Source organism: Siniperca chuatsi, linkage group LG6, assembly GCF_020085105.1.
Source record: "Siniperca chuatsi isolate FFG_IHB_CAS linkage group LG6, ASM2008510v1, whole genome shotgun sequence".
NCBI lineage: Eukaryota > Metazoa > Chordata > Actinopteri > Centrarchiformes > Sinipercidae > Siniperca > Siniperca chuatsi.
In genome coordinates, this window is record NC_058047.1 from 866,548 (window position 1) to 937,908 (window position 71,361).

Genomic DNA, 71,361 nt, shown 5'->3' on the forward strand with positions numbered 1-71,361 from the left:
CACAGACGCGCCACAGGCCCGCCACAGGCCCGCCACAGGCACGCCACAGACACGCCACAGGCCCGCCACAGGCCCGCCACAGACACGCCACAGACACGCCACAGGCCCGCCACAGGCCCGCCACAGACACGCCACAGGCCCGCCACAGACACGCCACAGACACGCCACAGGCCCGCCACAGGCCCGCCACAGACACGCCACAGGCCCGCCACAGACACGCCACAGACACGCCACAGGCCCGCCACAGGCCCGCCACAGACACGCCACAGGCCCGCCACAGGCCCGCCACAGGCCCGCCACAGACACGCCACAGGCCCGCCACAGGCCCGCCACAGGCCCGCCACAGACACGCCACAGACACGCCACAGACACGCCACAGGCCCGCCACAGGCCCGCCACAGGCACGCCACAGACGCGCCACAGGCCCGCCACAGGCCCGCCACAGGCACGCCACAGACACGCCACAGGCCCGCCACAGGCCCGCCACAGACACGCCACAGACACGCCACAGGCCCGCCACAGGCCCGCCACAGACACGCCACAGACACGCCACAGGCCCGCCACAGGCCCGCCACAGGCCCGCTCTGTGGTGGCGGCCAGGTGAGGTGGCCACCACCACCCCCAGTAAAGTAGCCTTCTTCTTGCACAAGCTGTTGTGTGAGTCGACATCTTAACCCTTCCGATCCTAAATGATGATATCCCAAAACTATAACATATCTCCAGATTTATACTTTAAACAGTTGCGTGTTTGGATTGACAGGTGTATCGGCCAATCACACTGTTGCTGCTCATTTCCCACCTCATTTTAGCATCCGCCCCCCCTTTTGCCCAAATATGGGTTTTCTGTCGCTCTCTCTCTCTCTCTCACACACACACACACACACACACACACACACACACTGATCATAATGCTTCTGCAGAACAACATTCGTCCGACGTTCAGATGCGAACGCAGCTGAAATGAACAACAGACGAGATGGATGATGGATGGAGATCTGAAGAGGAGATGAAAATGTCAAGGAGACGTGTGAAGAGTGTGTGGGAGGATAACACACACACACACACACACACACACACACACACACACACACACACACACACACACACACACACACACACTCACATAATGAAATGTTGTTCAGAGCAGCAGAGAAGCTGTTGAGGACTGTTATTACTCAGCTCCACAGGAGAGGGGAGGAGGGGGAGGAGGGGGAGGAGGGGGGTGGAGGAAGATAAAGAGGAAGGGAAGAAACGACCTAAGGAGGAGGAAGAGGAGGATGAAGAGGAAGAGTAGGTAGTTCATGAGTCGTGCAGCACGTTTGACAGCGAAACAGCTTCGGTTCAGTCGAAGCCCGAGGAACCGTCACACAAACACGGACCTGAAAAACCTGAAACTGACCTGCAATCAGATCTCTGCGACCACGCACCGGCCACGCTCACGCACGTTTGGACGTCTGTCCACAGCGGGACACCTGAACAACAGGAAAACTCTTTCAGCTCGTTCGTCTTCTTTTCGGATGGCAGACGATACAACTGAATCACAGCCAGCACCTGGTGAGGAGAGAGACAGACAGGTGAGGAGTGAGACAGACAGGTGAGGAGAGAGACAGACAGGTGAGGAGTGGACAGACAGGTGAGGAGTGAGACAGACAGGTGAGGAGAGAGACAGACAGGTGAGGAGTGAGACAGACAGGTGAGGAGAGAGACAGACAGGTGAGGAGTGGACAGACAGGTGAGGAGAGAGACAGACAGGTGGGGAGAGAGACAGACAGGTGGGACAGACAGGTGAGGAGTGAGACAGACAGGTGAGGAGAGAGACAGACAGGTGAGGAGTGGACAGACAGGTGAGGAGTGAGACAGACAGGTGAGGAGAGAGACAGACAGGTGAGGAGTGGACAGACAGGTGAGGAGAGAGACAGACAGGTGGGGAGAGAGACAGACAGGTGGGACAGACAGGTGAGGAGTGAGACAGACAGGTGAGGAGAGAGACAGACAGGTGAGGAGTGGACAGACAGGTGAGGAGTGAGACAGACAGGTGAGGAGAGAGACAGACAGGTGAGGAGAGAGACAGACAGGTGGGACAGACAGGTGAGGAGAGAGACAGACAGGTGGGGAGAGAGACAGACAGGTGAGGAGTGAGACAGACAGGTGGGGAGAGAGACAGACAGGTGGGACAGACAGGTGAGGAGTGAGACAGACAGGTGAGGAGAGAGACAGACAGGTGGGGAGAGAGACAGACAGGTGAGGAGAGAGACAGACAGGTGGGACAGACAGGTGAGGAGTGAGACAGACAGGTGAGGAGAGAGACAGACAGGTGGGACAGACAGGTGAGGAGTGAGACAGACAGGTGAGGAGAGAGACAGACAGGTGAGGAGTGAGACAGACAGGTGGGACAGACAGGTGAGGAGAGAGACAGACAGGTGAGGAGAGAGACAGACAGGTGAGGAGTGGACAGACAGGTGAGGAGAGAGACAGACAGGTGGGCAGAGAGACAGACAGGTGGGACAGACAGGTGAGGAGTGAGACAGACAGGTGAGGAGAGAGACAGACAGGTGGGGAGAGAGACAGACAGGTGAGGAGTGAGACAGACAGGTGGGACAGACAGGTGAGGAGTGAGACAGACAGGTGAGGAGTGAGACAGACAGGTGAGGAGAGAGACAGACAGGTGAGGAGTGAGACAGACAGGTGAGGAGAGAGACAGACAGGTGAGGAGAGAGACAGACAGGTGGGACAGACAGGTGAGGAGTGAGACAGACAGGTGAGGAGAGAGACAGACAGGTGGGACAGACAGGTGAGGAGAGAGACAGACAGGTGGGACAGACAGGTGAGGAGAGAGACAGACAGGTGAGGAGAGAGACAGACAGGTGAGGAGTGAGACAGACAGGTGGGACAGACAGGTGAGGAGTAAGACAGACAGGTGGGACAGACAGGTGAGGAGAGAGACAGACAGATGGGACAGACAGGTGAGGAGTGAGACAGACAGGTGAGGAGTGAGACAGACAGGTGGGACAGACAGGTGAGGAGAGAGACAGACAGGTGAGGAGTGAGACAGACAGGTGGGACAGACAGGTGAGGAGTGAGACAGACAGGTGAGTGTGCGTGTGTGCGTGTGTGCGTGCGTGCTTGTGCGTGCGTGTGTGCGTGTTTCTGTGTGTGTCTGTGTGCGTGTGTTTCTGTGCGTGTGTGTGTGTGTGTGTGTGTGTGTGTGTGTGTGTGTGTGTTTTCTGTGTGTTTCTGTGTGCGTGTGTTTCTGTGCGTGTGTGTGTGTGTGTGTGTGTGTGTGTGTTTCTGTGTGTTTCTGTGTGCGTGTGTTTCTGTGCGTGTGTGTGTGTGTGTGTGTGTGTGTGTGTGTGTTTCTGTGTGTTTTCTGTGTGCGTGTGTTTCTGTGCGTGTGTGTGTGTGTGTGTGTGTGTGTTTTCTGTGCGTGTGTGTGTGTGTGTGTGTGTGTGCGTGCGTGTGTGTGTGTGTGTGTGTGTTTCTGTGCGTGTGTGTGTGTGTGTGTGTGTGTGTGTGTGTGTGTGTGTTTCTGTGTGTTTCTGTGTGCGTGTGTTTCTGTGCGTGTGTGTGTGTGTGTGTGTGAGTGCGTGTGTTTCTGTGCGTGTGTGTGTGTGCGTGCGTGTGTGTGTGTGTGTGTGTGTGTGTGTGTGTGTGTGCAGCAGAGGGAGGAAACACTTTCTAGGAATAAACAGAGAGCTTTACAGAGATCTGTTGCGCCATCAGCTGTAACTGATTCAGCGTTCAAGTCACAGTCTGGACGTCTAATTTCAGATTTATTATCGGCCTCGCGACTGGCCGACCGCGGTCATGTGGTCCCTCGGGCTCTCGGGATGTCTTCCTGGTATTTCTGTTTTTAGAAAGGTACGCGGGGCTGTTTCGGGGCTCGTTAGTTAGGGTTGGTCGGGTCGGGTCTCTGCTCTCTTACCTCTGCTTCGTTTTGACAGAGCTGCACTTTCTTTGACGATAATGAAAACGTTTCAAAAGCATAAATGATTAAAGAAACAAACGTTTGATTGACACAAACACAGTGAAGTAAAGAAGTAGTTTTCAGGTTTTAAGGAGTCCCACGTGGTCATTACTTCATCTCTGTGTCACGACTGTTAACGTCTGTTCTGCTCTACTGTCTGAATTCTGTTTTATTCCTCTGGCTCCACAGCAGTGAAACACAAACAAGTTCAAACTATTTTTACTATTTTTACTTTAATCTGTTCACGTCTCTCTTGTTTATATATATATATATATATATATATATATATATATATATATATATATATATATATATATATATATATATATATATATATATATATATATATATATATATATATATATATATATATATATATAGACCACTGTCATTATAACACAATAGAAAAACAGCAGGATTTATTACAGATCTTTGGGCATTAACATTTTGGTGGCGCTGATTTTAATGTATTAATGTATACTTTATATCTATTACTTTACATACTGCTGGGTAGCTTGTGCTTTCCCCCCCAGGATCAATAAAGTCTTATTGACATAATAATGCATCATCACTTATTTGTTGATTATATTTTATATTATTAATCTGAATCAAATAAATGTAGAGAAGTAAAAAGTACAATATTTGCCTCTGAGATGTGGCGCAGTACCTCAGCGTTGTACTTCGGTACAGTACTTTAGTAACTTTCCACCGCCGCAGGCAGAACTTTGTGTTCGGAAACATTTCTTCCGTCCACCGAGAGTTTGAGACCGACCTCGAGACAGAAACTTCAATCGCTCTGGAATGTGTTAGTTAAACATCGCAGTTTTCTATTAAGACAAACATTAACAGGCTTTATAAGACGGAACTAATGGCTTTAAGAAATCATTGTTTAACTGTTCCACGAAATCAGAATAAGACACATGTCGCTGTACTGCATCTGGGAAGGGGGGGGGGGGGGGTCGTCCTGCAGGAGGGGGGCTCTGTCAGCAGACGATGACATGTGAGTGTTTCACTGCAGAAGCAGCTGCAGAGGAGGAGGAACTCATTTTGCATCTAACATCATCTGAATCAGGAATCACATCAAGAACGAGGACATCAGAGGGACGGCTCGTGTTAGACGTTTCGGAGATAAAGTCAGAGAGGACAGATCGAGGTGGTTTGGACGTGTTCAGAGGAGAGACTGTGAATATATTGGCAGAAGGATGCTGAGGCTGGAGCTGCCAGGCAGGAGGTCTAGAGGAAGACCAGAGAGGAGATTTATGGATGTAGCGAGAGAGGACATGAAGCTAACTGGTGCGAGTGAAGAGGACGCAGAGGACAGGGTTAGATGGAGGCACATGATCCGCTGTGGCGACCCCTGAAAGGGAACAGAAGAAGATTGTTTTTGTTGACTGTTTATGCAGAAATAATGTAAAAACTCATGAGCCGTAAAGGGCGAGCGGCTAACAGAAGCGTCAGAGAGAAAGCTCAGGTTGTGTTCGCTGCTGCTGATTAAGCGAGAGAAATCGGCTGCTTTGGCAGCGGACAGTTTCATACACGCTCGTGCCTTCAGAGGTAGAAAACCAGTCCAGTTTTGATTAGACCTCTTTGAACCGGTGCAACTGAGTCCAGGAGGCTAGAGAGTTACAGTTGTCAGCAGGTCCTGTCGCTGCAGTGCTCAGCACATGCAGCTAAAGTTGACGGATCAGTGTGGCGAGCGGTGAACGCATCAGCGCCGACATTGCAAGGACAGGTCGCTTCTGACTTGATTAGAAAGTGGTGAGACATCACGGATGTGACGGGAGAGGCAGAAACCTCTACCACGTCCAGGCTGCTACCACTGCAGTGAGGAGGTTCGTGCTTCACTTAGGGACGCATGTACTGGTTTAACTATCTTATAAAAAAAATAAATAAAAATAAAGTCTCTTTAAATGCATTCAGAAAGTTTAAGGTAGATATGAGCGATGGCTCATTACAGCTGCGAGCAGACAGTCAGGACATGTCTCCTGCAGCGGATTCAGCCTGGAAGGTTTCAGTGTTACAGGATCAGACAGGAAGAGGAAGTCAAACCTGCGGTGATGAGCACACTGATGACATCTGAGCAGGAAAACCCGACCTCTGACCTCCCCCACTCTGTAAACACAGTACAGGAACGTGGACCACAGAGAGAGGAGGCTCCTCATACGTCACTCTCTCTCTCTCCACTCTGAGTCTACCTCGCCGCCCGACCGGCGACCACAGCAGAAACTGAAACTCGAGTTGAATTTGTGTGAAAAAGTGTTTGCCCCCTTCCTCATTTCTTATTTTTTTGCATGTTTGTCACTTAAATGTTTCAGATCATCAAACAAATTTAAATATTAGTCAAAGATAACACAAGTAAACACAAAATGCAGTTTTTAAATGAAGGTTGTTATTATTAAGGGAAAACAAAATCCAAACCTACATGGCCCTGTGTGAAAAAGTGATCGCCCCCTAAACCTAATAACTGGTTGCTCCACCCTTAGCAGCAACAACTGCAATCAAGCGTTTGCGATAACTTGCATTGAGTCTTTTACAGCGCTGTGGAGGAGTTTTGGCCCACTCATCTTTGCAGAATTGTTGTAATTCAGCCACATTGGAGGGTTTTCGAGCATGAACTGCCTTTTTAAGGTCACGCCACAGCATCTCAATAGGATTCAGGTCAGGACTTTGACTAGGCCGCTCCAAAGTCTTCATTTTGTTCTTCTGCAGCCATTCAGAGGTGGACTTGCTGTTTTGGATCATTGTCCTGCTGCAGAACTTTAATTTGTTTGATGATCTGAAACATTTAAGTGTGACAAACATGCAAAAAAAAAAAAAAATGAGGAAGGGGGCGAACACTTTTTCACACCACTGTACATACTGACATTAGTAATATAATATTCAGGATGAGGGAGGTTCTGTGCTCTTCACTTGGGCAGCAGGAATTTCATATATGCTAACGTTTTTTTTAGTATTAATGTTGTAAATGTCTAAATATAAGCTATCATGGCAGTGTGGCAACGTGTTTTTACCCCCCCTGCTGCGAGTCCATCCTCCATTGTTTGTAGATGACAAACCTGTTTTTAGTAAAAGCAAAAACAGCGTATTAAGACGACACACGTGCGCGTTGTAAAATCATTTGCGTTGCACCTGTATGACACAAGTGAAGTTGTTCACACGTTAATAATTAAATAAAAGAAAGCTGCGGGTGAACAGAGAGCAGAATAAACATCAGAGCTGATCTTCGTCTTGTTTTCGCTCTTTGTGTCACAGCTGCACGAAGGTTCTTCCTCTGTGGTGGTTAGTGATACAGAAACTATCACCCACCCCCCCACACTGTGCCCACAGACCTCCCACTGCCCGTCGGCAGCTCCGTCCTGCTGCTGTGAGATGACACACACTCTTGTTTCCTCTCTGTCACAGCAACTTCCTGCCTGCACGCTGCACGGCTTACAGAGGCACATTTAACCACATATTCCACATATTAAATCCCATTACAGTCAGCTGTGTTTTCCTGAGCTGCTGCAGCAGTTTGTCCTCCTGATCAGTGACATTTTACATGACCTGAATACTGAAGCAGGCCTCAGTAATCACATCCTGCTGCTACGTACAGTATACTGTACAGTATACTGTACGTACAACAGTCTGTGTGTGTGTGTGTGTAGGTGTGTGAACTCATCACTCACAGACCAGGCAGGGAGATGCTTGTTGACATGGTAACAGTGTGGGATGCCAGATAACGGCATGAATGAAGGACACAGATATTTAATTTAATCCAGGTTAGAAGCAGTAGTAGCAGCAGCAGCAGTAGTAGCAGTAGTAGTAGGTGTAGTAGGTGTAGTAGTAGCTGTAGCAGCAGTAGCAGTAGTAGCAGCAGTAGCAGTAGCAGCAGTAGCAGCAGTAGTAGCAGCAGTAGTAGTAGGTGTAGTAGTAGCAGCAGTAGTAGTAGCAGCGGTGCAGCGTAGGTGTAGCAGCAGCAGCAGCAGCAGCAGTGGCAGCGGCAGCAGTAGTGGGTGTGGTGGTGGCGGTGGCAGCGGTGGCAGCAGCAGCAGCGGTAACGGTGGCAGTGGTGGCAGCGCTGGCGGTGGTGCGGTGGCAGCGGTGCTGCAGCAGCAGCAAAGTAACAGTGGCAGTGGTGCGCGGCGGTGGCGCTGGTGGCGGTGGCAGCGGCGGCGGCGGTGGCGGTGGCGGTGGTGGCGCCGGTGGCAGCGGTGGCAGCAGCAGCAGCGGCGGTAACGGTGGCAGCTGGTGGCGGCGGTGGCGGTGGTAGCGGCTGGCAGCAGCGGCGGCGGCGGCGGTGGCGGTGGCGGCTGTGGCAGCGGTGGCGGTGGCAGCGGTGGCAGCAGCAGCAGCAGTAGCAGTAGCAGTAGTAGCAGCAGTAGCAGTAGCAGCAGTAGCAGCAGCAGCAGCAGTAACAGTAGCAGTAGTAGCAGCAGTAGCAGTAGTAGCAGTAGCAGCAGCAGCAGCAGTAGTAGCAGCAGTAGTAGTAGGTGTAGTAGTAGCAGCAGTAGTAGTTGCAGTAGCAGCAGTAGTAGTAGCACCATTTGTAGCCTTTTGTAGTTTCAGGTAGGTTTGCTCTATTGTCCTCATTACTGCTGAGAGAAAAGAGGAGCTAATAAAAATGTTGAAAAATAGGAGTCAGCAGTAGTAGTAGCAGTAGTAGCAGCAGTAGTAGCAGCAGTAGCAGTAGTAGCAGTAGCAGCAGCAGTAGCAGCAGCAGTAGCAGCAACAGTAGTATCAGCAGTAACAGTAGCTCTAAAGGTCACTAATTAACACGTTAATGGTGTTACCCACCATTCGGCACATTAATGGCGCCGTATGGAGGGTAAACCCTTCATACAACATCTTTCCTCTGGCACCACCTTCAAGACAAACTTTACATTTTATACCTCGCTATAGGGGTCAAAATAATACATTGGCTATGTGCTGTGTAATTTACATTACACACTCATTGGCTGCAGACTCATTCACATAAGACTTCAGTAAAGTCTGATCTGCAGCTGCAAAGTATTGATCTGTATTAACACATGCTGAGAGAAAATAAACTCTTCAGCAGGTTGGAGGCAGCCAGAGAAACCAAACAGTGAAGTGACTCTTTCATATTTATTCATATCAGAGTTTCACTGATCTGCTCATTTTGAGACTGAAGCTGTTGATTCTGTCGTTTCTAGCAGCAGTGGATTCCTGGCAGAGCCGGACTAAGCTGAACCTGAACCTGAAACCACTAAAACACTGAACTGATGAGTCACATTACAAGAGTTTGGTTCATTTATGAAGCGAGCGTGAGCCAAATTAAAAACAAGAAACAAACTCATCACTGTGGTTAAACTTTCCTTAAACATTATTGATGTTGTCAGTTTTATTATTCCGAGCCCTCCCTCTTGTTCCCAGCCTCCCTGCTGACTGACAGCTGATGTCTCTCTGTCTCTGGGCGTCTGTTGTGCTCAGAGGTCGCGGTGCTGGAAGTTAAAGTTGACCTATAACCTCTGATCAGTGAGGTGAGATGTTCTCACAGTCTGAGGTGTCACATCTTCACACCTGCTGCGTTTCAATCACTGAAAGTCTGAGTCAACTGAGGCCTGGGTGGTCGAGTCTGACATATCTGACCTGTCAGCTGCAGGGAATCGAACTCTCAACTCTCACAGTCACCAGCAGTTTAGTCCTGCAAAAATCACCCATTTCTGTGTTTCAGTCAGGTTGCAGGAAATTGTTTTCAAAGGACTTGTGTCTGTAATACTTAGTGTTACAGACTATATCGAGGGGGAGAAAATAAAAATAACATTAATGATAATGTTTATTTATAAATCTTAAGAAGGTTACGAGGTGCAGCACAAGTGAAGGAAAGAACAATAAAAAACAAGTAAAAGTGTAATTAAATATGATTCAAAACGTCAGATAATACAAGCACCAATAAAATACATAAAATGAGTAAAATAAAAACACACGTAAGCACATAAAAATAGTTTTCAAAAGGGAGTAGCTAACCTGAGAACTTCAGGCAGGCTCTTCCTCAGCCTTGGATGTTTTAATTATGTGGACTGACTCTAATTGACCTTCAGAAAGCAGTAAGTATTATATTGTTGACCCCAGTTTTCTACTTCAGAGGCTGTCAGCTGTGGGTTTGTGTCCATCAGCGTTGATCTGGTTTGTTTCATATTTAAACCAGAGATTTCAGAGTGTTGAGGTTTAAGTTAATTTATGTAGAAGTCAACCAATAACATGTGGAGTCCCACAGGGGACCCGTCTTGGGCCCCTAATGTTTTTCTTATATGTGGATGAGCTAGAACCTGCTTATGCTGAACAATTATCTTTATATGCTGACGATTCAGCCGTTTTGGCATAAGAATGAAAGTACAGCAAAGACCATCTGAAGTGAGGAATTCAGTCAGATTAAGAATTGTAAGTTTTCTGTTCATGTGACTAAAACAGAAATACTTTGTGAGCATACGAAGTTCAGTACGTTGACACCAGAGACTGAGGTTTAGGTCCTGGACTTTGTCAGGTTTAGACACTAAAACACTTTGGTTCAGGATCAGGAAAGATGGTGGTTTTGGTTCAACCATCTTTCCTGAACTTTACCAAAGAGCTCTGAGTTGTCTAAACATAAAAAACATGAATCATGAAAAATAAAATGAAATACATTGTTAACGGAAGTTTTAACATTTTACACCCCTATCGACAGACAAGAACGCCAACTTACGTTCACTGACAATGTTTTTTAAGTTCTCGCCTCCTGCAGTATTAGAGATGGATCGAGGTTACGGTTAAAAAAGTGAACGTCTTGCAGGCCTGTTGATGGGAACTCAGGTCTCCTGCATGAAAGTCAGATACGCTACTGTTCACGTCTCTACATGAAGGACACTTCCTGCGCTGGTTCTGAACATTGACACTGAACATAAATCGAGAGATGCGACATCCTTCAATGTGGGCGTTAATTCCTGGGAAACAGATACATCATGTTGATAAAATTTGTAATCTGAGCGGACTTGCTGTTGCAAGTTAGTTGAGCAGAAATGTAGTTTTTGGGAGACTGGCTTATCAAGCTGTACAACTCTTGCTCACTATTGATAATTAGTAGTAATATAATATTAAATATGTGTCATAACAACAGAGCCCTTTAGTGTCTCAAAGACCACCTTTGGGGAACTCATGGCCTCCACATCAGAGCTGCTGCTGCTGCTGCTTATATCAAAGTGAGTATCTGTGGCTTTGGTGGAATACGTTACGTTTGCACATTCAATTTAAAAGTAACCTCTGCAACTTTAAAAAGGAGGCCAACAGTGGTTTGATGGAGGGTTTCTGTTCCTGGGCTTCTGGAAAATGTCTGATTTCATGTTTTTTTTATGGTTCCAGTACAAACTGTGTCATTTCAAATTATGTGAAGTCTTTTTCTATCTGCTGTGTGTCTGTAAGAACTTCAGGGAAATGCTGGTTGAAAACAGAAGACAGTGACCTCTGTGGTTCAGCCGCTCTGTGTTTCAGCCCGCTGCCCTTCTTCATCTCCACATTTAGTGGTAAACTGCTGGGACAGAGGTGCATTGTGGGAGGTTTGTGTTTCCCAGAAGACCCGCTTGGTCCAATCAGCCGCAGGGAGAGCAAAGAGGAGCGGAACCTGAGCAGAGACGTCAGTGTGGAGAATAAAGCAGATGCTGCGACGTAAGAAGAGTTCAGACAACTGGAAACAACCACTGTACTCTCCGACAGCGAACTCAACACCACATTTATCTGCAGTGGTGGAAAGTCAGTAAGTACATTTAAGTACAACTATAAAGTACTTGCACTTTACTGGAGTATTTCCATCATTTGCCACTTTATAAATCATATAAATTAATAATAAATTGAGTTGCTTTTCAGATTAAAATGTTACATAAATACACACAGCCTCTTTACATCGGCTCCCTGTTGGTTTCAGGACTGATTTTAAGATCTTGTTGATTACTTTTAAGGCTCTTCATGGCTCCAGATCATATTTTAGACCTTGTAATCCCTTATGAACCTTCACGTAGTCTGAGATCTTCGGGCAGGGGTCTCCTGTCTGTTCCTGAGTCCAGGATGGAAACTAAGGGGGACAGAGCTTTTGCCATCAGGGCCCCGAGGCTCTGGATCAACCTGCCCGAAGACATCAGGCTGTCTGAGTCAGAGTCTTCGTTTAAGTCTCGTCTCAAAACACATTTTTATCAGAAAGCAGATCCTGATTTTACCTGAACTGTTTATTTTACTGCTTTTGTGTATTTCATCACTCACTGTGGTGTTTTATTTCTCTCTCTGTGAAGCACTTTGTACTTTGTTTTCATGTTGTATGAAAAGGAAGACATAACATTTATTGACAAAGCCTTTAATGGCAACTTGCCACATCATGTCACCTCCTTATTTAACTGCTCCCACAGACATTATCTGACTCTATGACTGCTTGAAGCTCGATGTCCCGCGTGCAAACACTAAATTTGGGGAAACACACACTGAAACTCAACACATTTGTACCTTTAGGTCGATTTAAAACCAGGATTACAAACTACTCCGCTGTTGAATGTAACTGTAACTGTTCTGTTGCCGTCTGTCTGTTTTCTCGTTACTTATTTTTTTGTGTGTATTTATTCTGTTTCATACTCACCGAAGACGAGGGCGCGCCCTCGGTGACTCCTGGAGGTTTAAATAAAGGTTGATTGAATGAAAAGGTCAGTGACGTGTTGTTAACGTCGGAGTGGGAAATGTTTCACAGCAGGTTCTTCGGTGCTGCAGGTCAGAAACAGTCGGCCGATGTTTTATCTGCAGCTCACTGATGTGAACGTGATGAGATAACGAACAATGTTAATGAGTGTGTTAATGAGCCGTCTGATGCTAATCAGCTGAGTGTGTATTGATGAGGAGTCACAGGTGAAAATGGCTCTGATAATTAGAGTGGAAGACACAAACCCTCAGAGACAAAAGGACAAAGTCACAATCCGTCTTTAAACTGATAAACAGAAGTTCTGTATTGAAACGATGAGTGTTGAAGTTTTCCTGCTTCGTGTGTTTGTCTTCAGCTATGAAGTGTCACGATATCGTGGCTGACATTTTATTTCATTTATTTCTCACAATACTCAGTTTTTACAATTTAATTTTGCATTCATTTTATTTTCAAGGAATTATTTTGTTTTATTTTGAAGCCAGGAAAGACTTTGTTGTTTATTTTATTAGATTTTTATGTGTTTATTTTATTTTGAGGTAACAACACTGTATGGCAGAAAATCCCTCCGGCCCCGTCGCTGTGGGGGGGGGCGGTAGTTCTTTCCCAGGCAGTTTCATCGGGGGAGGTCAGGTCGTCTGCCCTCTGAGGGGGAGTCGGGGGAGTCGGGGGAGGCTTTAACACCTGACCAGCTGAGATTCAGACTGAAGACAAACACTGAAGCTTCTCGCTGTAAATAAATAAATAAATACTGTTTCTGCAAATGAAAAATAGCTGCCGACATGTCTGTGCATGTGTCAGTCTGTAGTTTTACTGCCCTGCGTTAGTGCATCTGTGCGTGTGTGTGTGTGTGTGTTGCAGAGGTGGGAATCTAACTGGTGCATAAACTCTCCCAGTAAGAGGAGCAGTGCATTATGGGACGGCCTCCTGTCAGCTGCTGGTTCGAAACTCACGGTTTGGAGTCTAAAGTCCTGCCAGCGCCTCCTACAGGCGGAAATGTTCATTACACCTCGATGACTCAGATGTTCAGGTCGATGCCTGTACGTTCGATACGAAGCTACAGCTGCTTAGCTTAGCTTAGCTTAGCATGAAGACTGGAAACAGGGGGAAACAGCTAGCCCGGCTCTGTGCTCCAGCGGCAGTAAAGCTCCCTGATCAACACGTTAGATCTCGTTTGTTTAATCCAAACTAAAGACAAAGTGTAAAAACAACAAATTTAGAATTTAGTTTACAGACTGTTTCTTAGCTCTGAACAGTTGCCAAGCAACCAGCGGAGACTCCAGGAAGTTACGGAGCCCGGTCAAGAAATGGTCCGACACATAGCCCGCCGTAAAACGGCTAAATGTTTTTCCACTTTGATTTTTGTACAGAAAAACTGCTGAGCAACCCGAACAAACCGCGCTTTAGTAAAACCTTTATTTTTCATCTGCACGTCATCACAGCTCCTCCGATCTGCGCGACGTCGACGGTCTCACCACACGGTTTCTTCGGTGCCGGTTTATGTGAGGAAATGGTGCTTACACATCGTTCGCATGCGTGACTGGGAGTGTCTGAAGTATTTGGGAGTAGACAGTGTCCGATATCTCAGGAGAAGAGGAGCGACACACGGGACGCAGCCGGACTCAAAGCAGCGAGGGTCTGATCACATGGTCGCTGTCTTCAACGCTGAGTGTGAGAAGATCTTCAGCCAGTGTGTCGGTTCAGACACCTGAAGTGTGTGTGTGTGTGTGTGTGTGTGTGTGTGTGTATGTGTGTGTGTGTGTCTTGGAGGTGTGAAGCTGCAGGACGACAGTGTGAGAACTTCATGCCTGACCTGCTCCTCATCAGCGGAGGGGTCAGAGGTCACACGGCCTCGTTTTCATTCGTCACCTCATTTAATGACACACACACACACACACACACACACACACACACACACACACACACACACACACACCGAGGTCGGGTCACTGTGTGTCTCCTGTGCTCATACTGAAGCAGTGACTCAGCAGGTTTCAGTTGGAAATAAAACCACGTTATTACGGAGGAGCAGCCCGGAGCGCTGCAGCTCCTCCGTCACAGGAAGACTTCATCTTTGGCGGTCTGGTGCCGGATCAGACTGGGGGGGCGGAGACGATCCGAAGGGCCAGACTTCAGTCTGCGCGACAACTTAAAGCCGTCCTCCACCTTTTTATCTGTTATTTTTTTTATTAAAAGCGTCCGCTCGTCAGTACGTCGAGTCAGCGCCAGCCTGTATTTCTGTTCGTGGAGCACTCGTGTCCCTTCTCTGCGAACTCTTCATCCCGACGTCATCACATCGGATCACATGACGGCAGACTTCCTGGTTTCCGCCGCAGCCAGCCTGATCTCGCTGTAAATAGACCAGTTTGTTGTCTCTGTTCTCGGCCTTCGTTCAGCCTCGGTCCGCTTGCAGTTTTGCGTTTTCAGTTTGACCTGACTTCGTGTCGCTCCGCCTCCGCTGCACAGGGCTTCCGTCTGGACTGAAGTGTGAAGAAGAAATCAAGCAGCACATTTACAGAGCGAGCGCAGAGGTGCGAGGGACCTCGGCCCCTGACCTCTGACCTCGGACCCTGAGGCCGTGAATGATTCTGATCTGGATTTTCTTCTGTAAAGACACTGGTTTCAGTATTAGTACTGGGTACAGTCCGCCTGCAGATAGTTTATAGTGTTACTGTTAACTAACTGTCTCACAAATAAAGTTTGGGTTTGTTCAACTGTCTCATACACTCTGTTGATAATCCTCGGACAAATGTTCTGCGGGCGGACTGTCGTGTTGCCGTAGAACCTGAACCAGCAGCGTCTCCCAGTCCAGCCAGTAAGCAGCAGGCGGGTGAGAGCAGTGAAACGTGTTAAAACTAACAGCTACGATCAGCACCTGAACGCCCCGAAAACTAAAAACCAGACTTCACACCTCTGAGTGTGTGTGTGTGTGTGTGTGTCCTGTTCCCACACTCTGTCCCCTGCCATGACCTCCTGCAGAGCCCTGACCTCCTCCTCCCATCATCATCATCATCATCAGCAGCAGCCTTCCTCCTCCACACACACAAACACACACACACACACACATTCCTTTAGCGTATTCTGCTAATTCAGCATCGCTATCAGTGTGTGTGTGTGTGTGTGTGTGTGTGTGTGTGTGTGTGTGTGTTGGGAGGTTGTTGTTGTATCTGAGGACAAACAGCTTGAGGATCAACGAGGCGGGACTCAGTCCTAAATAAAGGTTTCAGGCGGGACTTCTCTTCTTTTCTTTAGGCGGAGCTGCTTGATCCTCAACTAAACAGTTTGTGAACCTTCAGCGTGTTCATGTGTTCTCCCACAAACTGCAGTCAACAGTTTGTGAACACAGCGTGTTCATGTGTTCACACAAACTGCAGTCAGCAGGGGGGAAAGGAAGAGTCTGTCGCAGGTGTCGTACTCGATCGATCATCTCTATTTTTATCTTTTATCTTTCCTCCGTCTCCTGTTTCAGACCTCCTTCTCTTTCCTCTCCTCCCATGATGACCTCCTCCTCCTCCTCCTCCTCCTCCTCCTCCTCCGTCCTGACGCAGGAGCCCAGCTGAGGAGGAAGTTTTCCCGCCCTGTGAGCGGGAATCCAACAAACGCCCGGGTGGAGACAAGAGGGAGGGAGGTTTCTGACTCTGTTGGGAAGTGATTTCAGCCAGCAGGCCTCTGAGAGGAATTCCTCCGAAAAACATCAACAGCAGATTCCCCCCCCCCTTATAGAAGAGCCAAACATGTTTGAAATAACACGATTCCCCCCGCTTCCTGTGTGACACTGATGGAGGACAGTTCAGGGTCTGGCTCGTGTCTTTGCCGGGACTTTGTTGCACTCTGTCTGTCACGTGACCCTCCCTCGCCTTGCACTTCCTGCCGTGAGCCGAGCAGGTGTGAACGATCAGACGTCGTTCACAGGTGGAGGTGCGGTTTGCACTAACTTCAGGCTCCACCCCCCAGCAGCGATGTCCCTCCTGTAACAGTGTCCTTACGTTTACTTTCCGCTGCGCCGTCTCGGTGTCTGACTACTTCCTGTTTGTCCAGTTTCGCTGTTTCATCACTTTCACTTTTCTTTCTTTGGTTCCTTTTTCACTGAAATGATAGATTTTCATAAAGCGACCCTGAAGACACGACCTCTGCTCAGCGTCTCCTGGTTTATGTCCCTGAGTTCCTGTCCAATGACACGTCCACAGCTCCTCAGCTGACGGACTGAACGCCGAGCCGGAAGACTCTGCAGGAAGCCGCAGAGACACGCTCCTCTGGTTTACTGTCCTGACCTGACCTGACCACAGTGTCCCAACAGGGACCAGCCTGTCCAACAGGGACCAGCCTGTCCAACAGGGACCAGCCTGTCCAACAGGAACCAGTCAGTCCAACAGGAGCTGGAAGTGTCAGACAATCAGAGGAAAGACAACACTTCCAGAGTCTCTTTCTGCTCTGAAAACGTCCAAACAGCAGAGATGTTTCTTTGTCCTGTTTTCAGGTTAAAGTGCAGAGACGTCCTGCAGAGACGTCCTGCAGAGACGTCCTGCAGCACGTCGGCGGCTCCACCGTCTCTGTGGACTTTTCATTTCAAATAAACACTTTTTTGTTTAATTTCAACATTTCTGGACAAAACACCTCGTGTGTGTCCTCAGAGTCTTTTGGAGACCTCTTAAAGTTTTGAACTCTGCTGCTGTTTACATTCATGTTATTAATTCAATATATTCTAATCATATTATACAGTATGTATACTGCGCATACAGTACAGTTAAAATGTGTGTGCAAACCTCGAGCTCTGATTTAGAGCAGAGGTTAAACTCCTGAACAGACACCTGCCGGCCAATCAGAGAGCAGGGTTTCCCGTCTGTGTGACTCTCAGTCTGAGCAGCTCAGAAACGTCAGAGCGACCGACAGCCCAGACATCGTGTCAGACAGAGCTGACACGCCGCCGCCGCCGCCGCCGCCGCCGCCGCCCTTTGTGCCTCAGAGACTTCAGACCAGACCCATGTCCAACTATTCCAGTGATGTGAGCAGCAGCCGTCTGTCCTTACATGGAGACACTGAGGACAGACGACAGGCTGCACATCTGCATCATCTGAAAGCTTTTACTGCAGTTCTGACACCTGAAAACATTATTAGCTCTTTATCCTCTCGAAGCAGCGATCCTGACTCCATCTCGCATTAAAGAGATTTTTTTTTGGTTTTACATTACTGAACCAGCAGGCGACTCTGCGGCGCTCCAGGTTCTGGTCTTCAGCAGCTCGAGTGTGTGTGTTTGGTCTGTTTTTAGCACCAGCTGCCGTTCCATCAGAAAGGAGTGGGATTTCCTGCAGCTGGTCAGCAGCACCTCCAACCCCGAGCCCAAAGTACGGAAGCAAAGAAGGGCCATAATAATTACCTCGTTGTGAAGTGTCATCATCACTAAGTACTACAGGACATCCAGCCTGGTCACTGTGCAACCAGCCAGTGCTGATGTGCAGAGACGTATTTAGACCTGTGGAGACGACTTTGTGTTAGTTTCACTTTAGTGGATGGACGAGTCTCTACCTGTAAGTCTGCCGTCCTGCACACGCTCACGTGCGAGCGCCTGATCGGTTCCATGCACGGCCAAACGACGAGTTCTGCAGGAGGAAGCTGGGAAAGCTGATTATTCATTATTCTCCGCGATTGGAATCCAGGAATCTGTCGACACGCACAGAATTTTCCTCTCGTGAGACGATAACTGGCCTAGAAATGTTGCTTCCAAGCAGGTCGGTCAAGTTCAATAACGCAGGAAGCAAACAGGTTCCTCTGGTCTCAGTTAGTTCTGTTGTTGATCGTCACGCCTTCAAACGGCTCGAGGTTCATACCTTTCATACTTCGCATTCCTTTCGACTTCAGGCGCTCTGGTGTTGAACCGGCAGCTGCGTGTTTATGGAATCTGCAGAACAAACGACACCCTGAGGATTTCTCTTTTCTCAGAGTCGAAACTGCGAGGTCCGTCCTGAGGGCGGCGCCAGAGGAAAGGTCACGGGGTCGTTAGTTATCACAGAGGTCATGTCCTTGTTATATGTGTTCTAACTAAAGGAACACTTGGTGGATATTTTCTGGCTGGTTCCTGTATTTTAAGACATAATATAGAACTACTTTTAGGCCAACAATAAATAAATAAATGACTCAGTGTTTTACAGTTTTAGAGAAGGTGTAGATGCAATATATTATCATGTTTTCTTGTTAGCAGACTTTAGGGGATCTGTAGGGAAACGCATTTATACCTTGGCTTTGGCAAATTCATAGACATATAATTTATCAGTTAAATCAGTAAACAAAATGTGAAAAGTCCAAATGATTCAAACATTTTAGAGGCTTTCTTTTTGGTGTGTGGTTGCGGACTTGGACTACAGTCCCGGTTCATACTCTGCTGAGCAGATATGATATCAAAGCCAACCTGAACCGACTGTTTACAATCCACTAAACTGATGTCATCTGACACGAAGAGGCGCAGAAAGATGCTGCAGCTCGTCTCTAACTGTTTGCTGATCAGCTGGTGGCGTGGTGGGTTCATCAGAAAACAGCTGCTGCTGCGAACACGGAGACTGAAGCAGACAGGAAATGTGCCGCAAAAAAAACAAAACTAGGAGCTAAAAGAGGCTAAAAAGCTCCGTAGAGCTTTGTGGTTCACGTCTCCTCCTCATCACGTTTATGTTACGCGGAAGAAATCTCTTACTGGCAGCTGTGAGAAGGTGAGGCGCAGGTGAGTCACAGCGAAACCATCTCACAGATATTTACAGGAGGTAATTAAAATGGAATCAAATAGTAAATTAGTTTTCAGTCTGTAAGAACACAGAGATCTGCGTCATTTCTATACATATGTAGTATACAAAGTCACTGCCTTCCTCGAACACACACCTGAGCTCGGGTCAGATGATGCGCAGACAGTTTTCAGGTTACATCAGAGGAATACGGCGCTCGTAGATGTTTTAATGTGTGTGACGGGCTGACGAGCAGCTCTCGTGCCTCTCTGAGCTCATCCCACACAAACGCTGCAGTAACCGGAGCTGTTAAGTGCTGCTGCGAATCAGATCCGACTCCATCGGGACCGCTCGCAGGTTCAGATGGTAGAAGCTTCCAGAGAAGCAGACTCGTGGCACGTTCCAGACGGGTTTTATGGCATCCTGAACATGTTCAGTTTCACCTCAGAGGAAAATTAAATAAAGTTTATTTTGCTGATACAACACAGACAGTTTGCTTCACTTGAAGATCTTTAAGTTCAGAGGTGGAAGAAGCACACAGACAAAAGTCCTGCGTTCAAAACTTTACTTAAGTCAAAGTACAAAATAAACTTAAAGCACCAGAAGTAAAAGTCATCGTGCAGAATAATATGTGTTATATTACTGGATTCTAATTATTGATGCTTTCATGTTTCGATCAGCTGCTGAAGGTGGAGCTCGTTTTAATGACTGCATCTTCTGCTGGGAAGCTCGTGAGTTTTACCAAGGGATCAATAAAGTTTGATTTGAACCTGTAACATTACATCATCATGTATTTGCTGATTGTATTTTGTGTTATTAATCTGCAAAGAAACTAAAGTTATGAAATACATGTAGTGGAGTATAAAGTACAGTATTTCCCTCTGAACTCTGAGACTGACGGGAAACCTGTCAGCAGAGCGAGGCTGTTTTCTCTCTGGGCAAATAACCAAGAATGAAGCCGCCTCGTGCGGTCCTCTGCAAACAGCAAGCGCTTCATCCTCACGCCATCTTCGTCTTCTCGTCTGACTCTGGGGACGCCGGAGAGCAAGAGGATCCTTTAAAATGGACGTCCAGCCGCCGTGAGACGGACGCGTGGACAGACTTCACTCTGCAGCGCGTTGGTGTCTTTAACCTCGGCGCTGCGTCGCTCTGCTCTTTATGAAGCTGGAACATCTCCACAGTCCTGAGTGTAGAACAGAGGGTTTCTCCCATGATGCACCATCATGTTCAAACCCCCTCCTCAGGCTGATGTGCTGTCTAATGCTGATGACTCACTCTGATGTCACCCTGCGAAGGTCACAGTCATACTGTGTGTGTGTGTGTGTGTGTGTGTGTGTGTGGTATAAGATCATACTGTATGATTTTACAGACCTGACTAACACACACACACACTGCAGCATGAATTCACACACTCAGAGAGGAGGAGGAGTGTGTGGGAGTCGCATCAATACAGCAGAGAGGAGGAGGAGGAAGATCTGCTCAGAGCACGGCCAACATGTTGTGATGGTGTTCACTCCTCCTCCTCCTCCTCCTCCTCCTCCTCCTGCTGCTAAATATTTACCAAGTGAAGGATCTGAACCTACAACCTGCTCACTGTGTATCAGTATTTTAAGTTGGACTCTGGAGATATTCTTGACTTTCCCTTCATGCACAGACTCAAACCAACACTGACTGTATCTAACGCGTTTTGCGTGCATTAAACCCTGAGGAGTCTCATTCCTCTGTGGTTTCCAACCTCTCTGGATCATGGCGACCTGTTTTTGTAGGCCAACCCGGAAGTTAGCATCGCCCTGGATTCCTTTCCTGCGAAAAGCCGATGCGATTTGATGTTACATCATAATCTGACAGTCTGAGTTATGACTCAGAGACAGAGTGCGGTTTTTGATGCAAATTGCATCAAATGGGCGCTAAGGACAGTTGTGTCCAAATACTTTTGGCCATATCTCAGTACTGGACGCACAGAGTTGAAGTCTATCTGGAACATCTGACTCTGGAGAAGACAGACAACAAGAGGATTTACCTAAATGTCTGAATACTTGCCTGTTTTATGTCTGTGTGAAAATATAAATAGTATGGATTATTAATATTGGACATCAGCATTTACACTCACATCCATCAAACCTCATTTTGGTTTAACCGTCCGGACGCTGCGACATGACAAACGTCAGCACGCATCACTTCCATCGTGGCAGGACGTCACGGAGTCGAGGTGACAGAGCTGAGCGTCTCTCTGCCGGAGTCACATGACCTCCATCTTCCCACAGAGAGACAGAAACACCGGGCGGGGTTTCCCCTCTGAAGTTTCTCTTCTCTCCGCGCTGAGATCCTGCTGCTGATGAGGGTTTCTGGTTTTATGCTGTTAACCGCAGTTCACAGACTGAACAGGGAGAAGTCACACAGAATCTCTCGGCCTTCCTTCGTCTTCTGAAACTATTTTTCCCAGCGTTATTTATGATGCTGCTGAGCTTGTTAATGGTGATGGTTTGAGGAGATAAGAGATTTATTTTAAAGCTGCTAAATATTGCTCATATTGAAATAAACTCTGCAGATAAATATTTCATCCTTGGCTGATGAGTCAATGTTCCTCTGTGGGTTCAGAAAAATCTTTAGACTAGATAAAGAAGTCGAGAAGGTCAAAGTGAAGGCTGTTTATTCTGTTGTCCTGATGAAAGTACATTTTCAGATATATTTTTGAAAAGCTTTGAGAGAAATAAGTAACTTTCTCTCACATTTGAAGCAGCTGAAACACTTGTCCACACCAAACCGCTCTCCAGAGTGAATAAATGCTCCAGAAACAGTTTAACAGGTTGCTGATCTTTCCCAAACTCGGCTGACTGATTCTCTCCTGCGTTGGGATAAATAAGGGGGTCCTTTGCTGTTCACACTCTACATAAGCAATATTACCACGGCAACACAAACTTATAATATCCATTTTTATGCAGATGACACAGTCTTCTATACATTTGGCTCCCCTTCAACTCAAACTGTATCAAGATTACAATCTGCTTTTAACGTTCTTCAGACGTCTCTGCAGAATCTCCAGCTCGTACTGAACGCTGACGAGACGAAGTGTGTTTTATTCCCGAGAACCAGTAATTCCACTTCACATCTCCCGGCCGTCCAACACCCAATGCTACTGAAACTCTCCGGTTTTATAAATATCTGGGAATTTGGCTCGACAGCAGTCTGACTTTTAAACATCATCAGGAGCAACTGGCTCAGAAACTAAAGATAAAATTATTTCTTATTTCAGAATAAATCAGTTGTGTGTGTTGAGGAAAATGACTGGACAGTCAACCATCATGTCTGTTCTTGACTGTGGAGATTTCCTTTATTCTCATGCTGCTGCGCCTTAAAACAACTTGATGCAGTTTATCATTGAGCTTTGTGTTTCGTTACAGGAGATAAATATCATAATGATGCCTGTGAACTGATCTGAAACAGTAGGCTGGTCCTCTCTAGAAAGGCTCCCGGGTCGGCAGCAGCTGGGAAAAAGTGTGTGTGGTGAAGTTCATGAGAAACACTCCCTGTAACCTCCCAGTGAGCAAGACACTGAACCTCTGACTGCTCTGATGCAGAGTTTCTCAAACTCAGACTGACCTCAGATCAGATCAGAGTGGGAACACGAAGCTGGGTGGAGCTCAGCTTTTCCCAGGAAATTAATAAGCTGCTGCGGGGAAACAAGCTTCTTCTTTTCTCTGTATGTGACTCCCATGAGCATCACTTTCTCTTTTACCTCCCTCCTCCCCCTCCTCCTCCTCCCTCCCTCCCTCAGGAATCTGTTGAGGTGATACCAGGCAACCCTCCAGCTCAGCTCAACAGGAACAACAGCAACAACAACATGACCTCATTCAGTCCTTCAGCTGCAGGAAACAGAACCAACACCGCCACCAACACCGCCATTAACACCGCCAACACCACCGCTGCTGCTGCCGCTGCTGCTGCTGATGATGATGGTGATGATGGTGACAGACAGAGCGTGCTGTGATGTGCTGAGGAGGAAGTGAGGCAGCAGCAGTGTTTACCTGTTAGTCTCACTCACAGCAGAGCAACAACGACAAGACGAGAAAGGAAAGAAAGATGATGAAGCAGCAAAAACGTTTACGTTTAAATAGAGAGACGGGGTCATTAAAACCATTAAGGTTCATCCTCGGGGGAGAAGGAATGTGATCACTGCAAAAACAGCTAATCAAGTCATTTTTATAAGAAAATAGGTAAAAAGTACACAACCCACCAAAAGCATTTCTTTTATCTTGAGTGCACAAGTTATTATCTTGTTCCACATTTTATTATCTTATTCTTATTATTAACTTATGTTTTCTTATGTCTGTATAAATTATAATCTTGTTGACACAAGTTTGCACAAGTTATTTATTTGTTAGGCACATGTAAATATGTTGTTTGCAGGATCGCCAGGATTATCAGGACTCATCTTCCTGGGAACATAAAACAGCACATGTCATGGAAATCTGAGAGGGAGTTGTTGAGATGTCTCACTGTGGAACAAAGTGCCGGACTGACATCACCGTCCTCTCTGCTGCCAACAGGGCAGAAACGCAGATGGTAAAATAATGATCAACTGAACTGCAGATTAAATGCAGAATGTGCAGAACAGCGGCAGCAGAACGTGCTGAGATGAAGAAATGAGTGAAAAACAGAAGAGATGACAAAATGCCAAAAAGCTTGCATGGAAGCCGAAAATGTGCTAAAAGTTCATAATAACAGACTGATTCCAGTAAGAAGAAGGGAGAGTAGGTCAACAACATGACTCAGCAAACACTCACACACTCACTGCTGGCCTGCTGCCAGTCTGTTCAGATCCGAACTGATAAACAGTGTGAAAAACACGTCAAACAGTCGTGTTCGTTCAGTCCGGCTTTAGGGACAAAACTCCAGCAAAGTGTGCAGAACAGAACAGAAACACACGACAACAAGCAGTTATTCCTCTTCAGACAGCTGGGATACGCGCCTTTTTTCTTTTGAGGATTTTCTAGATAAACATGTCAGTCATTTTAATGAAATAACCTTTGAAAATTATATAAAAACCCTTTTAAATGAATAAATAAAAACAGAAAATACATTTTTGTGATCATCATTCATGCGACCCGGCCCAAAACATATTTACTTTAATTCATGGATTTATTATTGTTAGTCATAGTAGTAGTAGTAGTTTGAGTTTGCATATCTTTGCATAAAGTTTTCTTTTCTTTTTCAATACTGTGTCTGTATGTTTGTGAAACTGTGTGAAGCCAATATTGTACAAATGCAGAAATGAAAGCAACTGAGAATTTTTAAGCTATCTATGGTATAAGAAAAGTATTTTAAAAGTATTAAATGTGTATTTCACTATGATGTTTTTCATAAAATGTGCAATATTTATTCTCCAAATTTAAACTGAAAAATGCCTGAAACTCGTAAAAATGTACTTTGAGAGTAAATCTCATTAGTCAAGTTAAACTGTGGAGGAAGCCGATGATGGTTCGTGAGTCTGAGATTCACAGACAGTGAGGTGGTCTGTCTGTCTGTGACTGTGACTCATGTTGATGAAGCAGCTGGTCCGTGGCGTCACGGCGCCGCCTGGTGGTCAGCAGCAGCTCAGCATCAGGGAGAACAGGCTGCTCCTCACTCACTGCTGGAAGACTGATTACTAAGTTATTGCTTATTTGCGAGAAGGAAAGCAGCATCCTACCAAACCAGCATCCCACGGAGTTTTTACTGGCCGCTCAGCTCTGTGTGTTTGTTTCAGGTACAGGTGAGACGGCGAAATCTGGTCCAGGACGTCCAGTTGGGGTAAAAGATCCATGAGTTTAAACACTGCACGGAGGTTTGGAATATCATAAGGAAGGATTTCACGGACGCAGGTGGAAATGGCTGAGAGTGAAGACGACATGAGGACTCTGCTGCTGTTCACTAACTTCCACCTCCACTGCACACCTGCTCGCTGTGATCGCCGCTCTCTGTCGGTGCTTACAGCCGCACTAGTACCACGACCTTATTCTGTTTTTGATCATATTCAGGATATGATGTTTACAGTGAACCTGAAACACCTGGTTCATCATCTCCACTGTATACATGATCAGAACAGCATCCAGGTTCCTGATCGTCTTGATTTCTCAAAGCCTCAGCCACGATGTTCTGCACCAACACAGAATGATCATAAACCGGGATCAGGTTTACAGGCCACGGTATCCTGGTTTCTATCAGAGCACATCCAGGTGACATATCCAGGTTTCTGAAACCAGGATATGATGTTTACATGCGCAAACAGAAAACCAGAATCAGGATACTAGTGCGTATGTAAACGCTCTCCATCCCGGTGGATGAAACGACGTAAACACGGACTGCACTGAAGTGAATGAAACCGTGTGTATGTTAGACACAGGTGAGCCCACGCTGCAGGTATCTGCGCCGGGGCTCCCAGTGGCGTCGAGCGTGAATCCGGCTGAGTCGGCCTGAACGACGGCTGCCTCAGTTGTTTTTATTCTTGCCCGCTCTGCCTCCCTCCCCAGGCCCCTGCATCTCTCTGAAGCTTTGCAGTAACTGCCGTTCTCCACCTGTCCACCAGGTGCCCCCAGCCTTTCCCACCTGTCCCAGTCACCTGACTCCTACGTCCACCTGCTGACCTGTGTCTCATTCTCCACTCAGTCAGTTTTTACACCAGCCCCCCTTTTCCCCAGTCAGTTGACAGATCGTCAGTGTTGCTTTGTGATTTTGCTTCCCAGCCTCCTGAACCTGAACCTGAACCTGGATCTGTACCTGCCTGCACCTTTTCCCTGCCTCGTTCCTGTTAACCTGTGGATTCTCGGTTACTTCTGTTGGGACTTGTTACCCTTGTCTTTGCATTTTACCATTAAATCACTGAGCTGTTCCTGTGCGCCCGGTTGTCTGCATTTGGGTCCTTTTCCCTGCTGCCTCCATGTGACGGCCTTACCGGGGATCCAGAATTAGTTCCTTAAAGACAAACCAGAGGACGATGCTGTAACCCTCGCCCGGGGTCACGAGCTTCGGATAGCGATCGAAACAATGAGATCGCTGATACGAGCGGCCGAAATGAGCTTCCTCCCCAGAGTGGCTGGGCTCACCCGTAGAGAGAGGGTGAGGACCAGGGTCCTCCTGGGCGGCTTCCTTTGGAGGTTTTGGAGTTGGCAGGTCCAGCTGGTAGGAGCCCCGGGGTAGACCCAGAACATGCTGGACTTCAGGCCTGCTGCCACCGCGACCCGGCCCCAAAGAAGAGGCCGAGGATGGATGGATGGATGGATGGATGGATGGATGGCGGAGGATGCTTTAACTCATGCTGACCTGGACTGTATTTTACACAATAATCCAACAAGGATCGATGTCAATAAGCCACGACTCCTGTCAGAGTGACCTCCTTTCATGTGCCACCTTCTGCATGGGCGTCTTCATCCTTCTTCCTGTTCAGACTGGAGTCGGACATCTTTAATAACAGACAGACAAACTGGATCTAAACAGTCAAATGTTAAAGGTCTGCAGGCTGCAGAGAGACAAACGCTGAGTCATGATCCTGCACACACACACACACACACACACACACACACACACACACTTCCCGGAAACAGCGAGCGGCGGGGAAGGAGGAGGTGATGCTTGTCTCCTCCCGGCTCTTCCCGGCAGTCAGACCCCTCACGAGATGCAGCGCACCACCGCCGCGGAGCGATCTTATTGGAAGCTCCGTATCAGCTTCAGGCCAATCGGCGAGCAGCCCTGAAGTGTGCCGACCAATCAAACGCAGAGCAAAGATGAGATGGGAAAGATAGAGACATCCAGTAGAGAGAGAGTTCCCGTCATCGATGTCAGAGAGGAGGACAGAGTGTGTCCTGCAGGTGTGTGTGTGTGTGTGTGTGTGTGTGTGTGTGTTATGGGACAGATCAATATTAGTGTATCTGTGTGTGTTTGTGTTTGATCTGCTGTCCTGAGTGATGAGCACACACTGAACACACAGCGTGGGCTGTTATTTATTTAGTGGTTTGTCTTGTTTTTGTCTTGTTTTGCATTGTATGTTTTTTAAAAAATATATATGAATATTGATGTGAAAGTTATATATATATATTTATATATGTTATATGGTTTTCTTTTCCTATTTTCTGTTAAAGCAAAAACATATTTATGCATGTACATATTGTGAGACTGTTAAAATTATGCAATGAAGTGAAAATTTTATACTCTCTTGGAATAAATGACAAAAGTTTTGATGTGTAGGCAAATGTCTTATTTCTCGATATAAAATGAGCATTTATTATCCTCCGTATTAAAACTGATTCCTTAAAATATGCTATAAGAGTAAATCTCATGAGTCATGTTTGGCCTCATTTGTGTTTGACACACACACACACACACACACACACTGAACTCGAACAAATAAAGACAAACACAGAGTTACTCCACAATCGGCCGTTGTGTAGAAAGTCAGGAGAGTTTGGTGTCAAAATGTCACACATCCCGAATGAAAACTTGGATGTGTCATACGCAGCTTTCTGAACAGATGTTCTGAACTTTGGGGTTTTTACCGCTCGACATTCATCGCTGTCAGTAACCGGAGACACAACATCCTGATCCGGGTGAAGGGTGTTCCTGTCTGGAGCCGAGGCGGCGCAAACAAACGGCACCGAGTGTTCGAGTGTTTTTGTCTGAAGTGACCAACAACAAGTGAATTCAAACTTTACAGGAACAAGAGCTAGATGTCCTCAAACGTTCATCCCTCCCGAAGAAATGACGGAAAGCACGTTTAAGTGCTGATTACGAGTGTGAAGGTGTAGTGTGAACACGTGGCTTCCAGTGACCCTGTTGTCCTGACTCCGGAGGGACCAGAACAAGCAGAGCCTTGATCTGGGATGAGCAACCAGGGTCACCGGGAGACAGAGCAGCGTCTTTCAAAGAGAAGTTTGTTTCTTTATGTCGAAGATATTTCAGATTGGTCTTAACTTTGCTCTTTGACGAGTCCGATGCAAGTTTCACAAAAATAAAGACTTATTTTAATCCTTAAGAGTTAGCCACACTGAATCCCCAGACTAACTCAGAACTAACAGCCATGTGTCCATGGTAACAGCTGGTGACACCTGCCGACCAGTGTGACCATGGTAACAGCTGGTGACACCTGCCGACCAGTGTGACCATGGTAACAGCTGGCGACACCTGCCGACCAGTGTGACCACGGTAACAGCTGGCGACACCTGCCGAGCAGTGTGTCCATGGTAACAGCTGCTGACACCTGCCGAGCAGTGTGTCCACGGTAACAGCTGCTGACACCTGCAGAGCAGTGTTTCCATGGTAACAGCTGCTGACACCTGCCGACCAGTGTGACCATGGTAACAGCTGGTGACACCTGCCGACCAGTGTGACCATGGTAACAGCTGGCGACACCTGCCGACCAGTGTGACCACGGTAACAGCTGGCGACACCTGCCGAGCAGTGTGTCCATGGTAACAGCTGCTGACACCTGCCGAGCAGTGTGTCCATGGTAACAGCTGCTGACACCTGCAGAGCAGTGTTTCCATGGTAACAGCTGCTGACACCTGCCGAGCAGTGTGACCATGGTAACAGCTGGGGACACCTGCCAACCAGTGTGTCCATGGTAACAGCTGGTGACACCTGCCAACCAGTGTGTCCATGGTAACAGCTGGCAACACCTGCCGACCAGTGTGTCCATGGTAACAGCTGGTGACACCTGCCGAGCAGTGTGACCACGGTAACAGCTGGGGACACCTGCCAACCAGTGTGTCCACGGTAACAGCTGGCAACACCTGCCGACCAGTGTGTCCATGGTGACAATTGCTGACATCTGCCGACCAGTGTGACCATGGTAACAGCTGGTGACACCTGCCGAGCAGTGTGTCCACGGTAACAGCTGCTGACACCTGCCGAGCAGTGTGTCCACGGTAACAGCTGGCGACCAGTGTTGTGATGGTTAATTAAGACAGAGAGGACTGGTTTGGGAGGTAAAGGGCACTATATATATAAAATTGAATTGACTTGAACTGAAACACGCTCACATATATTAATATAACTGTTTCATTATGGCCCCACTTTCATTCCTATGACAGCTGCTCATGGGCTGCAGTGAGCAGCTCACATCCTGTCCCACGAGCTCAGTCTTGTCCAGGTTGAGCTTTACATCCACCCTCAGACATCAGCCAGGTGAGCGGTGATGAGTGCCTTACAAGTAAAGGAAAATGAATGTGATTATTTCCAGGTCTTGAAAAAGCTTGAGGGAAAACAGTTTCTCCGTCTCGAGGCTCGTAGCCTTCTGTATGACTGCACATTTTATCCTCATGATCATTTCTCAGCAGTCCAGTTCATTCATGCACGGATGCCAGGAAGGTTGCTGAGAATGTGACTGTGTGATGGGAACAGCAGAGCCGAGTTTTCCTGCTGCAGATCCCGAATGTTCGGATCTGTGACTCTGATTTCATCCTGGAGATCGTGAAAACACTATTAAACCTCTCTTCTGTCCAGCAGTTTGCTCCAAACACTCGTACTTTGGTCAAAATGTGGTTAAAAACACAGCTTCTGTTAGCTGTCTACATTTATTGTACTCAGCTATGTTTTATTATGTTGGTTGTGAACGACAAAGATAAACAACAAGCAAGCTACAAATTGATGTTGTGTATTTAGACTTTTAAAGCTGCATTAATTAATTTTTTTTGGCCACTTGGGGGCAGCAGAACAAGCTAAAACACATCATCTGACATATTATCATCCTCTGAGTCTGGAAACATGGTCCAAACTGCTTGCTAACCTGAACCAAAGTCTTTTAGCTGCTATCCTCAGGCAAACCGTTTCGTTAGCCACTAAACTGAATGTCGTCTAACAGAAACAGCGGCAGAAAGATGCCAGAGCATTAGCTTATAAAGTAGTTGAGCTAACGCGTTAGCAAACAGCAGTCTATTTCCACATCCAGCAGACACACAGCAACATTAGCATCCGGGTCTGGAAACTGGCTCAAACTGTTTCAGCTGCTAAACTGAATTGTTAGCTAGTCTTTGAGCTGATAAACAAACTGAACCAAACTCTTTTAGCTGCTAACCTTATTCAAATGTTTAATTAGCTCCTAAACTGAATGTCATCTATCAGAAAGAGGGGCAGAGAAGCATCAGCTGATAAACTGTAAGTCCAATATTCACAGTTTTAGGTTTGGTTCTGGTTCTGGTTTTGTCCTCTACGAGATCCCGAGTCTGGCTGACACCATGAAGGGTTTCAGGTTCCTCAAAGCCTCAAAGCAGAGTCTGTTAGTCTTTAGCAACACTCACAAAACCCAAACTGGGGAAAGTCAGAAAAGTTGAAGCAGTTTTTGGCTTTTAATGGGTGTTTCCACGGCAACTCAAAATATTTCCAGGCGTTCAGCATCGCTGGTGGTGCAGGGTGAGTCAGTCTGAGCGCCGTAAACCCGCCGAGAGCCCAGTTTCCTCTGATAAAACTACAAACAAGGCTGGAAAACTCTGCTCAAACTCACTCTGAGGGGCCGGGGAGCGAGGGCGTTACTGGAACAACAGACTTGTAATGACTAAACCTTCCTGATAGTTACAAACTCGCTCACTGTCGGACACCGGAGACTCTCGGAGTTAAAGTCCATTAAAATAAATAAATAAAACTAATAATAGCTGTAGCCCGGTTCCTTTACCCAGAAGTTAAACATGATCTTGTTCTTGTCTTAACCCCCTTCACATCGGAGGGTGTAAAGTGTTGGACCTGTTCCCAAACGGACTTGTGGAAAACCTACCTGAACCAAAAAGAGATACCTGATCCAAAGGGTCCTGAGCACAGCCAGACCTGAACCAGGAACGCAGCACAAAACTCTGGACCCGGAACACAGTCTGTATGGGCCCCTCCCCGCATCCACGGGAATCTAGTATCTTTGGGCCCTCCTCACATGAGGGCCCAAAGATACTGAGTCCTACTCCGCTGCCTGACCCCAACAGACCCGATCCACCATGTGGTCAACCTGAACAGACCCGAACCGAGACCTGCCGGAGGAGCTGTGAGCGAAGGATGCACAGGTGGATCCTCTTCGCCCCCCGTGACGTATAAAGGAGGCGTGACGATGGACAGGTGATGCAGCCGTGCCACACGCCATATTTAATGTGAGGAGGTCCCAGGCCTCGACTCCTCTCTCCTCGTGTCTCTTCCTCGCCTCCTCCGCTCATATCTCAGGCGGGAGGGACTGAGATGCGAGGAGAGGAGGCGAGGAAAGGCGGGGAGGAGAGGAGGCGAGGAGAGGAGAGGAGAGGCGAGGAGAGGAGAGGCGAGGAGAGGCGGGGAGGAGAGGAGGCGAGGAGAGGCGGGGAGAGGCGGGGAGGAGAGGAGGCGAGGAGGGAGAGGAGGCGAGAGGCGAGGAGGGCGAGGAGGCGAGGCGGAGGCGGCGAGGAGGAGGGAGGCGAGGAGAGGCGAGGAGGAGAGGAGGCGAGGAGAGGCGGGGAGGAGAGGAGGCGAGGAGGAGAGGAGGAGGAGAGAGGCGAGGAGGAGAGGAGGCGAGGAGGCGGGAAGAGGAGGAGAGGAGGCGAGGCGAGGCGGAGGAGGAGAGGAGGCAAGGAGAGGAGGCGAGAGGAGAGGAGGCGAGCAGGAGAGGAGGCGAGGGCGAGGAGGAGAGGAGGCGAGGCGGGAGGAGAGGAGGCGAGGAGAGGCGAGGAGGAGAGGAGGCAAGGAGGCGGAGGAGAGGAGGCGAGGAGAGAGGAGGCGAGGAGAGGGGGAGGAGGCAAGGAGGAGGCGGAGGAGGCGAGGCGAGAGGAGAGGAGGCGAGAGGCGAGGAGAGAGGAGAGGCAGGAGGCGGAGAGGAGGCGAGGCAAGGAGGGAGGAGGAGGGAGGGAGGAGAGGAGAGAGGAGGAGGCGGAGGAGGAGAGGAGGCAAGGAGAGGCGGGGAGGAGAGGAGGCGAAGCAAGGAGAGGAGGCGAGGAGAGGCGAGGAGGAGAGGAGGCAAGGAGAGGCGGGGAGGAGAGGAGGCGAGGAGAGGCGAGGAGGAGAGGAGGCGAGGAGAGGAGAGGAGGCGAGGAGAGGCGAGGAGGAGAGGAGGCGAGGGGAGAGGAGGCGAGGAGGGCGAGGAGGAGGAGAGGCGAGGCGAGGCGGGGAGGAGAGGAGGCGAGGAGGCGGGGAGGAGAGGAGGCGAGGAGGGAGGAGAGGAGAGGAGGCGGGAGAGGAGAGGAGGCGAGGAGAGGCGAGGAGGAGAGGAGGCAAGGAGAGGCGGGGAGGAGAGGAGGCGAGGAGAGGCGAGGAGAGGGAGGCAAGGAGAGGCGGGGAGGAGGCGGAGGCGAGGAGAGGCGAGAGGAGAGGAGGCGAGGAGGGAGGAGGAGGAGGCGAGGAGGAGAGGCGAGGAGCGGGAGAGGGCGAGGAGAGGCGGGAGGAGAGGAGGCGAGAGAGGCGAGGAGGAGGAGGAGGCGAGGAGGAGAGGAGGCGAGAGGAGAGGAGGCAGGAGGAGGCGGAGGAGAGGAGGCAGGAGGCGAGGAGAGGAGGGAGAGGAGGAGGGAGAGGAGGAGAGAGGCGAGGAGAGGCGGGAGGAGGGAGGCGAGGAGAGGCGAGGAGGAGAGGAGGCGAGGCGAGGCGAGGAGGAGGCGAGGAGAGGAGGAGAGAGGAGAGGAGGCGAGGAGGCGGCGAGAGGAGAGGAGGAGGGAGGGAGGAGAGGAGAGGAGGCGAGGCAGAGGCGAGGAGGCGAGAGGAGGAGAGCGAGGAGAGGAGGCGAGGAGGAGAGGAGGCGAGGAGGCGAGAGAGGGAGAGGAGGCGAGGAGAGGAGGAGGCGAGGAGGCGAGGAGGAGAGGAGGCGAGGAGAGGCGAGGAGGCGAGGAGGAGGCGAGAGGCGGGAGAGGAGGCGAGGAGGAGAGGGCGAGGAGAGGAGAGAGGCGAGGAGGGAGAGGAGAGAGGGAGAGGAGGAGAGGAGGCGAAGCAAGGAGAGGAGGCGAGGGAGGCGAGGAGGAGAGGAGGCAAGGAGAGGAGGGGGAGGGAGGGAGGAGGAGGAGGCGAGGAGGAGAGGAGGCGAGGAGAGGAGGCGAGGGAGAGGAGGAGGAGGCAGGAGGCGAGGCAGGAGAGGAGGGCGGAGAGGAGGCGAGGCGAGGAGAGGAGGCGGGGAGGCGGGGAGGAGAGGAGGGAGGCGAGAGAGAGGCGAGGAGGAGAGGAGGCGAGGCGAGGAGGAGAGGAGGCGAGGAGAGGCGAGGAGGAGGAGGCGAGAGAGGCGAGGAGAGAGGAGAGGAGGCGAGGCGAGGAGGAGGAGAGGAGGCGAGGAGAGGCGAGGGAGAGGAGGCGGAGAGGCGAGGAGGAGAGGAGGCAAGGAGGCGAGGCGAGGAGAGGAGGCGAGGAGAGGAGAGGAGGAGAGGAGGCGAGGAGGAGAGGAGGCGAGGAGAGGCGGGGGAGGAGAGGAGGCGAGGAGAGGCGGGGAGGCGAGGAGGAGAGGCAAGGAGAGGCGAGGAGGAGAGGAGGCGAGGAGAGGCGAGGAGGAGAGGAGGCGAGGAGAGGCGAGGAGAGGAGAGGAGGCAAGGAGAGGAGGCGAGGAGAGGAGAGGCGAGGAGGAGAGGAGGCGAGGAGAGGCGAGGAGGAGAGGAGGCGAGGAGAGGCGAGGAGGAGAGGAGGCGAAGAGAGGAGAGGAGGCGAGGAGAGGCGAGGAGGAGGAGAGGCGAGGAGAGGAGAGGAGGCGAGGAGAGGAGAGGCGGAGAGGCGAGAAGGGGAGGAGAGGTGAGGAGGAGGAGAGGAGAGGAGGAGGAGAGGTGAGGAGGAGGAGAGGCGAGGAGGTACAAACAGAAGGGGCCTGTCCGGTAAACTCTGTGTTTCAGAATCTCCTCAGCAGCTGTTCACGTTCAGCCTGCAGTCCACAAGATGGCCGCCTTCTTTTAGGAACAAGAACAGACAGGAAATAAATAATTCTGATTAAATAAATATTAGTTTAACAGCATGATAGGAAGATATTCAGAAGGAGGATTCTCACTGAATCCTGGAGCCGTGCGTTTTATACCTTCAGAGTTTTATTAGAACTTCATCAATTATAACGTTTATTTACATAGAACTTCTTAAAAGTGCGTTACAAGACAAAAAGAAATGTTACACACTGTGTGTGTTTCAAACACACATAAACCAACCTGCAGATACACAGAAACACACACATGCAGACGAATTTAACCAAATCTTTGATATCAATTTTCAGAAGCAAATTCAGACTAAGACTACTCGCTTGTGATTGGCTGTCTGTGGAGGAGTGCTGCGGTCTTTTACTAACGTAAAAGTACTGAAGTATCAGCATCAAAATGGGCAGGGCAGCTTGTGGATAATGTATTTGTTGATTATATTTTGTCCACAAGACTCATCCCCCCACAATGCACCACAGAGCGCCACAGGAAGTCCTTCCTGCCTGCGGCCATCAGACTCTTTAACTCCTCCCTCTAAGTGTCAGTCTGTATGACCCGAAGTCACTAAACTGGACACTGATCATTAACATCTCTGCAATACTTGAATAATTGTGCAATATTCTGTTTTAATACTGCTGTGCAATATTTAGTTTTCCTATTTATTGATATTGATATTATATACCTCCATTACTGCTGTGCAATATCTTAATAATCTCAATAAGCTACACTTAACTCGACAGTACATGCACCTCTGCTTATTACTTATATTATTACATTGTATTATTATACTGTATTATCATCATCAACCGGTAAACCCACTTGGTTTATCTTATACTTATACCCACCTGGTACTGAATTTATTTTCTGACCTGTTTTTATAGTTTTTATAGTGTATTATATTGTTTGCTAGTACTTTCTCCTGTGTGCACTGACGTAAAGGCGAGCTGCTGTAACAAAGAGTTTCCCTTCAGGATCAATAAAGTATTTCTGATTCTGATTCTGATACTTTCCTGCTGAATGTGCTTCGCCACCGCAGCCAGCAGTGATGTGGCTCTCCGACCAGCAGGTGGCAGCAGAGCCGTCCGCTCGCACCTCATCTGGTACGTTTGGAGCTGAGGCCCCAGTGTGGCATCCAGTGAGGGGAGCCGGATCAATATGCTTATTAAAGATGCTGCTTCTATGATATCTTCTATAATCGTTCTATGTATCTTTGGCCCCTGGTTCAGTGGAAGAGGAGGATGTTTGTTTTCTGACATGTGGGTTGAATTTGTGACTGTTAAAGTGTGTTTCCTCTTTTATTGATCTTTTGTACGTGCATCTCTTTGACTTTGACTTGTGCTGTGACCCGTCCGACTCTTCTCTGAGGATTTTGTTATTTGTAACTGGGCGACAAAACCAGTTTGACATCCGGGATCACCTCGTCTAAAAACGAACTAATTTACAGCAGCTTTTCTATTTTAACTAGAAACACTGACAGTTTGCAGTTCGTCAGAAAACAGTTCTGCACGCTGTCGATCACTCGGACTCACTTTATTACAGTTTTCCTCAGTTGCTAAAACACTAAAACCCCCTGGCTGAACAAAGTTCTCAGCTGCCGGACCTCATGTAGAGACTCGACACCTTAAACCATTTCTCACTTAAGACGGTGTCGTCCCTCATTCGTCCAGGAGTGATCTATCGTAGAAAAGGTTTCAGTCGTAGTCGTCTGGACGCTGTTTTCAGTCATTCTCAATTGTGAAGAAATGGGACGGAATTGGAAATTTAAGCTACTCTGTGCTACATAAGCCCCGCCCTTGGGCAGAAAACCGTGGATCTGGTTCGGGAACTCGAAAACACAGCCAGGAAATTAGCAGACCACAGGAACCATCTCCGTTTTAAACTATTAACAAATATTCAGGTAGACTCCTTCCTGAGGGCGGGGCTGTGTTGTTCACTGACTGCGTGATGGTGTGCGTCATTTTGATCACTCTGTTTATGATTTTGAACGCAGGTGAAACCGTTTCGAGGCGAGAGTTTCATTTTGCGAGAGCAGTCAGAGGTTCTGTAAACAGTGCTCGAAGAGGAGGTTTTGTGTTTAATGGTTTCAGAAAATGTGTTTTAGCAAAGTTCTTTTACAGTCAAGGTTTTCGATCCAACACACGTCGGTAAGACTTTCAGGTGTGCGAGAACTTTGTAGTGACTGTTAGCAGCAGGAAAACAGGTACAAATACTCAGAGAGCCCAGCCTTGGAAGGATCTCTGCCTGACAGGCTCAGCTCAGGGCACCGCAGCCACTTATTCTCATGTCTGACGTAACACACAGGTATGTTTGTAGCATTTGTTGTGTTTTTTTCACTGTAGTGTGTATGTCGGTATGTCTAACAGGTTTTCATCAGCTGTGAATTAAAGAAACGAAGATCTTTATTTTCTGTACAGCAGCGCTGTTTTTATTCAGTCAGTCTTCACATGAGAGAGAACAGAGCGTCGACCACATCCAGCCCGTCCAAACATATTTAAGGAGGAAAGAAGAACAAAACAACCGTCAACCGTTTTCAGAAACCTCCCATCACACACACACCTCACACGGCTTCTGATCCAGTTTCTTAAATATCCTCAAATTTGATTTGTTTTAAAGCCAAAGCAGAAATAACTAAAATAAATAAGAACGATGTAGGATTCTCCATTTCAAACCCGGTTTATTAGACTGTAATGTGGAGAGATAACATTTACATACAATTTAATTCAACACGTTACCCCCCCCTGACCTCCCCCCTGCACACCTGCCACTCATCGCCTCACTGAGACACACCTGTGACTCATTTAGCCCCACAGTATATAAACCAGCCCGGTAGCTGTGGCTCGCTGTCAGAGTGTCAGTAGTCCAGTTTCCACCTGAGCTGGCCTGAGCTCGCTGGCTGATCATCAGCTGCTTTCACTTAAACTGTGGCGGGAGACTTCAGCTCACATGAGGAATGCAGTTTCCACTTAATAAATGGAGCACTTTTTAAAAATAAATTCATGAGTCTTGAGGCTCAGAATTAGCAACAAATGATTTCTTCCTGTCAGCCACAGCCGTCTGTCCTCAGGTGAGGACAATCTAAAAATGATGGACCCCTAAAATAAAGCAGGTTGCTTAAGTCTCACACGTATGAAAACTAAGCTACATGAGCAAGTTCAGGCTTGAACATATAAACAGCTGGTGCAACCTGCTGACACTGAAGATATTTAGTTCTCTGTGATCGTCCCTCCTGCAGCCCCAGCGCTCCCGAAATACAAAGTTAATATTGCTGAAGCCGGGAGATGTAACGGACACAAAACATGTCAGAAAGCTTTTTACAGTGAAAAGAAACACGTGGAGCAATTTTTCAAAAGTGCATAAAATGTGATCAGCATGGACTCGTGTAAATAACTGATGGGGGGAGTTTTGCAGGATGAACGTGTGCTTATCGGCTCGTCGCTCTCCGAGTTTAGTTTGTTGTGTTTGTGCTTCGTAAAGTTTTAAGCTCACTTATGTTCGGATAATATACAAAACTGTCAAGTCAAGTGGTAGGAAAGGCATTTCAAATATACAGCGGCTGCTCAGACAACGTACAGTCCTCTTCGCTGCTAGCTAAAGGAACGGTTCAACGTTTAGAAATCAGGAGATAGGTCCAAGATGTCATTATGCTAGCTTAGCACAACAAGAGTGGAAGCAGGGAAATCTAACTGAGCTTCAGGGAAAACCAGCACCGGCACTACATTGCACAGCAAAGACCACGCAGGGCAGCCATTTGCTGGCAGAAACCCTGAACTAGCCATCAAAAGGGAAACAAATCCCCGTTCCAGCGGCTCCGAGTCTGTCTGATTTACATGAAAGAGGAAGCTTTATGCTGGAGGTTCTGGCTGCACCACAAGCGTTCAGCCCGTACAAATATATGATCAGGATCTTTTTATTACAACAGATAACAGCAATGTGTTTTGTTCAGTGCTTCATCAGGATCACAAGCTTTCAATTGAAACACTAAGCCAACGTGAGAAAAGTCTCAGAAAAATGGAAATTGGAACATGAACAGTTCCATGGATCTACTAAATGGGCCGCTGGTGAGACTCTTTCCAAACTCAACAACGTACTTTGACCTCAGCTATAGTCCTAAAGATTCATCATGTCACTCAATCGCTGCAGCAGAACCAGAGAGATCGTCTTTCTTACTCCACACATTCTTCTTCCTCGTCTAAACCTGCCTCCTACATTACCCACAATGCAGCTCTCCCTCTGACAGCTGGGTGTGAGATTGTGGTGTGTTATGCTAGCAGCGGCTAACGCAGCCTGCAGCAGAGACGAGCAGCAGGCTGCAGAGGTCTGCTGAGCTCGCTTCTTTCCAACTCCACATCTTCAAACTCGTAGCCTTCAGCCGACGCCGACTCAAGTGACATCACTAGAGGACGTTTGTCAGTCTTCACTCAGCTGAGACACTAAAGGCTTTATTCTACTTTAAAACATCTGCAGTAGTTCGCCCCAACACCTGGAAACACAGACAATTGGTGGACTTCCCCTTTAATGGATTTAGCGCATGGTGTAAACATGTTCAATTTAAGTGAGAATTCAGGGAAAGTTTTACTGATACATCCTTAATTCAAAAAACCCATAAATGCATAAAACCCTAAAAACAAAAATATTAATCTTCTGCGGATGTCAGGTTTGTCAACCAAACCCTGCTGCCTACAGGATGGTGGCTAGCTTGTTAAATTCTTTAAATCAGAAAATAAATTGTTGTAAGGTGGATTGTTTTTCTCTTTTCATGGAGCTAGGCTAGCAGTTTCCATATGCTTCCAGTCTTTATGCTAAGCTAGGCTAAACACGTTCTGGACCTATCTCCGTACTGGACACACAGATGAAACTGATATCCATCTGAAACATCTGACTCTGGAGATGATTCCCAAAATCTTGGACTGTTCCTTTAAATCATATATACAGCTGCATGCTTCCACTGCTGGTCCATCAGCAGCTACTTGTTTTTATGCTAACAGATGTTGTATCCAGTGAGCCTGACGGAGATGAAAACAGAGTGAAAGGCCAGCTTGTGCTTTGGGAAATCATTGAAGCCTTTTGGAGTTTCCTGATGCTTTAACGTGAGAGCGTCTGCTGTTTCCACTGCAGTCCGTCAGCTCGTCAGGCCACCTGCTGTCGACAGCAGAGCAGCCGAAAACACTGAGTGTGTTTACGTGGACGGTAAAGACACTTAGCTTGTATGTAGGCATTCCTCTAATGACAGCAGGAAGCAGAGCCGACGCAGAGCTGAAAACATCCTGTCGTTTACTGTCACAACCACCGAGAAGAGAATCATAATGGAAATGTCACTGGTCTTATTAGATAAAGGAATACTTCGCTGTTTTTCAGTCTCATTTGCTGTTTAATGGTTGCATTTTTTGATCAATTTGTGGTGAAAAGTCACGAGGCAGCCAATCCAGAGCACCATGTGAGGACCGACTGTGGGTGAAGTGTGCATGTTAGCAAGGTGATAATATAATTTTAGTCTTTCCAAAACCAAAATCCCGAGTAAAATGTGGAATTGGTTATCTCCTGTAATTTAACGGTAGCACGTTTAACTCTTATTACTATTTACAGTAGTAACCTAACGTTACTTCCAAGGCCAAGAGTTAGCATATCATTAGCTACCTCCAGTATTTTGTGGGATTGCAGGTTACAATAGAAAAAGCCTCGTTAGGGACTGGAACATCCACGGTGTGGGAGCTGGTCCTGGATGCTGTCAGACTTTAGGCTAACGTTAGCAACTCTGTCCTACTCTTGAATAGATTTATACTCCAGCAACCTGCTGACGACAGTTGTCATTTCAGTCAGCAAAATCACTGGTCACCAGCTAGAAATTAGAAACTGCTTTTGTTCAACCTCTGTCTGAAATCTACCATTGTTTCAAAACTGTCACCTGATCGCCCCTCAAGCTCTGCCCAACTTGAACCTGACGGTTCCCAAATAAATGTCAAGTGTCAGGTTGTGTTTGGGCCATTTAGTTTATGTAAAGCTTGGGTCTCTGGTTGGGTTCAGGTTTGGGTATTGTCAAATTTATAAAGTAATTTCTTTCTTTCTGTACCCAATGCGTCGCATTAGCCTTGCGAGCTAACAGTTCGTAACTGATGAAATAAAGCAAATATACAGCTTTTGTGTTGGGTCTGGGTGTCAAATTTGGCAGGACCAGTCAAACTGGGTCCTAAAGAAACATCTTCTGGCCGGGTTTGAGTCTCAGTGTCAGGCCAGTGCAGAACTTTACTGAATCTCAGCTTTTGCAATGAATCCTGGGTATTGTAGGAACTGCAGAAACAAATCGGAGCTTAACTGTAATCATAAATATGTACTTTTTCTGTCAGTTTCTGATTTTTGCTTCTATACATTCAAGCTTGGCCCAAAGTTCACGATCAAATCAGTGGAGTATTCCTTTATTATAATGTTAGTGTGATGGTTAACGGTGGCAGCAGTTAGCTGTGTGTGTATGTTTTTTGGGGCCACAAACACAATCCAGTTCAGGGCCAGGAGGAGCCTGAGGCCCTGGTATAAATAAAGTTTCCATTATCAGTCGGTCTCATACTTTTGTTCCTCTGGGCTTCAGTGTTCAGACAGACGGAAGAGGAGAGCCACCAAAGAAGAAGACCTATCCTCCACGATGCAGAGCTGGGGAAAGATGGGAGGAGGAGTCTCAATGGGAGTCGAGTTCATCAGCAGGCTTCCCCTCCCCCCTCCTGCCTCCTCTGCTGTTTCCACATCTCTACAGCGAGTCTGCCGCCGCCGCCGCCACCGCCACCGCCACCGCCACCGCCACCGCCCTACATGATGCTGCACTTCCCCTTCAGCTTGTCGGCTCGTTTCTGTTTTCCCGAGCGCTTGCCGTCGATGCTCAGGCTCATGTCCCTCTTCTTCTCCAGGGCCAGCAGCTCCTGGAACAGTTCCTTCACATTGGAGTTCGTCTTGGCCGACGTCTCCATGAAGGCACACTTCCAGGCGGCGGCCTGAGCCTCGCCCTCCTTCGTCTCCAACTCACGCTGGGCCGTCTCGTCACTTTTGTTGCCCACGAGCATGATGGGAATGGACTCCACGGTGCCTTTGATGGCCAGAACCTGGAGGGACACGGGATCAAGTCAGTCAGGACTGTACGTCTGTGGAGGCCCTGAAGTTACAACATCTCTAGAAAATGCAGCTTTACAGCTCTCAAACTTCACATCCAGTCCTTTTCAAAAAATTATTCCAGTCCTCTGGATGAATCCAGACACACGTTTATAGTTTTCACTTTGTAACCAATAATTCTGCTACAAGCCTTTTTGACATTCTGTTTGTAGATAAAGAGAAATTGATGAAAAATAAAGTGAAGAAAGTACACCCCTTTGTTTTACTGGTTCTTAACTGTAACTGATGCATATTTTATCAGTATCTTAGGAACCTCAAAGCTCATCTGTATGTAGAAAACCAGACCAGCTCACATTTAGAGATAATAGCTACATTTCTGTGATACCTTAAATGACTTACTTCTTCTCTCTTATGTGTAATTATATTTAGTGACTGCTAACATGTAGGTTTTCAGTTAAGATGATCATGAGAAACTGCTGAAAAGTCACATCTGACAGCGAAAGGGGCAATATGTAAGAACTGAGACGACTGTCCACCTGAATTCATACTCCAAATAGATAGTGGGCAGCAAATCCCATATCAGGTCATAACTGCTGCTAACTGCTTTTAGCTAGTTAGCTCAGTTAGCCGTGCATCTAACTTAGCAGTTCTGACTGAGCACCAGAACTGGACCGGGCAAGCGTGCAGCAGACCGGGACCGAACACAGCCGCAGAGACCGACGGAGGCCAGTTTGACGACAATACAGAATACAGTACCGAGGTGATTTACAGCGGCTCCGACCAGGACGAAGACACGGCGGCTTCAGGCGGGGACAGGAGAGGCATCAAGCGGGAGAGCAGCAAGAGGAAGGTCGGGCATGGGATAACAGAGCAGGAGGGTTTCCTTCTATCTCGTACAAATCAACGTCTTAATATTTCTCTCCCATAGACTTGCACTGAATTGATTCTCAAAAATACGGGAAAAAAGCGCGTCCCGTATCAGTTAAATACTTTTACTTTCCAATTATGGGATTCCATATTTTACGGGACGGTTGGCAACACTAGTTGGAACAGTTTAAAGACTTAACCAAGACCGTTTCGGTGAGTTTTGTTTCTGTCGAGTTTAAATGAAGTGTGTTTTACGATGAGTTAACAAGGCAATCAGGCTCGTAATAGTTCGTGAAAGAGAGAAACGGGAATTCAGATGGTGAAATGGAAAACAGGTGTAAGAATATTTCCTTCTTGACATTTTGTGAGTTTATTTTGTTTATTTATTAGACTAAAAAAAGCTTAGAGAGCTTGTGTAACGGATTTGCATTTCAAATTAAATGTCCCACAGTATACAAGACCACATACACATCAGGGGTTCAGCGTTTTATAGCGGAGGCACACCACCTTACCTGAAATAAAGACCACCACTGCTAACATCAGAAGAAATAATTGCACTTTTGTGAAATAAAACATGAACCTTGAGGGAAAAAGTGCCATACTGCGACTGTTAGACTGTCATCTAGAAATGAAATTAAAGACAGTGACCTGTTGGTATATGGGTTTGAGCTCCTCCAGTGATTGGCGGCTGGTGATGGAGTAGACCAGGATGAAGGCGTGGCCCTTGGAGATGGAAAGGCGCTGCATGGCGGGAAACTGGTGACTTCCTGTTGTGTCTGTGATCTGCAGCGTGCAGACGCTCTTATCACAGCTGATCACCTGCAGAGACACCACAGAGAGAACATCAGGTACTGATCAATAATTAAACAAGTCAGTTATTACCAAATCAAGAGTTCAGATGACACAACACAGTTTTAGATCAGGTGGGAAGGTCAGAAAAAAGATCACCACAGTGTTTAATAAAAAATAGTTTTAATAACCGAGTCCGTGTCCTACCTGTCTGTACGTGTCCTCTACAGTGGGGATGTAGGTGTCTCTGAAGGTGCCTTTGACAAACCGAAGGACCAACGAGCTCTTCCCCACCCCGCCGGCTCCGAACACTACCACCCGGTAGTCGTTACTCTGCTCGGGCATTCTGGGAGTTGGAGTCCGCCTGCTGCTCTGGATAGCTGACCTGAATGCTGAGGAAGAGATGAAAAGAGGAAAAGTTGTATTATGGCAGAATTAAAGACAAATCAGGAAATGTGAAATCAAAGTACACATAATTAAGTACTGCATGTTTTAGTTAATTGTATACATGTCATGTTTGCTGTTCAGTTTTACAATGATTTAGATTCTATTCAGAATTTCTTTAGATAGATTTTCACCATCTGTTGCAAATTAACCAAATAAAATGAATAGTAATGGAGTAGTGAATATCTGGTAACACTTTAAAAGCAGGAGTAAAAGGGAATGAGCATGAACTCTGAATACAATGGAAGTGTTCAAACAGTCTGATTGTAATTAGTCTGAGTGCAGTCAACAGTAACTGGTAAATGAAAACCACTCTGGTGTTTTTATTCTGGGAGAGTCCTTCAGCTGGACGCCCAACCTGCTTCAAGTGCGGATCATCTCCATCACAATGAGCATGTAAATCCTGCCTCCGCATATGTCCACTGTTAGCGAGCCCAGCAGCCGATGGTTCAGTTTAAAAGTTAAACTGTTTCAGGTTCAGCAGCTAAAACAGTTAGCTTAAGGTTCACCTTAGCAGCTAAAACAGTTCGGTGAACGTTAGCTAACGGTTCAATTTAGAATATAAAACAGTTTGGAAGCTAGCTTTTGGTACCTAACAGTTCGTTTTAAGCATTGTTTCAGGTTAGCTAACGGTTCAATTTAACAACAGTTTGGTTCAGGGTAGTGACGGTTTCGTTTAAGTTAATGGTTCAAGGTAACCTAATTGTTCATTTTAGTGACTTTTTGTTTCATGTTGGCAAACAGTTTAACTTATGAGCTAAAACATTTTGGTTAGTATGGTAGGAGTTCAATTTAGCTGCTAAAATCGTTTTGTCAGGTTAGCAAACAGTTTAATTAAGCAGGTAAAATAGCTTTGTTCATAGTAGGGAACAGTTAAGTAGGCTAGCTAATACAGTCTGATTCAGGTTAGCTAATAGCGCAGTTTAGTGACAGTTTGGTTTAAGTTAGCTGATGGTTCAAATCTAGTTGTTAATTTTAGTGACTTTTTGGTTCATGTTAGCAAACACTAACTTAGGAGCATTTTGGTTTGTTAGTAGTTCAATTTAGCTGTTAAAATACTTTGGTTCAGGTTAGCTAACAGTTCAATGAGGCAGCTCTCGTTAGCTAGCTGTTGCGGTCCTGGTTCAGTTCAGTCAATAAAAACTTCTCTTCCAGTATAAAACCCTTTGTCATGAATTGGGAATTCTATATTCAACTCAAAAATAGCATTTAAAATATAAGCAAGATATTAAATATGTGAATAATGTATATGATAGGCCTAATACATGTATAATAACCTGGGTGTTTTCTATGTAAGAGACAGTGCCGTGACGAGCCTGTTTGTGTCGCAGCTGCAGCTCTGTGACATTTAAATCTTCAGTGACTGAAACACGTGGACGCTGCATCTGATGGGAGCCTCGTCCTCTCTGAACTCTCTCTGAGTGTGTTCACAGATAACGTGACGAACGGGAATGAATTAAAAAGATGGAGCGAAGGCCTCAGGGAGTTTCCGAGCATGCCGAGCTGTATTCCCCCGCAGAATGACTAACGAGCATTGATTAGAGCTTTGCATCTCATCAAAGAGGAGAGCTGATAATAAACAGACTTATTAGGAGAGGAGGAAAGACAACTGAGCAGTTTCAACATGAGACATCAGAAACCAGATTATCTACTTCGACAGGGATTTATACCCTCACACTCTCTGATGATGCTCTCAAATAAAAATGATTTTGATTTTTACTGAGAAATCAATCACTGTCAACTCAAATGTAGTGAGGTTATATTTTCTATACCAGTTGAGGAGCAAAAGGTCAATTAACACAAAATGAATCTGAAACTATTAGTTGATTTATCAGTTTGTTGATCAGCAGAAAATACATTAATAACTATTGTGACTGTTTAATTCATTTATTAAAGAAAAAAAGTTTCTCCAATGTGAAAATTTTCTGATTTTCTCTGAATTATATCACAGTAAACTGAATATCTTTGGGTTTTGGACTGTTAGTTGGACAAAACGACATTTGAAGACATCATCTTGGATTCTGGGAAACTATGATGAGTATATTTCATTATTTCTTAACATTTTAAAGAGTAAAATGTTAGTTAATTCTAAAATACAAGCCCGTATTCAAATAATGGCCTTTGAGGCCCCTTTCTACTTTCTTCAATTGTTGTTAAACTACTTTGAATGAAACGTCCTGCAGATTTTTCACACTGAAAAAACAAAACAATCTTACACACTGTTGATCATACTCACTTTATTAACGACTTTCTGTCTGCAGACCTTCCCCAGGTATAATGTACAGTATATTTTACCTAACGAAAATATGCTGACCAGATAAAATTCATATTATTAGCTGCAACTAATGTTTATTTTGTATTACAAATTAATCAGCGATTTTTTTTCAATTGTCAGATAATAGGTGACATCTTCAAATGTCTAAACACATACAGGTATATTCAGTTTTCTATCATGTCAAGCAAAAACAACCCAGCAGTGAATCCTCATGAAAAGCTGGAACCAGCAAATTTTTGCCAATTTTGCTTGAAAAATGACCCAAAACGATTGATCAATTATCAAAATTTTAGTTGATTAATTTTCTGTCGATCGACAACTCGAGGCACGGCAGTTTTATTTAAAAAGCCCGTTTCATACACAGAGGTAGATTCAAGGTGCTGTACAGACACAATTAAAAAGAGCAGAATAAAAAAAGAGATAAAACTATGAGATAAAAAATAATAATAAGGCCTTGGGTTTTAAAAACATTTAGTTAAAGAAGAGAACAAAAAGGTTTTCAGTCTGGATTTAGAAGCTGCGATGGTTGGGGCATTTCTAAGACCGTCATGCAGTTGGTTCCAGCGCTGTGCCGCATAATGACTAAAGTCGCTTCTCCTGGTTTAGATTTTGCCCCGGGCACCACTGGCAGTCCACTCCCCAGTGAGCTAAGAGGTCTCGCAGGGTTACATTGCCCAAGCACATCAGTCAGTTTAGGGCCAACTCCATGTAGAGAGCCATAAATAAGTAATAAGACTTTAAACTCAATTCTGTGACTTATTGGCAACCAGTGCAGAAATTTAACTCGACTAATCATTTCAGCTCTTACTCTGTTGTACTGATGGAATTAGTGTCGTGAAAATGGACATTATGTGCTGAATTTATCAAGACAAGAGGTTAACTAACATAGCAAATATAAAACAGACAGGGAAATTAGAAATAAAGGCCTGTCTCTAATAAAGTACTATGTCAAATAAAGACTGGTTCTCTCTGCAGTTCTTTATTTTGCCAAAATAAAGAATCCAGTATTTCCCTGTAATAAATCTCTGATCTACTCCTTTAATAATCCCACTCACAGTTGACAGCCTCCTGCAGATCCAGACTGTAATAACGTCTGTAGAACAGCAGATACCATCAGACCATCCGGTGCTTCCTCCCACTGCTCCCTGCTGTAAGAGCCAAGCTGAGCGTCTACACCTTCATGGTCAGAAACTCTACAGAGCACCAGAGTCTGGTTCTGTGGACCTGTTCCCAGAGGTGGAGGAAGTGTTCAGAAGTACTAATACCACACTGAAAATACTCTGTTACAAGTAAAAGTCCTGCATTAAAAATGTTACTGCAGTAAAAGTCTGTGAGTATAATCAGGAAAATGTCCTTAAAGTATTAAAAGTACTCGGTGCAGTGCAGCGTCCCTGTGGCTGCTGTGCTGTTATATATTCTATCATCAGGTTATTATTCCTCGTGCATTAATGTAAAGCAGGATGTTGCTGCTGCAGCTGGTGGAGCTGGAGCTCATGTTGAACCGGTTTGTATCGGACTGCAGCTGATGATGCTTTTCATTCTGGATCCATCTGCTGACTCTTTTCTCCATCGATCGATCGGTTTGGAAAACTCGTGAAAATAGCGAGAAACGACGACCCAGAGCCCAAAGTGATGCCTTCACTTGCCGCCTACTCGGCTTTTATATGTTACCAAACTAACTGCCAGTCGTATAAATGGAAGCATTAAGTGTCTTTTCAGACGGTAAGCGACACTCTGCCTGCGTACTCGCTTGGATCCGCGGGGTCACACTGAACTCCTCGTGAATAGACATGGAACGTGTCCACAGGTCCACAGGGGAGTTTTTGCTAACTCGGGATTACAGAGCGCCGTGCATTTGCATCTAAAAGCTACAAACCGCACATTTGAAGACAGCGAGGTGAAGAGTCTCAGTAGAGAGAAGAGTTGGGTTGAAAGAGGAGTCAAAGAAGCCATTTTTGTGAAAAAAGAAAACCCCTCTTTGAACAGAAATGGTGGTCTGAGATTCAATCTGCCCAAAGTTTACCACAGTGTATTAGCACCTTGGTCAAGCCAATCACATGCTAATCAGGTACTTAACAGTGATGAGGGAGGTGCAGCCAGAAAACAATAGGCCTGATTACTGATTACTGGGCCATCATGGAAACAAAAGGAGGTCAGTTTCAGGTGAAACTAGGCAGGGTAAACAGCAGACACTCAGGTAGACTCCTCCCTGAGGACGGGGCTTAAGCAACACAGAGTAGCTTAAATTTCTGAGTTCTCAGACCATTTTCACAATTGAGAATGACTTCCGGATGGGAGCCGAAACGTCTTGATTCTGAAAACAGTGTCCAGATGACTACGACTGAAACCTTTTCTACAATAAATTTATCTTGTTTAGATTTTCATTTCTTATTGTTTATTTATTGTTGCTGTAATGCATGTCTTTGCCTCATGTAAAACACTTTGAATTTCCTCAGTGTTTGAAATGTGTTGTATTACGTTATGTGTTATAAATAAAGCTGCCTTGTTTAAATGGCTGGACTCCCCACCTGTCAACCAGAAGTGAAGAAGCCTTTTTGACGAGAGGTGAAATGTCTTCAAGAATCTAGAGCAAGTCCAGGTCCCTTTGACTTCTAGATAATATCCTTCTAACGGACAGAAACACCAAACTGCATGTAAAAATACAGAGTTTCTCAGGTTTGACTTCAGATCAGCTGCTGCTGTTCAGAACTGAACGTCTCTGTCGGAGCACTGACGTCACCGCTCCTTATCTCAACCGCAAATTTAGCAGCTCGTTAATCAATCTGCACAATGAGCAACACACACACCTGCCTCCTGATAGCATCCATTGTGTTTCTGGATGTAACCATGGAAGCACCTGAATGTACTGTGTGTGTGCGTGTGTGCGTGAGTTGTCTGGTTGCCGTGGAGACGGTGCTTGGAGGAGAGAGAGAGACAGAGATTTATACACTCGGAGGGGAGTGCAAACATGTCATCATCAGCAGGGCCGTTGCCACGGTTACCTGCCTGCCCACATCATCTGACGTCACTTCCTGTGCGGAGGCAGGCGGCAGGGAAAACACCACCGACTGAAACCAGCAGCATCAGAGCTACAGAAATAAATCTGCTTTCATCACAAATACAGAACAAAACTGTAAGAAGGTAATAAAACCAAATATGCATCTACTGCCTCATTCTAGATTAGGAGAGACCCACTTCAAAAGAGACGAAAAATAAAGTATAAACCTGTGAGGGGAAGAAACAGCCCTTTGACACAAGACTAACAATCTGCCGACACAGTAACGACTCGAACGCTTTAACGTTCATTAGACACCAGAAAACTACAAGTGACAGACAACGTTAACGTTCGGAGTCTCAGTTCAAGATGACAAAGATGACATGTCATACACAAACTGCGAGGAGGACGTTAAGGAACAATAAAATGATGAATGTCATAATTATAATAAGTATAATAATTCAAATTGAGCATTTCAGTTTTTTCTTCAAACAATCTCCTCTGTGTCAACTTCCTTTCTGTTTTGTTTGGCGGACGTGTCTCAATACTACAGTACCCATGAGCCTCGGGCCGCTGTGGAGACGGAGCCAGTCAGAGGTGGCAAATTCAAAACGCTTCGTCGATGCAGTCGTGAACAAAACACATCGCCATGGTAACTGAATTCATCCAAAATCGACCCAGAATTTAAAACTGAATTAATTCAATCGTCAGATTGTATAATCATTAGCTTCAGCTCACCGTTAGCGGCGCACGTCACAGAAGTTGAAGCTTTGTTTGTTAGTGAAATGCATCTTGGGAGTCGTAGTTGACTTCTTTCCTTCCGTTTTCATGTCCACCGGCTTCTTGTAGCTTTGACTTTTTAACAAAGAACCAGATGTTTTCTGACACAGCTGTTCATCTTTTGTTCTGACGATTCGACAGGAGAGTTTCATGTGTCACCAGCACTGAACATGAGAATATGATGTTGCTTTCGGACACTATAACTTTCGAACTGAAGTGATGAGAGATCTTTGTTTCCAGTTCAAACTCAGCCTTCTGCAGGAGCTGTAACTGATTTATAGTTTGTGGAGACCTGTGGACGGTGTATACCAGACCTTTGCAATATTCTTTAATACTTGAACGCTGTTCTACTTCTGTTCTTTATATGCAGCTGGAAAGTTAAGCCAGAGTCGATATTAACTCAGATTTAGTGTGTAATGTGCAGAGACAGTGTATTAAACTGAAGCCACAGTTTCTCTCTTTGCTCTTTCTGTCCTGCGTTAGCTTGAAGAAAGTTTGGCTCATCCATAATCTGACGTCAGAAATACAAGAAGTAGTGAACCCAGGGCGGAGCCTTGTGGTACTCCATATAAAAAAACATCAGTATGCAAACTGAATTCACTCCGTTTTTAAAACACAGTTTAGCCTGACGGTGGAAAAATCAATGTTATCAACTAAATTAAATCAGTGGTTCTTATGTCACATTTCTTATAAATGTAGAATGTAATAATTAAAACACACTGATAACACCACTCACCTCCACATGTAAGTGTATGACCATTAGCGTGTAAATATGCTAGATATTGCGCAACAGTTAATTAACACAAGCTGAGTAGTTTTTCCTACCGTGTAAGATACGAACATGTCAGCTTCACAACATCAGACTAAAAAGCAGACGCCGTCTCACTCACACACACTGTCACTGAGAATAGATATCACACACACGCTCACTGCAGTTTCACACCTTCACTTCAACTCCTCACATTATTCTCACTCACAGTTTCTACTGAACATTTCCACGTTTAATATTCTCCGATTCATTTCCTACTTTTCTTTCTTTGCTGCCGCAGCTTCCTTCTGCTAGAAACTAAAATATTATAGATATAATGTAATATATTATTATTATAAATAAATATATTATGACATAGGTGTTATACAAGTACAGTCTATTTACCATAAAATCTAATACCGATCGGGAGGAACATTAATTTCTAGTTTGATGTGGTTCTGATCCAGTCAGCACCAGCAGTTAGTGCAGCAGCCTTAAAGTACTGAGAATACCTGAGGATCTTTAAGAATGGATTAAGTACATTTTGCTGTTACTACTTCTGTACTTGTAATGGAGTATATGTTTTATTTGTGGCCTACTTAAGCAAACGATCTGAATATTGCAGAACTTTTTTCTTATGATTATTGATAATGATAATATTCCTGTGCGGGATCCTCCGGTGATGATGGTATTTGTCTTGCTGTCTGCCGTCACGACACACACACACGCACGCACGCGCGCACGCACGCACGCTCCGCTGACCTGCTGCTTTGTTCTCCGTTTCAATCAGCTGCAGACTCTCATTATCTCCTCACATCATGTTAATCAGTCTGACTCCGCTCAATAGTAAGGACGGGTCGGACACGCGCACAGCCGGGCACGCGCACCCAGAAGCTTGGGTGAACGCACACGCACGCACACGCACAGTGATGAAATCAGAGCCCCAGCAGCACCGAAGCGGTTTGTGAAATCAGACCGACTGCGGAGCTCTGCGGCCGGGCTGCTGCCTGTGCGCTCGCCGCTGCCGGTGTGTGAGTGTCGGTGTGATGTCTGCGGACTCACCGTGTCTCCTCGGAGCCTCAGTCTCTCTGAGTGCGGGGTTTGTCTACTCTGGAGCGGCTGTGAGCATCCTGAACCCTCCGCTCTCTGACTCACAGCATCAGCATCATCATCATCATCATCATCATCATCATCATCGTCAGCCCTGCTGCTGATCAGCACTCAGCAGCCCTCCTCTTCCTCCTCCTCCTCCTCCTCCCTCCATCACCATCACCTCCTTCCTCCGTTCCGATGGCAGAAACAAGAAGAAAGACTTCCGCTGGGGGGGGGGGTCGTTAGATTTTCAGAATAAAAGCTTGGTTTATATAAATCTACAGAACTCAAACACTGGCCAAAACCTTCATTTCCGGCCTGAAATCTAAATAACTAACATATGAGCATGCTTTAAAAAAATAAGATGAACTAAGTAAAATAAAACTTTAAAAAGACCCTAAATTCAACTATATAATAATAATAATAAACTTTATTTGTGCAGCAGTTTTCAAAACGTTGCAAAGTGCTTCACATGAGGCGAATAAAAACAATAATAAAAGATAAAACAGACATGGTGGGAATACAACAGCGTGCTAGCATCAACTAAAGGCTTTTTTATATAAAAGAGAAGTGATTTCAAAGACGTCGCTGATTCTGATGCAGCACCAGGTTTAGCTGTAAAAGCTGTCAAATGTTATTGATGTCAGGACACAGAAGAATAAAGGTCACGATAAATTAACCAACAAATGTAAAAAATAAAAATTTGGCGTTTTCACTTTTATTTTGAAGGCGGAAGTGTTGCTCTCTGCCTCCACCCTGGCACCACCTCCTCCTCCTCCTCCTCCTCCTCCTCCTGCACAGTAAAAATACATTTTCCCTCCACACCTTCACCTCCACCAGCGTCACTCAGACACGTCACCGACAGGAAAAACACAACAGAGTAGAAAAACATAATAAAACGTTAAAATCCCAGCAGATTACATTCATTGATAAATCATATATTACACACTTCAAATCGATCTCATTGTGTTTCATTAGATCCTTTGAGATCATTGCGTGTGAAAGAACTGCAGACCATTTATTGCTAAAATAAAAACAAACTGTACTTTGAAAACAACAGCAGTTTTTATTTTCACATCAATGCAAAGTTTCCATAATTTCTTTTTTTAAGTTCTCATCGTCTTTTATTCGTGGACACATCGTCACAGTCGAAAAGGGGGAAATGATTTTTTCTACGTTTATGAGGGATAATACAATATTATCTATTACATTCAATCGTGTTATAAAGTTAACGTTTGATGTATCCAGAATTAGCTTAAATTTAATTTAATAGACAGTTAAGTTTTCTGAATCTTTAACACCACTCTGTGAAAACACTCCACTGCAAGTCAAAGTCCTGCATTTAAAAACCTTAATTCAGTAAAAGTATTATCGGATAAATGAACCTAAAGTCTGACAGTAAAACGCTTCCTGTCGGTGTTTATTATATCTGATGTTTCTGGATTCATATTCCTGCTGCGTTAATGTGTGTGTTGCATTTTACTGCTGCAGATGTTTCAGGTCGAGCTCATTTTAACTGCTTTAAATGCTGTTTTCAGCTCTGTGACGATGCGTTTCCCAGCTGATCCGAGGGGGGGTTAAAGAGTTTATTCAGCTTCAGGAGGAGGAGAGTTTCCTCAACACATAAAGGAAACTCTTCATCCTTCAGCTCGTCACAAACACCTGGAGATACGTGGTTCTCATTGGACAGGAAGGGGCTGAAGTAGGCGGACTGCTGACTGAAGTTATCAGATAAATGCAGTTTCCCTCTGAGATCTGGCGGAGTGGACGCAGAAAGTGACAGAACGTGGAAATACTCAGTAAAGTACAAGTTCATACTGAAGTCCAGTACTTGAGTTCCTTTCCAGCGCTGAGGACGAGTTACACAATCCAACCGTCCTGCAGACATCAGGCGTTTCATGAGAAATCATTCTGACATCTTTTAACAACGATGACTTTGAAGCATTTCGGAGTGAAAGTCATCACATGTTAACTTTTACAAGTTAAAGTCCTGACACTTTTACAAGTTAAAGTCCTGACTCTGTTACAAGTTAAAGTCCTGACTCCGTCACAAGTTAAAGTCCTGACACTTTTACAAGTTAAAGTCCTGACTCCGTTACAAGTTAAAGTCCTGACTCCGTCACAAGTTAAAGTCCTGACACTTTTACAAGTTAAAGTCCTGACTCCGTTATAAGTTAAAGTCCTGACACTTTTACAAGTTAAAGTCCTGACTCCGTTACAAGTTAAAGTCCTGACTCCGTCACAAGTTAAAGTCCTGACACTTTTACAAGTTAAAGTCCTGACTCCGTTATAAGTTAAAGTCCTGACACTTTTACAAGTTAAAGTCCTGACTCTGTTACAAGTTAAAGTCCTGACTCCGTCACAAGTTAAAGTCCTGACACTTTTACAAGTTAAAGTCCTGACTCCGTTATAAGTTAAAGTCCTGACACTTTTACAAGTTAAAGTCCTGACTCTGTTACAAGTTAAAGTCCTGACTCCGTCACAAGTTAAAGTCCTGACACTTTTACAAGTTAAAGTCCTGACTCTGTTACAAGTTAAAGTCCTGACTCCGTCACAAGTTAAAGTCCTGACACTTTTACAAGTTAAAGTCCTGACTCCGTCACAAGTTAAAGTCCTGACACTTTTACAAGTTAAAGTCCTGACTCCGTTACAAGTTAAAGTCCTGACTCCGTCACAAGTTAAAGTCCTGACACTTTTACAAGTTAAAGTCCTGACTCCGTTACAAGTTAAAGTCCTGACTCCGTTACAAGTTAAAGTCCTGACTCTGTTACAAGTTAAAGTCCTGACTCCGTCACAAGTTAAAGTTAAAGTCCTGACTCCGTCACAAGTTAAAGTCCTGACTCCGTTACAAGTTGAAGTCCTGACTCCGTTACAAGTTAAAGTCCTGACTCTGTTACAAGTTAAAGTCCTGACTCCGTCACAAGTTCCTGACTCCGTCACAAGTTAAAGTTAAAGTCCTGACTCCGTCACAAGTTAAAGTCCTGACTCCGTTACAAGTTGAAGTCCTGACTCCGTCACAAGTTAAAGTTAAAGTCCTGACTCTGTTACAAGTTAAAGTCCTGACTCCGTCACAAGTTAAAGTTAAAGTCCTGACTCTGTTACAAGTTAAAGTCCTGACTCCGTTACAAGTTGAAGTCCTGACTCCGTTACAAGTTAAAGTCCTGACTCCGTTACAAGTTGAAGTCCTGACTCCGTTACAAGTTAAAGTCCTGACTCCGTTATAAGTTAAAGTCCTGACTCTGTTACAAGTTAAAGTCCTGACTCCGTTACAAGTTGAAGTCCTGACTCCGTTACAAGTTAAAGTCCTGACTCTGTTATAAGTTAAAGTCCTGACTCCGTCACAAGTTAAAGTTAAAGTCCTGACTCCGTCACAAGTTAAAGTCCTGACTCCGTCACAAGTTAAAGTCCTGACTCCGTTACAAGTTAAAGTCCTGACTCCGTTACAAGTTAAAGTCCTGACTCCGTTACAAGTTCCTGACTCGGTCAGTTAAATGTCCATAGCACCACCTGTAAAATATTTTCATAATACTGCTCTATCCTGCATTTATGTACACACTTTATATCCTGCACTTGCTCATTGCACTTCTGCTTAGACCTGAACTGCGTTTGCCTTGTACTCGTACACGTGTACTGACAATAAAGTTGAATGTAATCGAATCTAATGTTGTATTTCTAAGAAGATGTGCTGCTGTCTCTGACGTTGCCCTTGTTGATGTGACGTGAGTTCAGGGCTGACAGCAGTAAGTGATCAGTAGCTGATTATTGTCACATTAGTGTGGGTGATAGTAAGCTGTAAGTCTGAGATGCATTCATCTGCTTCAGTTCAGGAAGGAAATCTAGTTTCACTGTGAAGCCAAAGAGAAAAAACAACCTGTGGCCTCCTCTAGTGGCGGGTTGAAGTACCGCAGAAAAAAAACACTTCATGTGAATGTCAGAGTGCTGCCTTTACATTTTTCAGATAATACAGAAAACCTAAAAGCTGTTCGAACAACTCTCACAATCAAATCTGGTTCCTTCACAGTTCGACAGAAATCACACGCTCTGTTTTCCTCCTGAGGGTTTCTGAGCGCTCAGAGGACGAACATCAGATTCAGGGCCAGACTCTAGTTTGATCTGTGCTTCATTTTCAAACCTTTTCCCTTCAAACATCAATAAAAGCTTAAAGACTTTAAAAAAAACATCTCAACACAAGTGCTTCCTGTAGATATACAAATAATGTAATATACAGACGCGGGTCTGCAGAAGCACACATTCATGTCCTGAGTGACTTTTCACATCTGCACACCAGAAAGTCCACGTCCAAGCCTGCCTGTCAGGTATCAAGCTCCTCTCCTGTGGAACCAGGTCCCACTTTGGGTTCGGGAGGCAGACACCATCTCCACATTTAAGAGTAGGCTTAAGACTTTCCTCTTTGGTAAAGCTTATAGTTAGGGCTGGCTCAGGTGAGTCCTGAACCATCCCTTAGTTATGCTGCTATAGGCCTAGACTGCCGGGAGACTTCCCATGATGCACCTCTTTCCTTTACAAGTTAAAGTCCTGACTCCGTCACAAGTTAAAGTCCTGACTCCGTTACAAGTTCCTGACTCTGTTACAAGTTAAAGTCCTGACTCTGTTACAAGTTCCTGACTCTGTTACAAGTTAAAGTCCTGACTCCGTTACAAGTTAAAGTCCTGACTCTGTTACAAGTTAAAGTCCTGACTCCGTTAAAGTCCTGACTCCGTTATAAGTTAAAGTCCTGACTCCGTTACAAGTTAAAGTCCTGACTCCGTTACAAGTTCCTGACTCTGTTACAAGTTAACGTCCTGACTCCGTTAAAGTCCTGACTCCGTTATAAGTTAAAGTCCTGACTCTGTTACAAGTTAAAGTCCTGACTCTGTTACAAGTTAAAGTCCTGACTCCGTTAAAGTCCTGACTCCGTTATAAGTTAAAGTCCTGACTCCGTTACAAGTTAAAGTCCTGACTCCGTTACAAGTTCCTGACTCTGTTACAAGTTAACGTCCTGACTCCGTTAAAGTCCTGACTCCGTTATAAGTTAAAGTCCTGACTCTGTTACAAGTTAAAGTCCTGACTCTGTTACAAGTTAAAGTCCTGACTCTGTTACAAGTTCCTGACTCTGTTACAAGTTAAAGTCCTGACTCCGTCACAAGTTCCTGACTCTGTTACAAGTTAAAGTCCTGACTCCGTTACAAGTTAAAGTCCTGACTCCGTCACAAGTTAAAGTTAAAGTCCTGACTCCGTTACAAGTTAAAGTCCTGACTCCGTCACAAGTTCCTGACTCTGTTACAAGTTAAAGTCCTGACTCCGTTACAAGTTAAAGTCCTGACTCCGTCACAAGTTAAAGTTAAAGTCCTGACTCCGTTACAAGTTAAAGTCCTGACTCCGTCACAAGTTAAAGTTAAAGTCCTGACTCTGTTACAAGTTAAAGTCCTGACTCCGTCACAAGTTAAAGTTAAAGTCCTGACTCCGTCACAAGTTAAAGTCCTGACTCCGTCACAAGTTAAAGTCCTGACTCCGTCACAAGTTAAAGTCCTGACTCCGTTACAAGTTAAAGTCCTGACTCTGTTACAAGTTAAAGTCCTGACTCCGTTACAAGTTCCTGACTCCGTTACAAGTTAAAGTCCTGACTCCGTTACAAGTTAAAGTCCTGACTCTGTTACAAGTTAAAGTCCTGACTCCGTTACAAGTTCCTGACTCCGTCACAAGTTAAAGTCCTGACACTTTTACAAGTTAAAGTCCTGACTCCATTACAAGTTCCTGACTCCGTTACAAGTTAAAGTTAAAGTCCTGACTCCGTTACAAGTTAAAGTCCTGACTCTGTTACAAGTTAAAGTCCTGACTCCGTTACAAGTTAAAGTCCTGACTCCGTCACAAGTTAAAGTTAAAGTCCTGACTCCGTTACAAGTTAAAGTCCTGACTCCGTTACAAGTTAAAGTCCTGACTCCGTTACAAGTTAAAGTCCTGACTCCGTTACAAGTTCCTGACTCCGTTACAAGTTAAAGTCCTGACTCCGTCACAAGTTAAAGTCCTGACACTTTTACAAGTTAAAGTCCTGACTCCGTTACAAGTTCCTGACTCCGTCACAAGTTAAAGTCCTGACACTTTTACAAGTTAAAGTTAAAGTCCTGACTCCGTCACAAGTTAAAGTTAAAGTCCTGACTCCGTCACAAGTTAAAGTTAAAGTCCTGACTCCGTCACAAGTTAAAGTCCTGACTCCGTCACAAGTTAAAGTTAAAGTCCTGACTCCGTCACAAGTTAAAGTCCTGACTCCGTTACAAGTTAAAGTCCTGACTCCGTCACAAGTTAAAGTTAAAGTCCTGACTCCGTCACAAGTTAAAGTCCTGACTCCGTTACAAGTTAAAGTCCTGACTCCGTTACAAGTTCCTGACTCCGTCACAAGTTAAAGTCCTGACTCCGTCACAAGTTCCTGACTCCGTTACAAGTTAAAGTTAAAGTCCTGACTCCGTCACAAGTTAAAGTCCTGACTGTGTTACAAGTTAAAGTCCTGACTGTGTTACAAGTTAAAGTCCTGACTCCGTCACAAGTTAAAGTCCTGACTCCGTTACAAGTTAAAGTCCTGACTGTGTTACAAGTTAAAGTCCTGACTCTGGCTCCGTGTATCTTTTAGAACTGGTTTTAAAGTTCTTTTCCTTCATGAAGCTCTCCGTGAGCCGGCTCCTGCCCTCATCACACGCTGAGTAAACGTTCGCCATGTGTCCCACAGGTGTGTGCACCTGGGGAACATGCCTGCTGCTGTGGCGCCGCTGGACTCTCTGCCTCTGGACATCAGAAGCTCTCTGTGTTTTTACAAGGAAATTAAAGACTTTTTAATCTTTTAGTTTGGAGTAAAGTTGTTCTTACGTTATTTTTATCTTACAAAGTGGTTTTTCTTTTTGCGTAACGTTTCCGTGTGAAGCTGCGTGTTTGTGTGAAACTGAAGTTCCCCTGAACCCTCAGCGGCCTCTTTGCCAGGAACGCCTCGCAGGTACCGGCTCGGACCCCGTCCTGCCCCCCCCCTCTCTCAGTGATATTCAGCTCTCTCCCCTCCCTCTCTCCCCCTCCCCTCCTCCCTCCCCTCCTCTCCCCTCCTCCTCCCCCCCCTCCCTCCCTCCCTCTCTCTCTCCCTCTCTCCCTCCTCTCTCTCTCTCTCCTCCCCCCACTCTCTCCCCCCCCCCTCCCTCTCTCCCTCCACCCTCTCTCCCCCTCCCCTCTCCTCTCTCTCCTCCCCTCCCTCCCCCCCCCCTCTCCTCTCTCTCTCTCTCCTCCCTCTCTCCTCCTCTCTCTCTCTCTCCTCTCTCTCCCTCTCCTCCTCTCCTCTCTCTCTCCCCTCTCCCCCCTCCTCTCTCCCCCTCTCCCTCCTCTCCTCTCTCCCTCCCTCCCCTCCTCTCTCTCCTCTCCCTCCCCCTCCCTCTCCTCTCTCTCTCTCTCTCCTCCTCCCTCCCTCTCTCCTCTCCCCTCCCCTCCCCTCTCCTCTCTCCTCTCCCTCCCCTCTCTCTCTCCCCCTCTCTCTCCCTCCTCTCTCCCTCTCTCCCTCCTCTCTCTCCTCTCTCCCCTCTCCCTCTCTCCCCTCTCCCTCTCTCTCTCCTCCTCCTCCCCTCTCTCCCCCCTCTCCTCCTCTCCCTCTCTCTCTCCTCCCCTCCCTCCCCTCTCCCTCTCTCCCTCCTCTCCCTCTCTCTCTCCTCCCTCCCCCCTCCTCTCCTCCTCCTCCTCTCTCTCTCCTCTCCCCTCTCTCTCTCCCTCTCCTCCCTCTCCTCTCTCCTCTCTCTCTCCTCTCCTCCCCTCCCTCCCTCCTCTCTCTCTCTCCCTCCTCCTCTCTCTCTCCTCCCTCCTCCTCTCCCTCCTCCCTCTCTCCCTCCCTCCCTCCCTCTCCCTCTCTCCCCTCCTCTCTCCTCCCTCTCTCTCCCCTCTCTCTCCCTCCTCCTCTCTCCTCTCTCTCCTCTCTCCCCCTCTCTCCCCTCCTCTCTCCTCTCTCTCCCTCCTCCTCTCCTCTCTCCCTCTCCCTCTCTCTCTCTCTCTCCCTCCCTCTCTCTCCTCCTCTCTCTCTCCTCTCCTCCTCCTCTCTCTCTCCCTCTCCTCTCCTCCCTCCTCTCTCTCCCTCCCTCTCTCTCTCCTCCCTCTCCTCCTCTCCTCCCTCCTCCCTCCCTCCTCCTCCCCTCCCTCTCTCTCTCCTCCTCTCCCTCCCTCTCTCCCTCTCTCTCCTCTCCCTCCCCTCCTCTCTCTCTCCCTCTCCTCCTCTCCTCTCCCCCCTCCTCTCCTCTCCCCTCTCCCCCTCCTCCCTCCCCTCCCTCTCCCCTCCCTCCCCTCTCTCTCCTCCTCTCCCCCCTCCTCCCCTCTCTCCCTCTCTCCTCTCTCCTCTCCCTCCTCCCTCTCTCCTCTCTCTCTCTCTCTCCCTCCCTCTCCCTCTCTCTCTCCTCTCTCTCCCTCCTCTCTCTCCTCCCCTCCCTCTCCCTCCCTCCCTCTCCTCTCTCCCTCTCTCTCTCTCTCTCCCCTCCCCTCCCTCTCTCTCCTCTCTCTCTCTCTCTCCTCTCTCCTCTCTCTCCTCCTCCTCTCTCCCTCCCTCCTCTCCCTCCCTCTCTCCTCCTCCTCTCCTCTCCTCTCTCCCTCCTCCTCTCTCCTCCCCTCCTCTCTCCTCTCCTCCTCTCCTCTCTCTCTCTCTCCTCCCTCTCCCTCTCTCCCTCTCCCTCCTCCTCTCTCCTCTCCTCTCTCTCTCCCTCCCTCCCTCTCTCTCTCCTCTCCTCCTCTCTCCTCTCTCCCTCCTCCTCTCTCTCCCTCTCTCTCCTCTCTCTCTCCCTCTCTCTCTCCTCTCTCTCTCCCTCCCCTCTCTCCCTCTCCTCTCCCCTCTCTCTCCTCTCTCCCCTCCTCTCTCCCTCTCCTCTCCCTCTCTCCTCTCCTCTCTCCCCTCTCTCCCTCCCCCTCCCTCCTCCTCTCCCTCCTCCTCCTCTCTCTCCTCTCTCTCTCCTCCTCCTCCCTCTCCTCCCTCTCCTCTCCCTCCTCTCTCCTCTCCCTCTCTCTCCTCCCTCCCCTCTCTCTCCCCTCCTCTCCTCTCCCTCCTCTCTCCCTCCCTCCTCTCTCTCTCTCCTCTCTCCCCCCCTCCCCTCTCCTCTCTCTCTCCTCTCTCTCTCCCTCTCTCCTCCTCTCCCTCTCTCCTCTCCTCTCTCTCTCCCTCCCTCCTCTCTCTCCCTCCTCTCCCTCCTCTCTCTCTCTCCTCTCCTCCCTCTCTCCTCCCCTCTCCTCTCTCCTCCCTCTCCCTCTCCTCTCTCCTCTCTCTCTCTCTCTCTCTCTCTCTCTCTCTCTCTCCCTCTCTCCTCTCCTCCCTCCCCTCTCTCTCCTCTCTCTCTCTCTCCTCTCCCCTCCCTCTCCCCTCTCTCCCTCCTCTCTCCTCTCTCCTCTCCTCTCTCTCTCCCTCTCTCTCTCCCTCTCTCCTCTCTCTCTCTCTCTCCTCTCTCTCCTCCTCTCCTCTCTCTCTCTCTCTCTCTCCTCCTCTCCCTCTCTCTCTCTCTCTCCTCTCTCTCCCCTCTCTCTCTCCCTCCTCTCTCCTCTCCCTCTCCCTCCTCTCTCTCTCCCCTCCCTCTCTCTCTCTCTCCTCCCTCTCTCTCTCTCTCCTCTCTCCTCCTCTCTCTCCTCTCCTCTCTCTCTCCCTCTCTCCCTCTCTCTCTCTCCTCCCTCTCTCTCTCCTCTCTCTCCCTCTCTCTCTCTCTCTCTCTCCTCTCTCTCCTCTCTCTCTCTCTCCTCCCCTCCCTCTCTCCTCCTCTCCTCCCCCTCTCCTCTCTCTCTCTCTCTCTCCCTCCCCTCTCCCTCTCCCTCTCTCTCTCTCCCCTCCCCTCTCCTCCCTCCCTCTCCTCTCCTCTCTCTCTCTCCTCCCCTCTCCCTCTCCCTCTCCCCCTCTCTCCCTCTCCCTCCCTCTCCCCCTCTCCCCTCCCTCCCTCCCTCTCCCTCCCCCTCCCCCTCTCTCTCCCTCTCTCTCTCAGTGATGTTCAGCTCTGCTCGGAGTCATGAGGTAAGAGCCGACGGCTCCCGGTCTTTCTGCATGTATCTCATATCTAATCCGTGTTAACTCGGGTTAACTCGGGTGAACCTTCGCCACCGACCCGCCCGGCCTCCGTCAGCCCGGCTCGGTCCGGTTCCTCCCGGTTCTGCTGAGAAACGCTGCGCATACAGACAATAAGAGCCTGGTTGATTGGCGCAGATGAGACGGGAGGAGGCTGGTTTTCACACCTGCAGGTCAGATCTGATGTTTCAGCTTTCAATTCGCTGCGTTTTCATCATATTTTCATTTCATCATTCATGCGGATATTTTGTGGGGTGCGTCCTATTTTTTTTGTTTGTCGTCCTTCATGCAGTGATGGAGGATGAGGATGGAGGATGAGGATGAGGATGGAGGAGCTGATGAATCATAGACGTCGTCAGAAAAAAAAAGCAGCTAAAAAAAATCATTTCAGAGGTGAAATATAAAACTAAAACAAGAAGGTTTCCGGGTTTATTCCGCACATCGAGCTGGAAATCTGTTTCTGCGTTTGTCAGAAAATTTCATTTATTGTTTCTGCGTGTTGTATGACGTCACGTCGAGCTCGTCCATCTTCAGTCAAACGTGTGAATATCAGGTGGATTTGAGTTTCAGGTGGGTTATTCTGCGGCTGGATGGGGATTTGTGGCCTTGAACGCGTCCTGCGTGTCTCCCAGTCTGTGCTGGTTCCACTGGTCTGCCTTGCTGGGACGCGTTGAGCGCTCCTTCATCCTGTCCGCCTCTTTCTAGTCTCTGTTTGTTTGCAGTGATTTCCCCATTTGCATGCAGGGGGAGTTATGGATTTGTTTCGTCGTCTCCTGTTATTGTTTATTTATTGAAAGGCGAAAGTAGATCCGATATTTGATCAATCGTCCTGTGATCTATTAGATCTAACACAGGACAGGGTGTCTGATCCGGAGCGGCTCTGCTGGTGGGTTTGGTGTCACATCATCTCTGTTTTTGGTTTCATGTGAATATATCTGGCTTTTCAAAGGGGTACGTTTATAAAATAAGAATTAATAATTAATTAATTAATTAATAATCTGTTTTATCTATGAAATGATGAAAAGAAATGGAGGATAATATTATTTAAAGCTCATTAATTTTTATACAAAATGTGAATATGAAGGTAACAGTTCGTCTCCTTCGGTCTAATGTTTCTTCTTGTCAATAAATCTGACGTCACATGTTCAAACAACAGTGAATGTATCTGCTAACAAGTACTGGGTGTGTATCACACACACACACACACACACACCGTCCTGCTGCCCCAAACGCTCACTACAGCACCGCATGTGGATTCATCCGCCGCTGGAAATAGTCCCCAACGGACGCACCGTGTCCTCCTGCTGTTGTAGCGTCCTCCTCAGCGGGAGCCAATGGGCTCGCAGCTGAGAGCCACAGACAGGAAGTCAGACCAAGTCAGGCGTAAAATGAAGCCGCAGTTTGAACTGATACGCAGAACGGCGTCCGGAGGAGCTCGGGAACTCTACAGCACGACATTAAACGCGGCGGGCTGGCCGTTATTAGTTAATAATTGTTCTTATTGGACGATTCTGCAGCACATGCTTTACGTCCAGTCACCGCAGGAAGTAATGTGTCCTCCGTGCAGAGAGGTGGTGTACAGACGGGGTGGAGGTCATCAGGGGTTAATCAGCCCTGACACTCGCTGTGGCGTCGGTGGTACAGGACCGTTTTAATCAAAGGATTCTGGTTTTATTTTAAGATGCTGGTGATCTGAGCTGTGAGAGATTTGGTAAACAGCGTCACGTCCTCCCTCGACTAAACAGTGTGTCTGCTTAACTCTGACCGTCAGAACATATAATATATTATATTACGTTATATAATATAATGGCACTTGATGTGACATCCTATGAAAAGCAGGCCAATGAGCTTTAGGTCACATGTTGTTGTTGAAATGTTGTTTTGCCTTCGTTAGAGAGGAGACAGGAAGTGACGGGGAGTCACGGTGGTGTATCTGAACAGTTTCTGCTTCTTTAAATACACATTTACATAATATCCACCATGAGAGGAAAGCTCGGTTCTGACCGCGATGTGACGGTTTCCCGGGTCAGTCTCGTGTGACGGAGGAGTCTGTCCGAGGCCGCGGGGTCGGGCGGAGGGCGTGGCTCCTCTGCTGTCCGAGACCTCCGTTTACTGACCAACAAACATCATTCAAACTGAGAGAAAACGTCACCCGAAATCCAGAAATTCAGCCTGGAAATCAGAGAGAAGCTCGCAGAATAATCAGTTTCATATCAGATTCACGGTTTACAGAAAGAAAAGAGATTTAAAGGATCGTACTGGTTTCAGTCCGGTTTGGTTGAATAATGACTAACTAGCAGATTAACTTCTATCGTAAAGAAAGTAGATTATACAGTGTTTATATTGTTAATCAAATATGGCGGCTCTGACCCCCAGCGTCTGACAGGCTGGGCAAACTGGAATTGAGGCCTAAAGTTTAAAATATAAGCTGGTGACCTGATTTCCACCAACATTTGTAGTTTCATAAAGTTTCATCATCCACACAGGACAGCAGGAGCTACGGCAATGCTTCACCTAATTTAAGAAATACATCTTGACTTGACAGATCAAATTTAGCCGCCGGTTACTGAAAAGATTTTAGATTTTTCTCTCCATGTATATTTCTCTATAAAATCTTTATTAAACCCCATTTGAACTTATGCCGGAAACTTTTATCTAATCTTCTTGGTACAAATTCAGAATTTCCTCTAAATTGGGACATTAATTAATGTACGTTTTAAATGACACATCATGCATTCATCTCCCTCCCTGGCATCTGCAGTTTTTGAAAAATTGTACATTTTCAAATAGTGGTCAGGGTCTTTATTACCCTCAGAAGCAGGTCTACATTTCTAATTTATTGAAGTGATGATAATTCAGTCAGAGTCCGCCCTGTTTTTCTGATCTGCTCCCGTTTTAATTTGCTGTTGATACGAACTCAACGCGTCCACGTTTACCTGTTCGTCTGTCTAATTATTCCAGCAGGTTTTTTTATAGGAACCTTTATTTTTGGCCATTATTTGAATATCGGCTTTTATTTGAGAGTTGTATGTACGTGTTCAGGTGGAGGCGTAGTCTGAAACAAATACACAACTTTGGAAGACATTTTTAAAACATTAATTCTGCCAGTTGTTGATCATCATCGTGCTTCTCAATTCACAAATAAGATTAATAAACATTCAGATATTTTGAATTGTTCCACAAACTGATTTGGGGTTTTTCCCTCCAGTACATTTAGTCTCCTTATGATGTGTTTATGGAAACTCGGACATTTGAGAGTCAGCTGCAGAACTGCAAAGGTCCAGTGTGCAACCTTTAGGAGGAGCTTTTGGCAGAAATGGAATATAATATTTATAAGTATGTTTTCATTAGCGTATAGACTGGGCCGTTCGCGTTTTTCACGCTTGGAAGGGGAGGGTGAGGCGAGCGGTGCTCAAATGGCTGCAAACTGCAACTTCACCACTAGATGCCACTAAATCCTTCACGCTTTAACGCAAGAAACGACCAAATTTATACCCTCCATGTTTTTCTTCTGTTGTTTGATTTGCTGATTCATCGCTCTGATGTTGTTCAGCAGTGGACAGCAGCAGATCGTTCATTTTCAGATGTCGGAGTGTCCTTGAACACACCAACAGGAAGTGGTTTCAAAAACAGGCCCTGCTCTCAGCTGCAGCTCCACATGAAGGTAGTATTTAACAAAACAACAGCCAGAGTTAACTAAACGTGATGGATCCTTTCTCTGCAATGACCTGGAACCGCCGTCCGCCTGGAAGAAAAGAAATCTAAAAAGTGGAAAATGGAAAGTGATTGTCAGAGAGGTTTGTGACATGAACACAGCGAGCTCATGTTTAGTTTCAGTGTTTGTGGGAAAATGATTTTAAGACTCATGTTTCTGGTTGTTTTCTTCACCTGCTGCATGAAGCATCACGATGAGTCACAAAAAAACACACTTTTTCATTTAATACGCTATAAAACGACAGCCTTTTTCATGAAGTCTTTAGCCTTATTTATATGTAATATTTATTGACACGGTTTCCTCCAGCCTGCATTGAAGTTACTAAACTAATTTAGATATGATTGACAGCTGAACATCTCCACATTAAGAGTTTGTATCAGAATTTTCCTTTAATGGTTTCCTCTAATATTATAAGGTGTTGTTTGTTTGCTGTCCTGTAGTGTTTCCTTTAGTGAATAAAATCCTCTCACAACATAGATATATAGCCTATATATATATATATATATATATATATATATATATATATATCATGATATGGTACGTTTGCCTGAAAATCAGTTGAGAAGCTGTTTTAGTGGATCAGGTAACCAGACTACCGGCTACTTAAATATCTGATTAATCAAAGTCCAACTTTATTTATAAAAACCAGAGTTACGCAGCGTCCCGCAGCGTTTCCTCTGCTCTCCTCTGATGTTGTATTATTTTAAAGGGCTTCTGCAGTCGGAGGTTCTAAAGTTACAGTCTCTTTAGGGCTGAAACGCTTCCAGCGCTGGAAAGTAATAATCGATTAATGGTTAAAGTCGTTTATTAAGGAAAGATGCCAAAAGTTTGTTGTGTTCAAGTTTCTCAAATGGGACGATTTTCTACTTTTCTGTGTTTTCTGTCTCTGTGAACTGAATCTCCGACACGACAGCAGCTGCAACTCGAATCTTTTTAGTACAAATGTCCTCCGTCTGTGTCCCTGTGTCTGTCTGTGTCTGTATCCCTGTGTCTGTGTCCCTGTGTCCGTCTGTATCCCTGTGTCTGTATCCCTGTGTCTGTCTGTGTCCCTGTGTCCGTCTGTATCCCTGTGTCTGTGTCTGTATCCCTGTGTCCGTCTGTATCCCTGTGTCTGTGTCTGTATCCCTGTGTCCGTCTGTATCCCTGTGTCCGTCTGTATCCCTGTGTCTGTGTCTGTATCCCTGTGTCTGTGTCCCTGTGTCTGTCTGTGTCTGTGTCCCTGTGTCTGTATCCCTGTGTCTGTCTGTATCCCTGTGTCTGTGTCCCTGTGTCTGTCTGTGTCCCTGTGTCTGTGTCTGTATCCCTGTGTCTGTGTTCCTGTGTCAGTCTGTGTCTCTGTGTCTGTGTCTGTGTCCCTGTGTCTGTGTCCCTGTGTCTGTCTGTGTCCCTGTGTCTGTGTCCCTGTGTCCCTGTATCCCTGTGTCTGTGTCCCTGTGTCTGTCTGTGTCTGTGTCCCTGTGTCTGTATCCCTGTGTCCGTCTGTGTCCCTGTCCCTGTGTCTGTGTCCCTGTGTCTGTGTCTGTATCCCTGTGTCTGTGTCCCTGTGTCAGTCTGTGTCCCTGTGTCTGTCTGTGTCCCTGTGTCTGTCTGTGTCCCTGTGTCTGTGTCCCTGTGTCTGTGTCCCTGTCCCTGTGTCCCTGTCCCTGTGTCTGTATCTCTGTGTCCCTGTATCCCTGTGTCTGTATCCCTGTGTCTGTGTCCCTGTGTCTGTGTCTGTCTGTGTCTGTGTCTGTGTCCCTGTGTCTGTGTCCCTGTGTCTGTGTCTGTCTGTGTCTGTGTCCCTGTGTCTGTGTCCCTGTGTCTGTGTATTCAGATAGACGTGTCGATCTGTCCTCCGCCGAAACAAACAGAGGACAGAGTTTGACCTCTGACCTGAGTGTCGGCTCAGATCAACGCGATGCTCAGAAGCTGTTTTGGGGTCGCGGCGGTTCGTGCGGCGGTTCGTGCGGCGCTGCCTGTGACTCAGTGAGCCTCGGGGACAGGAAGTCCTTCTTCTCTGAGCTGGAAAAAGGCAGCGAGAGGCGGCTCTGATGTTATGTAACGGGGAGTTTTTGGAGACTGAGCGGCTTCAGACGGCTGAAGGTCTGCTCTCAGACTGTCGCCTCCGACCTTTGACCTTCTCCTCGTTGTTTGTAAAGTTGCTGACTGACGCTTTAAATCTGCTGCCGGCCTTTGTCTTCTAAAATCTTAATATTAACATTTGTCAAAACGAATCTAAGGAGATCTCATAGTTATCTGTGAACAGTAAGAAGAACGATTTCATACGAGCAGAGCGTCGACCTCCGTAACTCTGAAGCGGCATATTCACATTTCATCCTGTTAGCACCAACAAGAAGGCCGTGAGTCCGAGTCAGAGCTGTGTGAGCGCTGACTCACTCTGTGATCACACGAGTTTGTTGTTGTGGTGAATGAAGTCTGTTCAACGTGCTGCAGTAACAGCTTCGTCCATCATCCGCCCTCCTCCTCCTCCTCCTCCTCCTCCTCCTCAGCTCACAGCCGTCACAAACCCACAAACCCAACATAAGAGTGACCTCACGGTACCATTTTAAAGTTTTTAGTTAAGTTGTAGCTCAGGTTTCTGGAGGTTAGCTCAAGGGTTTTGTCACATTTAGTGAAGCATAAGTCTGGTGTTATTCTATATGTTTATTCTTGTCAACAAATAAAACCAGGTCCCCTGTAGTCCTGAACCAGGACTTAGGAACTGCCTGAGGATCTGAGCAGAAAGTCAGTAATATAAGTGGCTGAAACAGGCCGACGTGATCTGGTCTTCTGGTGTTTGTTAATGGCGGTTTTGTAGCAGCTGAAGGCCTGAGATCGTTTTGTGGCTTTATATCCTGAACACGATGAATTACGATAATCGAGATGATATAAAAGCAAGAATGAGCTTCGGGTCGGGAGAGAAAAGACCTGATTTTTAAAGATGCTCCTCAGCTGCAGCAGAAAGGAAACGCTGTGCGGATGAGACGCCGCCAGCATCTTTCGTTAGCTTAGCTTTTAGCATCCGGAGGGCAGTGACTGTTTTAGAGGAAATGCTTTCAGTGAGTTTCATCTTCGACCTGCTCCTCCTCGTCTCCTTTCAAATCTGACGCACCAGATTAAATGATTAAATGATACTCTGCTTCTGGTTTCAAGATGATCGTAAGAACATCCTGACAGAGTTGCAGTTTTAAAACCCTGAAACACAGAAGAGAAGACGACTCCAGAGACATATCTGGATGTTCGACTGACTCTGATCTCCACACACCGACGCCATTTTCTCCTCATCCTCCTCCTCCTCCTCCTCCTCTCTTTGCCTGGAGGATGCGGTTGCCACGGTAACCAGACGGTCCCAGAGGGGGCAGAGAGATGCAGGCTGGGAGGATGTGTGGGGGTGGAGCAGGTGGTGGGAGCGACCGACACTCTCTTTGTTTAGAAACACACTTTTAACACATGGACATTTATTATTAAGAAACTAACAAATCTCAAAATGTGACTTAGATCCGATTTTAAATCGTACAGTATACGATCAGTGAATACAGAGCGCGACACATCTGTCTTAGTGTTTACTGACAGAAAACGATCTTTACACAGCTGCAGGAGGTGTGACCTTCATCAGGAGTCTGAATGTAAACGTTCTGTTAAAGCAGCAACATGAATAAAGACAGGAGCTGACAGGGTTTGTGAGGGCGAGTTGTGCCAGGTACAGGTGAGGAGGTGAAATCCCATCCAGGAAGTCCACTTTGAGAATCAGATCCATGAGCGTGAAGGTTTATCAGACACCCAGTTCTGACTGTTGCGTTACACTTCCTGTTCCTGTTTGTTTTATGTCTCGCGCTGCTTTGACGACTGTTATTTGACACTTTGCCGTTATTTAAATTCAGGCTTTTATTTGAGAATTTACTGTATTTGAACTGAGCTTATTCTATGTTATATGTTTATATATTTGTGGATGTTGTTAATCAGGGTGGTGTTATCATGTGGAGCAGGTGGGTAGGCCTCATTTCTCCAGGCAGTGATTATAGTCGATACTGATATCAAAACCCCTCCACATACAAGTACACAGTAGGGACGACATTTAATTTCTCTGGGACCAGCGGTGTCACATTTAGCATTATACAACAAGTAGTTCCGACCGAGCGATCTGATTGGTCAACCAGACATTTGGAACGTGCTCAGATCAGCATGACAGCACACCTGCTCCACACTCGGTATTACTCCGCCAGGTGCTGCCAAACAGTTTCATGACCGCAGTGAAAATGTTGTTTTCGAAAGGTTCAGCGCCAACAAACATAATATAACAAATACTTTTGTTAGATAAAAACGTGTGAATTTTGGAAATGATCGCATCTTTCGTCCATAAATGTTGACTTTTGGACTTTACAGAGTTATTGGAAACTGTTCGGCCTTGATGCTCCGCTCTGGCATCCTCCATCAGTTGTGCCGGGGAGTCGGTGACGCGGCGCTACTAGCTTAAAAACACGTAAATCTGTCAATGGAAACATTATTTCTATCTCAGCTACAGCCAGACTGAGCAGCGAGGCGGTTTGTGTTCTGGTGCGAGCTGTTGATTCAGTTTGGGAAACCCCTCGATCTCTAGACTCAACGGGGACTAGAGGTCGGCTCTGTTGCTAGGGTCGTTGCTAAGGGTCGGCCTACGTGCCGGAGTAGTACACTAGGTTTCATTACATAGGATTTCAACCGACGTGACTGATTGTTTTCCAGTTATTAGTCGGACCCCGTGTGTTTCCAGGGAAACGGAGATAAAAGGTTTTTATTTGCCCGACAACATGAAAACCTTTTGATCCCAGCTTTCCGTTTGCTGCTAACTGTTGTATAATCGCAGCGTTACACTCGAGGGTTTGACGTCAGTATTGGCTCTCGTGTAATATTGCTTAATTTAATGCAAAGCAAACTCGACAACGTCCGGTGCAAAGACACGACTTGAGGTGGAGGACAAAAAGAAACAGTTCAGCCGATTCATCGGTTGCGTCTTTATTCTGTAAATTGTAAATGAGATGAAATCGTCTTCCATCTCTGTCTGTAGTCTGTCCTCCGTCGCTGTTTTTCCTTTTCTTTCTCTCTCTGGTCTCTTCCTGTTTCATCGCTTCTCGACGACGTCGTCTCATATTTGGGTCACAGTCGTCCGATCGCTCGTTGCCATAGCAACTGCACCGTTAAGTGGCTCCGTTAACGCTCATTAAGTCTCCGTCTGATTCGTTATCCTCTCGGGAACATCCAAATTTTCCTGCCCAGCATGCTTTGCAGCGACTGCAGCAGTGAGCGTGTGTGTGTGTGTGTGTGTGTGTGTGTGTGTGTGTGTGTGTAGTGGATGGCAAGAGAGGCAGAAAGAGCTATCGCTTGATGTAAATGTGTCACCATGGCGATGGTGGGGGATGTTGGCCTGTTACCGTGGTAACACAGAATATCAATATCAGAGGTTTTTGAAGAGACACACACACACACACACACACACACACACACAGCTGAGGTCTGCAGTATCACGGGGACCTTCACATACACATTTCTTGTTCTATACTTGTGAGGACCTTCGTTGATATAATACATTAGCTGAACCCTAATCTAAACCTTAACTCTAAAACCAGGTCTGAACCCTGAAACAGCCTTTAGAGAACAAACGTCCTCAGTCTTCAGTCTGTTATCACAACTCTGTCTGCTGCAACTTACGTTTCTCTAGTACTGAACGAACGTTGTGCTGCCGAACGTAATCTCTGCCTGGATTATCTTCAGACGTAACGTTTTTTTGATTGAATAAAGCATCACATTCATGGACCGCAGGTCAGAGGTCGGGAGCGTGGTGGACTGACAGAGTTCAGCAGAGAGCAGATTCACATCCTGAGTCCTGTTTCTGTCTGAACCCAGACCAGGATCTGTCTCTGTCTGAACCCAGACCAGGATCTGTCTCTGACATGAACCCAGAGCTGAGACTCTGAACCACAACGCAGTTTCATGATGTTGACGTCACGACCAGGACAACAAATGAAATCCGTGGTCAGGGAACATTTCAGTGACACGTTCTGCATCAACATTTAGCAGCTTGTCAGAAACGTTCGTTTACAACATTTCCTCATTATGTTGATAGAAAAAGTCGCCTTCGTGTTTCCTTCAAACGTTGTTGCAGATTAGCTGAATATAAACGTGATTTCTAGGAGAAAAAGTTAATTATAAATTCTCTTTAGTCTAATCAGGTCTGTGAGTCAATACGTCTGATGCCTGAGTGCTGCGTCGTCATCATCATCATCCTCATCGCAGGAGAAAAGTGTGTTTTGATGGCGAGTGAATTGGAAAGTGCAGGAAGAAAAACACGTACTGCTGCTCTCTCTGTTTGGGCCGGTTCAGGTCTAGTTAATATAGTTATTAACATAGTTGG

The 71,361-nt window shown here is 46.6% G+C and overlaps 2 protein-coding genes across 6 annotated transcripts in view; one reads left to right on the forward strand and one right to left on the reverse strand.

Annotated features, from left to right (window-relative positions):
- Positions 1-36,554: 36,554 nt before the first annotated feature.
- Positions 36,555-51,421, reverse strand: diras1a (DIRAS family, GTP-binding RAS-like 1a). Its single transcript, XM_044198972.1, has 4 exons — positions 51,205-51,421; positions 43,108-43,292; positions 42,760-42,930; positions 36,555-41,237 (listed from the first exon to the last, which is right to left on the reverse strand). The coding sequence occupies exons 2-4, from the start codon at positions 43,243-43,245 to the stop codon at positions 40,947-40,949; spliced, it is 600 nt and encodes a 199-aa protein (XP_044054907.1). The 5' UTR covers positions 43,246-43,292; positions 51,205-51,421; the 3' UTR covers positions 36,555-40,946.
- Positions 51,422-61,181: 9,760 nt separating this feature from the next.
- apc2 (APC regulator of WNT signaling pathway 2) overlaps positions 61,182-71,361 on the forward strand; it is a 53,595-nt gene continuing 43,415 nt past the window's right edge. Inside the window, exon 1 of one of the 5 annotated variants that reach the window (XM_044198931.1) lies at positions 61,182-61,228. In XM_044198931.1, the coding sequence (XP_044054866.1) occupies positions 61,202-61,228 (27 nt within the window). In that variant the 5' untranslated portion in view covers positions 61,182-61,201. The other 4 variants (XM_044198933.1, XM_044198935.1, XM_044198934.1 and 1 more) reach the window with 4 other exon arrangements.

Excerpts from the sequence above, each read along its gene's own strand:
- diras1a (XM_044198972.1), bottom strand. The coding sequence starts at position 43,245 with ATGCCCGAGCAGAGTAACGACTACCGGGTGGTAGTGTTCGGAGCCGGC. Across the intron at positions 42,931-43,107 it reads TAGAGGACACGTACAGACAG|GTGATCAGCTGTGATAAGAG; the intron begins GTAGGACACGGA and ends GTGTCTCTGCAG. Across the intron at positions 41,238-42,759 it reads TCAAACCCATATACCAACAG|GTTCTGGCCATCAAAGGCAC; the intron begins GTCACTGTCTTT and ends GTGTCCCTCCAG.